The 71,768-nt window shown below is 38.4% G+C and overlaps 4 protein-coding genes and 2 long non-coding RNA genes across 7 annotated transcripts; 2 read left to right on the top strand and 4 right to left on the bottom strand.

The window, feature by feature from the left end:
• Positions 1–1,828: 1,828 nt before the first annotated feature.
• Positions 1,829–5,336, top strand: LOC146692975 (uncharacterized). Its single transcript, XM_085433522.1, has 5 exons — positions 1,829–1,844; positions 2,874–3,037; positions 3,899–4,076; positions 4,195–4,403; positions 4,953–5,336. Exons 1-5 carry the CDS (start codon positions 1,829–1,831, stop codon positions 5,334–5,336), a joined length of 951 nt encoding a protein of 316 aa, XP_085289648.1.
• Positions 5,337–27,849: 22,513 nt separating this feature from the next.
• On the bottom strand, positions 27,850–30,231 carry LOC146692974 (uncharacterized). Its single transcript, XR_014915322.1, has 3 exons — positions 30,165–30,231; positions 29,949–30,062; positions 27,850–28,447 (listed from the first exon to the last, which is right to left on the bottom strand). It is a non-coding gene; the product is annotated as an uncharacterized LOC146692974 (long non-coding RNA).
• A 105-nt stretch (positions 30,232–30,336) lies between these two features.
• Positions 30,337–33,466, bottom strand: LOC146692973 (uncharacterized). Its single transcript, XM_085433275.1, has 5 exons — positions 33,215–33,466; positions 31,843–32,494; positions 31,671–31,731; positions 31,497–31,577; positions 30,337–31,413 (listed from the first exon to the last, which is right to left on the bottom strand). The coding sequence occupies exons 1-2, from the start codon at positions 33,288–33,290 to the stop codon at positions 31,887–31,889; spliced, it is 684 nt and encodes a 227-aa protein (XP_085289401.1). The 5' UTR covers positions 33,291–33,466; the 3' UTR covers positions 30,337–31,413; positions 31,497–31,577; positions 31,671–31,731; positions 31,843–31,886.
• A 7,389-nt stretch (positions 33,467–40,855) lies between these two features.
• On the top strand, positions 40,856–43,071 carry LOC146692972 (uncharacterized). Its single transcript, XR_014915321.1, has 2 exons — positions 40,856–41,362; positions 42,804–43,071. It is a non-coding gene; the product is annotated as an uncharacterized LOC146692972 (long non-coding RNA).
• Positions 43,072–53,093: 10,022 nt separating this feature from the next.
• On the bottom strand, positions 53,094–57,068 carry LOC146692971 (uncharacterized). The gene is made up of 3 exons (XM_085433274.1): positions 55,965–57,068; positions 54,099–55,351; positions 53,094–53,740 (listed from the first exon to the last, which is right to left on the bottom strand). The coding sequence occupies exons 1-3, from the start codon at positions 56,043–56,045 to the stop codon at positions 53,296–53,298; spliced, it is 1,779 nt and encodes a 592-aa protein (XP_085289400.1). The 5' UTR covers positions 56,046–57,068; the 3' UTR covers positions 53,094–53,295.
• A 3,277-nt stretch (positions 57,069–60,345) lies between these two features.
• LOC146692970 (uncharacterized) lies at positions 60,346–63,788 on the bottom strand. Of its 2 annotated transcripts, none has more exons than XM_085433272.1 (7): positions 63,584–63,788; positions 62,212–62,863; positions 62,040–62,100; positions 61,866–61,946; positions 60,725–61,782; positions 60,556–60,616; positions 60,346–60,453 (listed from the first exon to the last, which is right to left on the bottom strand). In XM_085433272.1, the coding sequence occupies exons 1-2, from the start codon at positions 63,657–63,659 to the stop codon at positions 62,256–62,258; spliced, it is 684 nt and encodes a 227-aa protein (XP_085289398.1). In that variant the 5' UTR covers positions 63,660–63,788; the 3' UTR covers positions 60,346–60,453; positions 60,556–60,616; positions 60,725–61,782; positions 61,866–61,946; positions 62,040–62,100; positions 62,212–62,255. The 2 variants fall into 2 exon arrangements, with proteins under 2 accessions (XP_085289398.1, XP_085289399.1); XM_085433273.1 differs by having other exon boundaries at positions 60,556–60,612.
• Between the last annotated feature and the right edge of the window lie 7,980 nt (positions 63,789–71,768).

Raw genomic sequence — 71,768 nt, 5'->3', positions numbered from 1 at the left:
GCTTGGAGAATTGAGATTTCTGTGAGAGAAGAGCAGCCATTTGACTCTGCAGTTTCTGCATCTGTTGCTTGAGCTCATTAATAGCCTTGGTGTCTGAATGGCTACAAGCACATGTGCTCTGGGAATGAACAGCGGCACGAGGCTTGGATGCAGTTAGGTGCTTCTTCATGAGATTCTCCTTGGCCAGCTGTCTACCCTCCTCAGTTCGAAGCAGTAGGAGGAGCTCTGCAAAATATGGGGGATCGCTCCTCAAGTTCTCCAACTGTAGTTTGTTTAGGATATCGCTATCCCAGCATCCTCGACAAAACTGCTTGAGCAAATGTTTGTTGAAGTCTGAAGACAAGATACCACCTCTTTTCATCACAGTGTTTAATGTGAGTTGTAAACGTTGTAAAAAAGCAGAGGGTTTCTCACCCGGATCCTGTAACGTATTCAGGAATTGAGCAAACAACTCTTCACCATCTTGTACTAAAGCAAAAGCAGAATCCAACACTTTTAAATAGATGGATGGAATTGTGTTTGAGCCCAGCCCTTTCACAACATCTGCTGCCGGAGGTAGCAAACTTTCAAGGATGCGACGAGTGATCTGTAGAGGTGCCAAATTTGGATCTGCTAACAGCAGTTCAATGTGAGATCTCCAGGTCTCATAATCTGTTTCGTTGGCTGGTTTGGGGATCTTCCCAGAGAAAGGACGAAGTCTGAATGCAGATACGGTGTATGTTTTTTCAACATGCTCCACTACTACTTTTTGTATTTCTGGGGGGTTCATTTCAGTCTGTGACAATGAAAATCTTTGTGGATGTGGCAGTGACCCCTGTTGGTCAGGTGAGGGATTGCTGGTAGCTGTCTCAGGGATTGCGGAGTGTCCAGACAACGACCCCTGCTGGCCAGGCAGAGATGATGCAGGCTCCACAATTTGGACTGAGGCTCCCTCTTCTAAGTCACTGTCTTGTTCCATTCCTTCCAGATGCTCACTAATTTGTCCCATCATTTCCCGCAGAATATCTGGAATTTCCTGCCGCTGCGGCGTGCAAGTTGCTTGAGCTCGTCGAGGTAATCTGCAGGGGTCCTGACTCCTCCTGTGGCTGTGCATTCCGCGGCAAGCGATCTTACACAAAAAGTCAAAGCCGAGTGCTTCTTTGACTGATGAGTATGTGGGAAAAATGTATTAAGAGCAGTTAACGCAGAACTATCACAATATTCAACGATCAGGTTTTTGTAAAAAACGCTATTTGCGTCATCCACGAAAATAGCCGTTTTTATACGACCGTATTGTTTCAAATAATCAAGAATTTCCTCATCTTTCTCAGTGTTTGTGGCACCAGAAACAATGACAGAATGTGCAACATTGACCCCACTTTCCTGAATAAACTTCATTTTTTCTTGTCGCGGACTTTATCAAAACCACAGAAAATACCGAATATCAAATTACATCAAATAACACAAAAAAAACCCCCACTCATTCACCCATCAGGCTCCTGGCTGCCTCGCCACGTGTAACGCTAAGTTATTAAGGACTAGTTTATGTCAATGGATGAGTTTACTGACTGACGCGCAGAAGAAATAGTTCTTTATGGAGCCCAGATGGTGTGAATGATGAGACCAAAAACTGCAATGTCTTGTACCAAAAATATATTGAATAATAGGGGAAAGGGGAAATGGAACAAAATGATTAATACAACACACAACGTAAATGTCCACAATTAAATAATAAATCAATGCTGTGATTTTTCTGTGCAAGAGTCCTTTTGCTAAGAGTCCTTTTTTGGTCCTTTTCTTTTTAAAGTTCACTTTTAAGGTATTCCTCCTTAGGGTCCAGCTTCATACAATGGGGGAATATGTCCGTAATCCAAAGACGGCTAAGTGGGGGAAAAGAGGGGAAAACAAAGAATGGTCCTACCGGCTCGCCACTTCAATATGAAGAAGATCAATTCAAAGGGGGGGGGGAAACCTGACCGCTGAGGTGAAATGAGTTTATAAATAAGATAAGATAAGATAACCTTTATTAGTCCCACACGTGGGAAATTTGTTTTGTCACAGCAGGAAGTGGACAGTGCAAAAGTTATGAGGCAAAAATGAATGAGGGGAGAAAACGCTTTGTTTTCCAACACCGTTCTAAATGCCATAAGCTCACAGCCACAGCAGGAGTCGAACCCGGAAGTATCCCTCCACAGCCGGTTTTCAGAGTTGCCGCGACGTCGAAGGAGCCAATCAGAAGAGGGACCTCAAATCAGCTGACGTGGGTCATGTGACGGAGTAGTTGATATGGGTTACACATGTGCTTACTTCGTTTTTCCAGGGAGCTGAAGACTGTACTACATGTTTACTTAATATACATTAAGTATACATTACATAAAGTCGCAACAGTTTTGTATTTTATCACTCGTCTTTACTCTGCTCTAAGTAAAGGTTTACATATTAACACAGTAAATCTCCTAAACGTGGCTCCTACTCCTTTTAACCCTAACCCCTGACTAATGAGATGTTTGCTTTTAGATGTTGAATAGTTGTATATTTTATGTTTCACATGGATGGAAATTCTGTGAAATAGGAATTGTTTGTTTTTTTGCTAAATGCACTATGTGAATCACAACTCAACACAAAACTAGACACTGTTACTGCTGTCTTCTTCTTCTCTTTCTCTATCCCATACACAAATGTTCTCTTTTCTTTGTTAGCTCTCTCTTTCACACAGGTCAAAGAACCATTCCAGTGCTCAGTTGTGTTTTTAGTCAGGAGTAAAAAATAACATTCATTACTGCAATTACCTGAAAACAGGACATAGTCTGGTGATTTAAAAAAAAAAAAAAAACACCTGTGGAGTAATGAGGGGATTGTTGTAATGTCTTTTTGTTTCCTCCTTTGTGCTCTAGCTACTCGTTTTGAGGCAGCTCGGAAAATTAATGCACTGCTGAAGGAAAATGAACCAGAGGACCTGACCAAGAGGGTATCTGTCCATCCTGAAAACTATCAGGATGATTCTGATGACTCCGATCCAAATGAGACTCTGATTCTGTCGCAGCCATTGCAACTCAAGGTGACATTTCACTTGGAACCATTTTGTAGTATCCGTGTTTTACATGTTATCTAAACACTCCATCTATAAATATTGGCTTCTAGGCTAGTGTCAGTCATTAGGAAACCATTATATACATGTTTTCATGTGGAAAATGAAACATTTTAGGTGATGGCTCCTTTAAAAAGTTGACACTATTGTATTGTACATCTACCATTGGATGGAGTCTATGCAGGCTACAGCCTTATGAAACGGGACAGTGTAGCCTGCAAGTAGCATTTCCTGGTTATGTCTGAACATCCTCACCATCTTTCTATTATGTTACACACCATTTCTGTCACCAAGCAATGACTGTAGTACTTCTCTTTCCCTAAAAAAAATATATTTTACTGATTTTTACCTTTTTCAGATCAGATATAATTTTAAAACTGAAACGTATTTACATTTAAGAAAAGGAACTCCACCAGTGGTCCCCCTATTCTACTGCACACAAAGGTCATTTGTATACAATGATTGTCAGGATTTGTTAAAGGAAAAAATCACTTGTAGCCACCTAAATTGAATAATGGTAAACTTTTTTTTTTTTTAACTGTATTCAAATGAGCCCAATCTTTGGAACAGGCCTAGTTACAGTTCTGTGATGTGCAGTACCAGTTAAAAGTTTGGACACACTTTCCCATTATATTTAATTGTAAAATTGTACAAACTTTTGACTGGTACTGTATGTGGCTAAGAAATCAGCTCTTTGAAGTATGCACCCTACACTTTGTGGCACAGCTATTGAATCTGTTGTCTTTACACTTTAGATTCATAACTTTTATGGCAGCTTTGACTATTTTATGTAAATTCCTCTTCTTTCTCGCTATCTTTTTTCATGTCCAGAAGTCAAAGGCTCCTTCAAAGAAAGACCCTGCACAGGAATTCCTTGCAATGTACAGTCATTCACCACCTTCAGTCGCTTATGGTGAAAAAAGTCCAAAAAAGACAGTAATTGGTCTAAAGCGGAAGATCCAAGACCTGAAACAAGAGAATGATAAACTGAAGGAGTTGCTTGTCCAAGGTATCACTTCCTATCACTAATTTAACAATTAAACAGCCAATATATTTGAAAAAGTCACTCTAGCCTATGTATAAACCATTCTGGTAATCATTTTTTTTTATTAATTTACTATATATAGATGTGCCAGAACTCATGAAGACGATGAAAAAGGTGATTAATTTGGCTGAACCTCTTAAGAGATCCAGTTTGGAGCTTCCCCAGATTTCTCCGCAGTCCACGCCCGGTTCATCATCAGATGGTTCGCTGCTGCCCCCTCCCAAATCTACTTCATCCTTCTCAACACCAGCATCTGTCATTCTATCAACAAAGGAATCCCAGTCATCAAAGGTAATGGAATTTTAAAGAATAAATAGATGAAGTGCATAAATTGGATCTACTGTCTTTCTACTTACAGTTGATCCAACCTTGAACACAGTACCAGTAAAAGTTTGGACAGACTTTCCTATTAGATTTAATGGGAAAATATGTCAAAACTTTTAAATTGGTACTCTACTTATAAGTATGATGGATCTAATTCAAGTGTTAAATTCATTGACTGTGTTTCTGCTGTAAAGTTTCCCTTCTTAACAAAGGAGTCTATGGGGATTGACTCTGTTTTAGAGCCAGCCCCTGGTGGAGCAGAGGCAAACTACAATTTTTCTACAAAAGCTTCACTTTTGCATGGGAATGCCTGTGCGAGTAACAAGTGATGCAGAAAAAAGTTTTGCAATCCAGTAGCTTAGCATCCGGACATTGCAGGTGAACGACGGCTCCGGGAATATACATAAATGTCACTGCCTTCAAAACTAGACGAGAAACAGAGTTTTAAGTCTGGAAAGGTATGTAGTTGTTCTTTACGTCTCTTACATTGATCAAAATGTCTTTTTGTTGGAACAGGTGGAGATTTATCCTGGGACTGGAGTCATGGTAGAGAAACTGGCCTGGGCCTATGCTACTAATGCAAATTCATCTACAACCTTTGTGAGGCATCTGCTCACAGCAGTCTTCCCTGTGGAAATACTGCTAGTGAGCAATCTTCGAGGGGGAAAACGAGGCAGAGGAGATGCACGTTTACCGCTCGACAAAAATAAATTGGATGCCATCTACAGTAAGTTTTTAGCTTTTTATGGCATGTTTTCGCAGTTGTCCACACTTCTGGCATTTAAAGATAACAAAGGACCAATGAAAAACAAGGGCCACACATATGAAGAATATCTTCTTAACATTTATGCATATATTATTGTTGATGAAGAAAGGCCTCCACCAAATAGAGGATTCTAGTTGATCTTTTTTGAGTTATATCCAGATGAATGAATGGTCTTTTCATGACATACTATTGTAGGCCTTAGATTTCTCTGGTGTTTCATTTCCTTTATGGTGCATTTTGTTTGTCCAACTTCAAAGTAACAAATGATGGTAGATAAGTATTTTACATTCTGAATGTTCTTGCATTTGATGTATTTCAGTGACTGCGTTTACATGCAGCCGATAACCCATTCAAAACTGGAATGCTAGCAATAACCCGGTCACACATGGCTTTAAAATACCGGCAAAAATCCAAATATAAATCTTGGAGTTACCAAATATTTTGGTGAGAAAAGGGTCATGTAAAACCTCTATCGGCATATCGCCATCAAAATGAAAATGGATTTGTGTTTTGCACATGTTCTATTCCCACGGAATCCTGGTCTTTTGAGTAGAGGAACTTTGTGTATGTGCCGTCTGGCTCTCTGTGACTCTCTCATCTCATGCATGTGAATGAGTTATCCCGAATGTTTCAGAAACCTGAATAGTGAGCCTAACTCGACCATAACCTGAATATTGGCTGTATGTAAATGTAGTCAATGTAGTGAACCTCTCCATGCATCGTCTGCAAATTTCAAAGCTGGCACCATTAGATATTAAGACTGATTAATGCAGGATCATTGCACTATTGTTTAAGATCATTGGGTTCTTTTACACTACTAATTCTGTTCTTGTCATCATCACACACACCCCCCCCCCCTCCCCCTGCATTTTTGTACATATATTGGTGCAACCCTTGAGAAGTGGCCTGGGACCCATCCTTCCAGCATTGGTACTACAATCAATGCCAAGATCACAGAACTCTGGGCCAGAAATAAAAATGTCTCTGTCACAGCATCCCCATAACTTGACTTTCGATGTCTCGTTTGGCATGTTATTATAATGCCAATTCATGTTTTATCTATTAAAGATAGATTGTTTGTTTTTTAAGTGGGCAGGTTTTTTGCCCTCCAAAGTTTTACTCATGTTAGCAGGTAAAAGTTCAACAAATTTGCAGCAAAAAGGTATGCAGCTTAGCATGCTCTTTAAACAATAGAGCTTAGATTAGGTTAAATATTTCTGTGAAATATTAGTATGTGACTGTTATATCAGAATAATAAAAGTTAATTGAATTTAAAGATTGCCCAGTATTCATGTTTTTTGTTTTTGTTTTCTTCAGTATTACAATACAGTACATTGACTGCCGACCTGTCAAAGAAAGTTATGTTGGCTTACGAGTTTGTCTTTGCATTGCTAGTTTTTAACTGATGTTGGTCAAGCAGGGGCAAATGATACTGTTGTCTTTTTCATATGTGATAGATTTTTTTTTCTAGTAATGTTAATTTGTAATTAAGTTTATAGGTTTTTTTTATGAGATGAGATTTAAGAATTCTTAGAAGAAAAATGTAAAAAAAAAGAATAGTTTACCATAAAAATGTATTGCCGGAACATAAAGAGAAAACATATGTAATCTAACATATTCTTAGAATATATGTATAAAAAGCATTTAAAAAAAGAGATTATTGCCCTGCAAACTACATTTACTTTACATATAAAAGATTTTTATATAACAGATTTTGTTCATATATGTAAAGCATATGTCTTTATGACAAATATGTACTTAAAAACTTTGCAAAAATTATATGGAACATCTATGGAATACATACTTTGACATTTACTTTCCTTATATAACTCATACTTAGTTTTAACATGATCCTTATGTGATCCACTTTATTATCATGTATGAAAGTAACCCGAAAGTGGCCACTTTCAGGAGAAAATCATACAAGCCTTATATGATTCACTATATATGGAGCAAATTAAAGCTGATGCAAATCTTTTCTAAGTTTTTTCTATTTCTTTAACATATGGGTTTTATACGTTTTTTCTATTTCTTTTCCGTATGGGAATCCACGCAGCCTTACACCACATGGAAACTTTTACCAGGTGAAAAATGTGAAGGCTTTCATAAACAATGAGTTCTGCTGGGAGCTTCTTACTGTTTGTGTGGAAGAGCTTATGATGATGTAAAGCCATGTCTGGACAATTTAAATCCAGGCTTTAATTTGTGTGATCACATGATTAACGTAGACGCACGCTTTGCTTTCTCGTAGCTGATCTGGTGAGTCCAGTCACTGCACCTCAGATGGTCGTCACTAACTTGAGGAACCGTGAACTGAGCAGGAGGCATCTGAACTCCATGTCCCACCTGGTCCTCACTCTTTACCATAACCTGGTGACTGGGTCCAAGGACTTTCTTTCCTCACATACCTTTTAAAGGATGGTTCCACCGGGACCAGGTGACGACACCATTTGTCGATGTGAGGCAGAGCCAGAGAGAGAACACCACTCCTTCTCCTCCTACGGACTCACCAGCTGGCATGATGCTGCCGCCTGCGGGCTCCAGCTCTCATCCACGCTTCCTGACTCCAGTTCTTCCAGAGAAAGCAGATCTTGCTGTGCTGAAGGCAGATCGGAGGAACTGTGTCCGCACCCTGACTGTCGACGGCCTCCCCGTCACCAGAGTCATCTCCACTGTTTACCGAACAGAGGACACTGAGATGAAGAACCGCTGGAGAGTAACAGACTACAGCGCGGACGGCAGAGTTCTCACTTCGGTGCTCTGCCGTTTTCTAAATATGTCGGCAAAGCGTGCTAAGAGGAAGGCGGAGGAAGAGAGCAGCATCCGGAGCCCGACTCAAGCAAGGAAGCACTTGAGATTATAATATACAGTGAAGCATGTCGAACGTCAGCAAGCCTGAACAAAGTGGTAAGTAGTAAATAGTGCTTAAGGTTGTTTCTAAAAGAATGTCCTAAAATATTTGAAAATCGTTGAGGTTTTAACTTTTATTCTTTCTTTTCTGCCTCTTGTTTCTAAAAGTCAGGAAAAAGAGTCACGCTGCGAAGAAACACCACACAGAAGATTTTCCCTCAGTAAAATGGTAAATATTTTCATCTTGTTATGACGTTTGCTCACAATAACCAGGAGTGTTTCTGAAGTGATTCACTCTCATTTGGTGTTATTTGATCCAAAGACAACTGAGGGTCTTCAGAGCAGCGTGAACGGGCGTCATCTGAGAGCAAGACAGTCCTGGCGCCTTTGTGGTTCCCTCCAGGTACTCCAGCTTCATCCCACAGTCCAGAGAGATGCAGTTAGGTTGAATGTGAGTGTGAATGGTTGTCTGTTTCTCTGTGTTAGACTGACCTGTCCAGGTTATACCCCCGCCTCTGGCCCCATAACAGCTGGGATGGCTCCAATGGTTAAGCAGAAGAAATGGATGGAAGGATGATCCAAAGAGAAACATTGAAGGCCCTCTCACAAAAAAAGATAAGAACTCATTTTACACATTGTTGAAACATCCTGAAAGTTATTTGTTGTGTTTAGAAACTGGTTGAACTGTCATTAGAGTTTGTTTCGACTTGTTGTTCATTTCTTATTCGGTTCAGCTGTGTTTCTATGTGTCCTTAGTTCCCATAATCAGCCTCCTGTGTGTAAATATAGTGTCAGTCTCCCTTTGTCCCTTGTCAGAGTGTTAGTCTCCGTCCCCTCGTGTTTCCTTGCCTCAGTAGTTCTGTTTCCTACAGTTTTCCCCCAGTATAGGTTTTGGTTAGACTTTTTCAGTTCCCTTTGTCAGTCTTTGTATTTGGTATTTCCTCATCAGTCTCATCACTTTCCTGATGATGTTATTAATTGTTATTATCCTTTATCCAGTTAACTTTCAGAGAGGAGCGGAGGGAGGAGCGAAGCCAGCGTGCTCTGTAAACTGTCATTAAAAAAAAGATAAGTATATATTGATTTTATATTATTATGACAGCTCCTCCTCAGTGAACGCTTCCTCTAGTTGCTGAAATCATTTTCTAATTTTTTTCTTCCCATTTGTCTTTTGTTTTTCAGAGAAAACAGAGGAGCCAAGGTGACATTAAGACCTAAGACAGGACGGATTGAACCCTTTCTCGTAAAAAGATAAGTATTCACTCTGCTTTTAATCAGAATATTGATAAATATCTAAAATTCTGCTCACCTGGTTGATAAAGTTACTAAAATGATTCCCTCTTTTCTGTCATTTGTCCTTTAGAGAGAAGATGAGGAGAGTGAACGTCAGCAAGAATGAACAAAGTGGTAAGTAGTAAATAGTGTTTAAGGTTGTTTGTAAAATATCCCAAACATTAAAAAAATTGTTGAGGTTTTAACTTTTATTCTTTCTTTTCTGCCTCTTGTTTCTAAATGTCAGGAAAAAGAGCCAAGATGAGAAGAAACTCCACACAGAAGATTTTCCCTCAGTAAAATGGTAAATACATTCATCATGTTATGACGTTTGCTCACAATAACCAGGAGTGTTTCTGAAGGGATTCACTCTCATTTGGTGTTATTTGGTGTTTGTCTTTGAAAGGAGAGGAGCAGTAACGACACTGGGAGACAAACAACAGGATGATCCAAAGAGAAACATCAAAGGCCCTCTCACCAGCTTTCATTTATTAAATTTGTCTTTACTGAACGATTTCTGGTGTGTACTTGTGTTGATACTCAGACAACAGCTCGTCTTTCTGTTTGTGCTGGAAGATTCAGGCAAACACATATTACATATATAGATTGTTATATGACACAGTTTCACATTTAGTGCTATATGATAATGATAAGGTCCAGTTTAATGGTATTGCTAGTGTCTAATGAAATGAACACGTGATTTTCAGATCCAGCAAAGTGAATATTTTTCACTGTGGATAAATTACATGGAAACGTTTAATGAGTCATCAGCTATTTCACTACAAAGATGATGTGATTAAAGGTTCTCATACATGCAGGTCAGAAGTTTTGCTCCATCCTGGATGTTAAATGCTGATCAATGTTTACACATATCTGCACATTTCTAACAGCTCATTTCACAGGTCATCAGTCTCCTGACTGCATATGCAGAGTTTTATCATCACGTGTTCATGGCAGACAAACATAATGATGAATTCTTGTTTTAGTTCCATTCAGTCACTCAACATCAGGTGTCTGCTTGTCCTGAGCTGTGAGAACTACAGTGAGTTGCTTTCCTCTTTAGCTTAGTATTAATAAACCAGGTCGTAGGTGGGCACCTGCATCAAGGAGTCAAGAAGCATATTTTATTGTTTAATGGTGAAAACAATGGATTGTTGTTCATTTGTTTAATGGAAAGACTGAAAGTGCGGCCTGGTGTTGACTTACACTTATTCAAAGTGATGAAGTACCAACAGATACTAAAAGTCACAGCCTGAAACACGTCAACTGCTTTATTATTTCTAGTTATAAATAAACTGTCAGTTTATGGCCCCTGTGGCTCGATCAGGCCCTTCCGGGATGTGGAGATATTTATTATTTACTATAACTTGTGCTTATGTTGGTTTTTGCTGTGGTTTCGCTACTGTGTTTTTCTCTTTTTGCTTGTTTTTATTTTTCCAGCAGGTGATCAAACAGATTTTTAGTGTCTTCTCTCTCTGTGTCTCTCTTCTCCTATCTTTTTGCTTTCCATCTCCTTCTGTTGAGCATCTTCCCAACTTCTCTTTTCTTCATCTTTCTCTTTCCCATCCCCAGTCCTGTCCGTTCTGATTGTAATAATTTCAAGGTAAAGAAAAGAAAGAAATAATAAAGAGCTAATACACTTTGACAATCAAGTGGACCAGTGTGGCAAAAGCTGTAATGATCCATTTGGGAAAATAAATCTGTTGGACTGGTAAACTAATATACTATAGTAATACGGTATGAAAAATGGCAAACATGAGAATTCTGTGTGTTTTCCTTCTTATCTGCAGACTAACAGTCCACAGGTTTGGTGCTCAGACTCTGATTTGTTCCCTGGAGATGGAGGAGAGAGAGCACAGAGGACAGCAAGGTGGAGGAGTGAAGGAGAAGGTGGTGCAGCTCAGTGTCCAATCAGGAGTGAGCATCACTATATATGTATATAGAATATATATATTTCAAGTTTTTGTTGTTTTTTGTTTTTTAAAGCAAACACTAAAACTGTCACCCAGACCTCTGAAGATAAAGATAACTAATCATAAATAAAGGGAATATTATCATGATGAGGACACTATCAGAGGTAGTTCAGGGAACTGTTATACTTCAGATACCAGAAAAATCGTTTTTCTTTTCTTGTTTTTTTGGCTTAACTTCATGGTAGTCAAAATGAAGAAGAGTGCTAAGTAAGTAAAAGCTGCATGGCAAAACACACACCTTCACTGCAGATGCATGCACAGAAACCAGTATTTTTTGTATCTTAAATATTAAGTAGTGTGTGTACAGTAGTCAATATAATGGGATGTGTCCTAAAGCAGCGAAAGAAGAGTTCTTACAGCATTTTGCAATATTTAGGATTTTATTGAACACTTTTACCTTTCAACATTTGTAACATTAGTGAGTAATGAAGCATTGCAGAATAATCCTGTGTTTTTGATTATTTATTGTACACTACAAGTAAACAACAATAAGTTAAACATCTGTCACATCTGTCAGAAGCTTGGATACATTTACTCCTACAAGGATTTTACTCTTATGAAATGTAAAAAGAACACTGAAATTATATTTTACAGTTTTTCACATAAACAGTTTTGCTTTGCTTACAGAAACTATAACTTTAATCTCAGCCAAACCGATTTACTCAGGAACAAATAAAATACTAAAAAAAAGCCAAACGATAACATTTTTAAGTTATCTAAGTGACCTATATATGTTTAACCTGAGTAGCGAAAGACTGCGGTGGGTTTGAAAACGATTTGCCGGGAGTCCGGTGTTCTCACAGCTCTAGTGAGCCTAGCCCCCGGCTCGCTATCGAGCTAGTGGGTAACAGACGTCTCTGAAAACGTCGGAGCGCTTTTGAAAATATGTGGTGTCTTGATAAACTGAGCAGATATTTGAGGTTTACACAGTTACAGTCTCGCCTGAAAATATGTGAAACGTTTATTTTGTGACCTATAAAGAATAATAAGAGTAATACTAAAACTAACTAGCTGCCGCCATTGTTGGAAACTGAGCTGGGCTGCGCTATGAATTCTGGGACACAGCTACTTCTTCTTCTTCGGGGTTTAACGGCAGCTGGCATCCTTGTACATGCAGTGCTGCCATCTTCTGTTTCAGTCCGTTATTACACTCTTAAATCCTACTACTTATTCCTGCGTCTTTTGGGATCTTACAAAGCTTCAAACGACGCGTCGACTTTTGATAGTCAACGCAATCGTGACTCTTCGAGGGGGGGGGGGAAGCCCAAGATGGCGCTCTGAGCAGTCACGTATCGCTGAGCTCTGCGAACCTTTTTTAAAATATATATTACACACAGTGAACAGAGACTTTATTTACGCCTACGCAATAGTCATCTTTTACGTCTCATTTTGGTATCTATTTACAGTGGCCCATAGAGACAAAGCATGTACAAACTCCAAAACACTTACAAATTCCAAATAGCATGCACAAACTCCAAAACACGTACAAACTCCAAAACACGTACAAAATCCAAAACACATGCAAAATCCAAAACACGTACAAAATCCAAAACACATGCAAACACCAAGACACGTGCAAAATCCAAAACACATGCAAAATCCAAAACACGTACAAACTCCAAAACACGTGCAAAATCCAAAACACAACGGAAGTGCTCCAGGACGCTAGGGGCAGTGTTGAGCTAGATTTGCAAAATAAACGGCAAGTTTATTGCAAACACATGGGCTCTAGTCTCCGTCGCGCTTCCCAAGTTGCCTAGCAACCATGATACTAACAGCTGGAAACGTGTCATACAACTTTGTTTGACAGAAATGAAGGAGAACATATTTTTTTCATTTGTTTGTTTGTTTCTACAAGAGCTTTGTGTGATTTGATAAGTATCTGAGGCTGAGACCACAGGACAGTAAAACATGATTTTTGGGCTTCATTTCTGTACTGAACAGTCATTTAAGATTAGCTAGTAAATAACAATTAGCTAATGTTGTTCATGAGACTAAAGTCATATCACTTTGGTAATGTAAATATAATATGGCCAATATTATGGTTATTACATTAGTCATTATTAGCTATTACAGCAGTGAACATGAATTCTGTGTCAAATACTGAGCTTCAGTATAGATTCAAGTTGCAGTTATTTACATGTGTTACCACCTTAAATCTTCACTCAAAGACAAGTATATAGAAATGACTGCCAAATTTATTTGCCACTGAAGCAGAAGGATGGCATCTGAATAAAACCTCTCTTGACATGCCTAGATGACATTAAAGCTTGGTTGGCTCTAAACTTTTTAAATTTGAATGAAAAGAAAACAGATTTGTTGGTGTTTGGACCCAGTGGCCCCTGTGAGTCCTCTTCTTTTCATTTGGAACCCCTGGAAGTTTATTTTAAACCTGTTGTTACTGCCCTTGGTTTTAAGTTGAACCAGTCCATTTTTATCATTTAAGGCGACTGGCAAGAGTGAAATCTTTTCTTCCTAGGCAGCACTTTGAAACCGTGATCCATGCTTTTATTTCTTCCCCTGTGGACTACTGTAACGCACTTTATGTGGGGGTCCGTCAGTTGTTACTCTGACATCTGCAGCTGGTTCAAAATGTATATTGACAGTGCATATACAGTGGGGCAAAAAAGTATTTAGTCAGCCACCGATTGTGCAAGTTCCCCCACTTAAAATGATGACAGAGGTCAGTAATTTGCACCAGAGGTACACTTCAACTGTGAGAGACAGAATGTGAAAAAAAAATCCATGAATCCACATGGTAGGATTTGTAAAGAATTTATTCGTAAATCAGGGTGGAAAATAAGTATTTGGTCAATAACAAAAATACAACTCAATACGTTGTAACATAACCTTTGTTGGCAATAACAGAGGTCAAACGTTTACTATAGGTCTTTACCAGGTTTGCACACACAGTAGCTGGTATTTTGGCCCATTCCTCCATGCAGATCTTCTCGAGAGCAGTGATGTTTTGGGGCTGTCGCCGAGCAACACGGACTTTCAACTCCCGCCACAGATTTTCTATGGGGTTGAGGTCTGGAGACTGGCTAGGCCACTCCAGGACTTTCAAATGCTTCTTACGGAGCCACTCCTTTGTTGCCCGGGCGGTGTGTTTTGGATCATTGTCATGTTGGAAGACCCAGCCTCGTTTCATCTTCAAAGTTCTCACTGATGGAAGGAGGTTTTGGCTCAAAATCTCACGATACATGGCCCCATTCATTCTGTCCTTAACACGGATCAGTCGTCCTGTCCCCTTGGCAGAAAAACAGCCCCATAGCATGATGTTTCCACCCCCATGCTTCACAGTAGGTATGGTGTTCTTGGGATGCAACTCAGTATTCTTCTTCCTCCAAACACGACGAGTTGAGTTTATACCAAAAAGTTCTACTTTGGTTTCATCTGACCACATGACATTCTCCCAATCCTCTGCTGTATCATCCATGTGCTCTCTGGCAAACTTCAGACGGGCCTGGACATGCACTGGCTTCAGCAGCGGAACACGTCTGGCACTGCGGGATTTGATTCCCTGCCGTTGTAGTGTGTTACTGATGGTGACCTTTGTTACTTTGGTCCCAGCTCTCTGCAGGTCATTCACCAGGTCCCCCCGTGTGGTTCTGGGATCTTTGCTCACCGTTCTCATGATCATTTTGACCCCACGGGATGAGATCTTGCGTGGAGCCCCAGATCGAGGGAGATTATCAGTGGTCTTGTATGTCTTCCATTTTCTGATGATTGCTCCCACAGTTGATTTTTTTCACACCAAGCTGCTTGCCTATTGTAGATTCACTCTTCCCAGTCTGGTGCAGGTCTACAATACTTTTCCTGGTGTCCTTCGAAAGCTCTTTGGTCTTGGCCATGGCGGAGTTTGGAGTCTGACTGTTTGAGGCTGTGGACAGGTGTCTTTTATACAGATGATGAGTTCAAACAGGTGCCATTCATACAGGTAACGAGTGGGGGACAGAAAAGCTTCTTACAGAAGACGTTACAGGTCTGTGAGAGCCAGAGATTTTCCTTGTTTGAGGTGACCAAATACTTATTTTCCACCCTGATTTACGAATAAATTCTTTACAAATCCTACCATGTGAATTCATGGATTTTTTTTTCACATTCTGTCTCTCACAGTTGAAGTGTACCTCTGGTGCAAATTACTGACCTCTGTCATCATTTTAAGTGGGGGAACTTGCACAATCGGTGGCTGACTAAATACTTTTTTGCCCCACTGTATAGGTGTATCATATATAAGAGACAAATGTTGTTCCTTCAGTATGTTGGCATTACTAAATTTGGCTCAATGCTTACATACATGTGTAAAAAGAAAATGTACAAGCTGTGATAACTGTTTCTGATAGAATGAAGAGTAGACTGATATATTAAACATTCCTTTATTGGGTTAGAAAATCAGACCATGTCATAACTGCTTTAAGTCATACAGAATAGATATCAGAGCCTTAAACAGGCTGACTTCTGCTAAATGGGTCAAACTGGGCAGAAAGTCTACAAACACATAACATCCTTGTAAAATATGATGTAACACTATAGATCAACTTACCTCAGAATATATAAAGCATATAAACAATTACAGCAATATGATGTAACAAACACAGCAGTACTACTAATCCAAAATACTCAAAGCTTCATAGAACTGAAACAAACATTTATTTTTAGCTCCATTCTGCTGCTGATTAGGTTTCTGAACATTAAACTTGTTGCTGCCTTTCATGGTGTGTAACTTGAAGGCCCTGAGTACTTTCTCCCACACCGAAAACACTGGAATGATAACATTATTTGAACATTACCTAATAAGACTGATTCAGGACAGACAATTAGTTATGTTAAACTTTTCTAGCAGTCCTTCACAAACAGGGAACAGTCTGTCTATTCTCTCCATCTGTCAGCTGCTGCTGGCTCTTCCTCCTCCTCTTCCTCACATACTGCTGAGTTTGTCCTGGTGGATCATTAGGGGTGCAAAGCCTCACAGATGATGTGCAGCAGTGGGTCCCTCAGTCTGTCCTCACTCTGGACACTTGCAGTTGTCACACATAGAAATCAAATGTGTGATAAGCTGCAGGATTCAAACACAAGTGTAACTTATAAATACATGTTCATACTTTTATTCCACAATCAGAGAGAAAGAAACAGAGAGAGAGTGCAGGACAGACAGACAGGTGACAGTCACAGGTGTATGCACTGCTACACAACAGCACCAGAGAAGGAGGATTTAGTGTTTGTGTTATTACGAGTGCTAAACAAGAAGAGTTCCCAGATGGTACAATGGACACATGTGTGTCTTTCTTTCAGCTTAAGGAGTGAACCGTCAGCTGACTGACATGACTGACTTTAATTACGCATAAAATCATCACATTCTCTGTAAGATTAAAGTCAGCTATTGAACGGCGAATATTTTGAAGTAAAGGCTTTAAAACCAAGTTAGTACAAACGTCGCTAATGTCACATAACTTTCCCGACATGTTGCCAACAGTAATGTTTTAATGTTCTTCATTATAAAAACATTTGCGCATAAATAAGTGACATAATATTCAGTACTTACTTCTGAAAGTTTACTCTTCGTCCGCTCCGCTTCCGCTGTTTTTTAAATTATCCACACCACCGCCGCGCTATGAAGTCTGGGATATGTTGGGCCATGAAGGCTACACCGACCCATCCTTAAAATTCAGGGAAATTAAGGACGCATTTCAGGGCCGCATTTCGAGCAGCCTTTGAATTGGGACAGTCTTCGGCTGTGTCCCAATTAAGAGACTGCACGCTTGAAGTACGCATTTTAAGTGCAGTTACGTCACCGCCACGCGACGACGGCTGTCCCAATTCGAAGTGTACTTCAAATGCATACTAGTGATGGGTCGTTCGCGAACGAAATGGCTCTTAGAGCCGATTCTTTGACGTGAACGACGCGAGCCGGCTCCTTATCGCGAGCCGTCACGTGTTTTTTTTTTTTTCTTTTTCTCAGCCTCTCTCTCGCACTTTTTTTCCGCTGCACTCTGCAAGCGAGCCTTGTGCTTTACGCTGGGCAGAGGGGGGGAGGGGCGGTAGTTACTAGTGATGTGCGATACCACTGATTTCCTTTCCGATCCGATACCAAGTAATATTCAGGGTGGTATCGACGATACTGATCCGATACCGATACTTTGTACAAAACGGATTTTATTTATTGTATCTCAAATTATAGCGTCATAATGATTACAGGACATCAGAATACCTTCTTCTTATCACTTAATAATGCAGAGTTCATCATATAGAAATAAAAAAACTAAAGTTGTGTGCTATTTGAACACCTTGCCTGCCTGGAGGACTAAAGGACTCCGTGAGAGACTCTCACCCTAGCAGCACCTGTCCCTCTCCTCCTCTTCAGTTCGCCTCAACATACGCTCGTCATATTTTGTGATATGATTTACTCTGAGGTGTTTGACAAGGTTAGTGATGTTGCCACAACCATACATGCCAACCCTCCCGATTTTTCCGGGAGAATCCCACCTTTCTCCAGATTTTCCACCCGGACAACAAAGTTGAAAAACCATATCGCAGAATTCATAGCGCGGCCCAGCCAATTCCAGTTTCCAACAATGACGGCAGCGACTTAGTTTTAATATCACTCTTATTTCTCTTTCTGGGTCGCAAAAAAACTTTTAACATATTTTCAGGTGAGAATGTAGCTGTGTAAACTTCAAATATCTGAGCCGACCGACACATCGTCTTCAAACCCCCGCGGTCTTTCACCACTCGGGTTAAACATGATGTACAAGTCACTTTGATAACTTAAAAATGTTCTTGTTTGGCTTTTTCAGTGTTTTATTTGTTCGTGAGTAAATCGGTTTGGCTGAGATTAAAGTTATTAGATTAGATTAAATTAAACTTTATTATTCCCTCGGGAGGGTTCCTCCGGGGTTTTCACACAGCTGAATAAACGTCAAACAGAAAACTGATTAAACAGAAGAGTTTACGTCAGTGTCCGGTTATATTTTAGACAGCAAGGAGCAGACGGCAGAGTTTCACTCCACCGAGGGAGCTCGTGATGTACTACCCGGCTTTCTTTAGACCGCGAAGGCCGGTCCTCAGGTGGAAGCAGCCTCTGAATTTGGACACCCCCGCTGTTTCCGGGCCGGCCAATAATAACGGTGACATTTAACGTATTTTATCCGATAAATAAACCCTGTAAAATATATTTATCCGCCCAAACAGCCCTTTTGAATGTCTCCCTAATTCTGAGGTCTCAAGGTTGGCAAGTATGGCCACAACACCTCCCTTTTTTTGCCACATTTATTGCAAACCACGGCTCAGCTGTTTGTGGAGGTAAAATACATCCGCACAATTACGCTCAGCCATTGTTGTGAGTGCGCACGCCAAGGGGCTGCGAGACATTTATACAGCCGTATTTCGCACATGACTATGAAAGGCGGAAGAGGAAGTAGTTCCTTTGAATGTAGGCAATCCGAATGTTATAGTTTCTTTCCACTGTGTTCCTGTTAATGATAAACTACAAATTTACTCTAAATTACTAAAATATCGATATTTTAATGTGAGAATCGATTCTAGAACATAAATGATTGGTATCGGAGGAATCGATATTTCAGGATCGATCCGCACATCACTAGTAGTTACACTCAGTAGCACAGGAACAGAGCCAGAGAGAGAGAGAAAGAGAGGCAGGGACAACAACATTAGAAAGGTATAGTAATCATCCACAACTATTTTCGGTTGCAGATGATAAAGGATTCAGAAAGTTTATTCATGCAGGCCCATATGACAGAGAATATGCATGTTCTTTTTGTTTTCATATTATAATTTATATTTAATTGTGTTGTGGTTTGCAGTGTGTTGTGTTGTGGTTTGTGTTGTTTTCACTTTAAATTTGTAAAAGGAAAAAGCTGAAAATTTAAATAGTTAAAACTTGAAATGTGAATAGTTGATTTTTGTATTATGTGATTTATTTATTACATTTTATGTGGAGTGAATAAATAAAAGTATATTTACGGTGGCCCCTAGAGACAAAGCACATACAAACTTCAAATCACGTACGAACTCTGAAGCATGTACAAACTCCAAAACACGTAAAAACTCCAAAACACGTAAAAACACGTACAAACTCCGAAGCACGTAAAAACTCAGAAGCATATAAAAACTCAAAACACGTACAAAAGACAACAGAAGTGCTCCAGGATGCTGGGCGCAGTGTTGAGCCTTTGTTATCTTGTGGCTACACAAGACAGCAAGTACCAACGACCGGATTTGGTGTGTGGTAGTAACAGGTAAATGAACTTTTTTTTAAATTATTTGAATATATATGAGTGCCTGTGTATAAATACACAAACAATACACACATGCTTTCAATTGTGTAATTTAAGTGATCTAGTAGCTCTGCTTTGGAAGTTCAGTTCATGCTAGAAATGTGTTTTGGAGTTTGTACGTGTTTTGTCTCTAGGGGCCACCGCATATATTTATATATAAACATATATAAATAAAACCACTTTTTTTACGTTAGTAATTCCTTTTGTGCATAATTTTATATTATTGTTAATAATAAATTAATTAAAGCAACAAAACAACCTGAAGAGCTGGTTCGGAGCCGAAAGAGCCGGCTCTTTTTAGTGAGCCGAACCGAAAGAGCCGGTGCTGTAAAAAGAGTCGGAAATCCCATCACTAATGCATACTCCAAATGCGCCGTCGATTTCCCCAAATATCAAGCGTGGTCCGGTGCACGCTTCGTGGTCCCATATATCCCACAATTCATAACGCGGCGGTGGGTGTGGATAATTTTGCCGCAAAATACGGCAGAAGGGAGCAGCCGAAGAGGTTGTTTTTTGTTTTTTCCAAACTTTATTGAAATCATAAAGCGAACAGTCAGTCATTCCAGTTCAGTTTGTACAGTAGACATACAAGGCAAATAAGAGTAACAATATACAGTACAATGAAATAAGAAGGATAAATAAATAAAGGATAAAAAAAGAAAAAAAAGGGGGGGGGGGGGATGTGACAGACTTCATAACAACTTTGTACTTGAAAGTTGTGACAGCTCATTCGTTAAACATTTCTGAATGAATTTCAATCAATGATAAACCTTTTTTATTGGAAGTTAATTTAAGAGAGTGTAAGTAATATTCAATTTCAATCAAAAACAAATTAAATGATGGGGTTGAGTTTTGAAATTTACATTTATGTATATGGAATTTCCCTAATAAGATGGAGCGGCCGAAGAGTGAACTGTCAAAAGTACTGAATATGACGTCACTTATTTATGTGCGAATGTTTAATAATTAAAGTCAGTCATATATCCACAAACACAACACGCTGAAGGTCAGTGATATATGTATATGTGTGTATATATATGTGTATATATATATATATATGTATATGTATATATAATAATAATCTGACAATACTATAATATTGGCCATATTATATTTACATTGCCACAGTGAGTTGACTTTAGTCTCATGAACAACATTAACTAATTGTTCTTTACTAACTAATCTTAAATGACTGTTCAGCACAGAAATGAAGCCCAACAATCATGTTTTACAGTCCTGTGGTCTCAGCCTCAGATACTCAACTAATCAAAGTGATGTCATGACAAAAATGAATGACTAACAAAACATTTTTCTCCTTCATTTCTGTCAAACAAAGCTGTATGTAACGTGTCTCGCGGTTAGTATCATGGTTGCTAGGCAACCTGAACAGCGCGACGAAGCATATACCGTCTCATTTCACAAGCCTCTCACTTCCGCACTTCTCGTACGCACCGTACGTAGTACGTGTAGTGCGTGTACTTCAAGCGTGCAGTCTCTTAATTGGGACACAGCCTTCGTCGTGTCGCTGTGACGTAATCGGCCTTAAAATGTGGCCTTTAAGGCTGCAGACCCATAGATCTAAAACCAATACTATTCATAAATTGAATATAAATGGTACGGTCAGTGATGATGCAAAAATTATCTCTCAATTTTGTTGTAATTTCTACTCAAAGTTGTATGAATCCAATTATAACGCAAAGGTCGCTACCCAATTTATTGACTCTGTAAACAATGTTGAAATGATTAAAAGTGCTGATAGGCTTTTTTGTGACAGTCCAATTACTGAAAAAGAGATATTGACATCTATTGAATTTCTTAAAAACAACAAATCTCCAGGCACAGATGGGCTGGTGGCTGAATTCTATAAATCATTTTCTTGTCAGCTTGCACCCTTTTTGTTGCAGGTTTATAATGAAAGTATTGAAAGGGGCACTCTTCCTCCCAGCCTTACTCAAGGACTTATTACTTTAATTCCCAAACCTAAGAAGGACCTACTTTTTATAGACAACTGGAGACCAATAAGCCTCCTGAATAATGATTATAAAATATTAGCTCTATTGCTAGCTAGAAGAATTAAGTATATTTTGGACGATATTGTAGACGAGACACAGTCTGGTTTTATGACAAACAGGCACATCTCCAATAATATTAGACTCGTCTTGGATATTCTGGACTACTCAGCATTAATATCTGATGACTCATTTATCCTTCTCCTGGACTTCTATAAAGCCTTTGACTCAATTGAGCATGAATTTATATTTCTTACACTTCAGAAATTTGGTTTTGGTGATATCTTCTGCAGAGCTATCAAAACTCTGTATTCCAATGCTAATAGTTCTATTAGAATGAAAAATGGCACCACTTCTCGTTTTAGTCTTAATCGAGGTGATCGCCAAGGTTGCCCGATTAGCCCTTATCTTTTTTTACTTTGCACCCAAATTCTTGCCTCTCATATTTCGAATAGCCCTGTGACGGGTATAAACATAGCAGACAGAGAGATTGTCATCAGTCAATTGGCAGATGATACCACAATTTTTCTTAAAAATGCCAGCCAAGTGCCAATTGCTTTACGTGTAATAGAGGATTTCTCAAAAGGGTCTGGATTGGTCCTAAATTTAAATAAATGTCAATAATTACCTGTCAAAGAGTGTAATGTTCAGAGTATTTGTAATATAACAGTTAAAAATGAAGCAACATATTTAGGTCTGATTATCTGCAAAGATCCAAAAGACAGAATTTTACTAAATTTTCCCCCAATTATTAAAAAATCTCAAACCAAATTAAATCAATGGTTGCAGAGAGATTTAAGTTTAAGAGGAAGGGTATCCGGTTGTTCAGTGATGACGTGACGAATCCTACTTCCGGGTCTAAAGTAGTCTGCGTTTAATATGGCTTTTGTGTTGTTAACATGTTTAATGTTATGTATTTTCTTCTATTTGATCTCAAAAAGCTCCTAAAACAGTCAGTGATCACTGTTGACCTCCCTCGGCTTTTATTACCGCTAATCATTTATTTAAGCTCAGTTTTTAAAACCTTAGGGTGTAACTACAGCCCAGCCCATGCAGCAGTATATGAATGACTAACCTCGTATTGTGGATGGATTATCTCAGTTGTTCTCCTGGCTGAAGTTTGGTCCTTTTACAGCATCCTGCCACGCGATTACATTTGTTCCTGACCACCGAGAACACTCACGGTAACTTTTATCGAGTGGAAAAAAAAGTTAGCTTGTTTATATTATGCTAACGTAGCTGTGTCGCTAGCGGTCACGCAGCACATCATTATATACCAGCTAGCCCAACTTCAGTAACCCTACAAACGTTACTGCTGTTTAGTTTTCTGTCTTCATTTATGCTGGAAGTGATAACAGAGCTGTACGTTTTAATTTGTTTCCAAAACCCCGCAGTCAGGACATGCTATATTGTATTTAGATAGAAGCTAGCGAGCTAACTCCCTGCTAACTTCTAACTCCGTTAAATGTCATAAATTCCGTTTTCATGGATGCCTGGATGTTAAACTCAATTGTTACACCTGGTAGAGCAGAACGCTGATCATTTTATTAAAGATGAAAGACTTTAGACAGTTTTTCAACTCTCAGTAATGCCACAGTGATCGTTTGATATATGGACCTGCAGCGGAGTTTAGACCCAGACACGGCTAGTGACGTCAGACTGAACAACCGGATTGCTCTCAAAAGCAGAAGGTCTGTCTCGACTGACTTATGCAGCAATTTCTCTGCATGTGGACGGCAAAACTTGTAAGGATATTGACCGAATGCTCTTCAACTTCCTTTGGAAAAACCGGACACATTACATCAGAAAGAGTGTATTGATGAATGACTATGAACACGGTGGTCTCAATGTTTTGGATTTTACTATTCGTAAAATTACCATATTCTAAACAATACATTTAAGATTAATTGGGCTAAACATTTTCTTAAAAATCCGGTATCCATTTGGAATTTTATTCCTCACTACATTTTCTCTAAGTTTGGTGGTCTAAGTTTTATCTTAGGTTGTGATTATAATATAGATAAGCTTCCAGAAAAGCTCTCGATGTTTCACAAACAAGTTCTATTAGCTTGGTCCCTTATATATAAACACAACTTTACACCCCATACGTATTCAATTTGGAATAATAGGAACATATTGTATAAAAATAAATCATTTTTTTCTAGGTGGGTTGAGAAATGGATTGTTTTAGTGAATCAGCTGTTTAATCCTAATGGGCAGCTTATGTCCTATTCAGAATTCTTAAACACCTATAAATTTCCAGCCACACCCAAAGAATATGCTATATTATTTGATGCAATACCTACGGGTATTATAATGCTTTTTAAAGGTATTCAACCTTGCATATCATCTGTTTCTCTCCCCAACCCTTTAGATTCACACATAGGAAGAATCTGTCTAACAAACCACAGTAAAAGTAATAAGAATATCCGTGCTTTGTTCCAGACAGAATCTCTAACTATCCCACATGTGGTCTCTTATTGGAATTTCTTTGTCAGTGACATTAACTGGAAAAGAGTATGGACAATTCCTAACAAGTATCTGGTAACGAATAAAGTGAAGGAAGTCTCATTTAAAATATTGCATGAATTTTATCCTGCTAATCATTACATGACGAAGTTCAAAAGGGACATAAATGTGAACTGGATTTTGTGGAAGCCATCCTGAGACTGTGCAGCACCTCTGGATCTGTTCATACGCTAGAACATTTTGGAAAGACTTCAGTAGATTCATTGCTGGACATCTCTATAAAGACTTTACTGTGAAATGGGAAAATGTTGTATTTTGTTTCTTTTGAAGGCAAAAAAAGAAGATGCTTACTTTATAATAAACTTGTTAGTTATCTTAGCTAAATTTTATTTTCACAAATGCAAATACAGTAACAAAAAACCGACGTGACCAACAAACCTAATTTTAAACATTACTGTAATGATGTTTTATGTTACATAAAATTGATTAGTGGATCACTTAACAAAAAGGCTATGAAAACTATTACTATTTGTAGTAATTACAAATTATTTGAATGTTTGTAATTCTTTGTATTACACCCCCTGGCATGTGTTAATTTTGTTCTGATTGTATACATGTTCTGTATACTGTTTCTTAATAAAGTTTAATATTTGAAGAAAAAAAAAGGCTGCAGACCCCAAATCCGGTCATTGGTACTTCCTGGCTTGTGTAGTTACTACTTTTGCGAGTGTTTTGTATTTTGTACGTTTTGTATTTTGCACGTGTTTTGTATTTTGTACGTGTTTTGTATTTTGCATGTGTTTTGTATTTTGTACGTGTTTTGGATTTTGCATGTGTTTTGTATTTTGTATGTGTTTTGGAGTTTTCATGTGTTTTGTATTTTGTACGTGTTTTGGAGTTTGCACGTGTTTTGTATTTTGTACGTGTTTTGTATTTTGCATGTGTTTTGTATTTTGTACGTGTTTTGTATTTTGCATGTGTTTTGTATTTTGTAAGTGTTTTGGAGCTTGCATGTGTTTTGGATTTTGCATGTGTTTTGGATTTTGTAAGTGTTTTGGAGTTTGTACGTGCTTTGTCTCTAGGGGCATGAAACATCTCATCCTAAATGTTAACACTCATGAAGTCCTACTTCCAAACAATAAAAGACAAAAATCTAAGTTGTATTTGTTTGCTAGCACTCTGACATATTAGCCTGCTGTACTCACCATAGCGTTGATCTAACACCTCCTCAATGAAAAGGGAGAGCAGGTGCATCTCGCGACTCAAGTTTGAAGAAGTCATTTTGCAAATCCTTCTTGAAGATTTTCAAACGTTAGCTGTAGTTTGAAAAATCCGAGTTTTCACAGCACTAGTGGGAAAAAGCTCCTGTTTGCGCTCAAACGTGAAACCCGAATTTCACTTTTGCCTCCTGCTTTTATACCTGCACTCAAACACGTCATCATCACCATGACACCCAGTGTCACCGAAAATCAATTTTATTTATTTAAAATAAAGCTCATCTAATTATCATAGTTTTTAAAAAATATATATATATATTTCTCATTTTATTTTACTGTTTTATTCATCCTTTTTAAAAAATATATTGCCAAACTTTGTCGTTTTAATTCTTTAAAAAATCATTAATTCACCAGTTTACAAAAATGAAGATCGATATCTGAAATTTAAATGAATAAATAAATAATTACAATTGATAATGGGTTTTTAGCATTAAAGAATAGTTTTTCAATGCGCTTTAAATGTTATCAGAGCCGATGTTGTGCCAAAAAGTGATCGCAGTCCAAAAAGTGATTTACGGTATTGAAACGTTTGTTTGTGTCATGACATTTGTAAATTCAATTCAATTCAATTCAATTTTATTTATATAGCGCCAAATCACAACAAAAGTCGCCTCAAGGCGCTTCATAGATACAGAGAAAAACCCAACAATCATACGACCCCCTATGAGCAAGCACTTTGGCGACAGTGGGAAGGAAAAACTCCCTTTTAACAGGAAGAAACCTCCGGCAGAACCAGGCTCAGGGAGGGGCGGCCATCTGCTGCGACCGGTTGGGGTGAGAGAAGGAAGACAGGATAAAAGACATGCTGTGGAAGAGAGACAGAGGTTAATAACAGATATGATTCAATGCAGAGAGGTCTATTAATACATAGTGAGTGAGAAAGGTGACTGGAAAGGAAAAACTCAATGCATCATGGGAATCCCCCGGCAGCCTAAGTCTATTGCAGCATAACTAAGGGAGGATTCAGGATCACCTGGTCCAGCCCTAACTATATGCTTTAGCAAAAAGGAAAGTTTTAAGCCTAATCTTGAAAGTAGAGATAGTGTCTGTCTCCCGAATCCAAACTGGAAGCTGGTTCCACAGAAGAGGGGCCTGAAAACTGAAGGCTCTCCCTCCCATTCTACTTTTAAATACTCTAGGAACAACAAGTAGGCCTGCAGAGCGAGAGCGAAGTGCTCTAATAGGGTGATATGGTACTACAAGGTCATTAAGATAAGATGGGGCCTGATTATTTAAGACCTTGTATGTGAGGAGCAGGATTTTGAATTCAATTCTGGATTTAACAGGAAGCCAATGAAGGGAAGCCAAAACAGGAGAAATATGCTCTCTCTTTCTAGTCCCTGTCAGGACTCTTGCTGCAGCATTTTGGATTAGTTGAAGGCTTTTCAGTGAGTTTTTTGGACATCCTGATAATAATGAGTTACAGTAGTCCAGCCTGGAAGTAATAAATGCATGAACTAGTTTTTCAGCGTCACTCTGAGACAGGATATTTCTAATTTTAGAGATGTTGCGCAAATGGAAGAAAGCAGTCTTACATATTTGTTTAATATGTGCGTTGAAGGACATGTCCTGGTCAAAAATGACTCCAAGGTTCCTCACAGTGTTACTGGAGGCCAAGGTAATGCCATCCAGAGTAAGAATCTGGTTAGATACCATATTTCTAAGATTTTCAGGGCCGAGTACAATAACCTCAGTTTTATCTGAATTAAGAAGCAGAAAGTTAGCGGCCATCCAGGTCTTTATGTCTTTAAGACATTCCTGCAGTCTAACTAATTGGTGTGTGCTATCTGGCTTCATGGACAGATAGAGCTGGGTGTCATCGGCATAACAGTGAAAATGTATGCTATGTCTTCTAATGATGCTGCCTAAGGGAAGCATGTATAATGTAAACAGAATTGGTCCTAGCACTGAACCCTGTGGAACTCCATAATTAACCTCAGTGTGTGAAGAGGACTCTCCATTTACATGCACAAATTGGACTCTATTAGATAGATATGATACAAACCACTGCAGCACAGTACCTGTAATACCTACAGCATGTTCTAATCGCTCTAATAGGATATTATGGTCAACAGTATCGAACGCTGCACTGAGGTCTAGCAGGACAAGCACAGAGATGAGTCCACTGTCAGAGGCCATAAGAAGATCATTTGTAACCTTCACTAAAGCTGTTTCTGTGCTGTGCTGAACTCTGAAACCTGACTGAAACTCTTCAAATAAACCATTCCTCTGCAGATGATCTGTTAGCTGTTTGACAACTACTCTTTCAAGGATTTTTGATATGAAAGGAAACAGTTGATGTTTAAGGTGCAGTTCATGTGGAAGCCAGAGGAGGGTGGTGTTGTGCGCACAATACAAAGTGATGGCGAAACCTAAAAGACGGTGTCATGTCTGCTCCCTGAAGCAATCTCATAACAGTTTCAATCTATTTCAAGCCAGTTAGCACATTTCTGTTATGAAGTGCAATCATTTTTTGGCAGTAAACTTAAATCCTTTTATTATGAATATCACATTCTCAGATTTTCAAGAGAGACCAGACCAATAGGGCAGCAGAAATCACAAAAATAGATAAATAACAGTTTTATAAAGATTAAAACAGTAAAAAAAAGACTGGAATGATTATGATGTATAACACAGAATATGTACAATAGCAGAGTTATAAACACACCTAGAACACACGTGATACTTTTATTTCATCTATAACCTCTGTGCAAATTTTGTTGACTGCAAAGTGTTTATGAATATGTTTTTAAAAGCTGGTTATCTGACTGTCAGTTAATAGCAATTAAAAAGAAAGCTGATTTTTATTTAAAAAACCCTGAAAACATCACACCTCTGAAGTAACACATTGTGATTCATGTACAAACAATACACAATTATTGTAGATTCTTCAAAGCCTCCTAAAAGTGGTACTTCTTACACACACACACACACACACACACACACTCAGCTCATTACAAGTGTTTAAAAGTTTGAGTTGTCTGAAAAACTAAACCACCTTCTCCTTCACTCCTCCACCTTGCTGTCCTCTGTGCTCTCTCTCCTCCATCTCCAGGGAACAAATCAGAGTCTGAGCACCAAACCTGTGGACTGTTAATCTGCAGATAAGAAGGAAAACACACAGAATTCTCATGTTTGCCATTTTTCATACCGTATTATTATAGTATATTAGTGTAAAGTGAAGTGTGCATGTTAGTCCCCGTAGGGAAATAGTTCCTCTGCCTTTAACCCATTCACCCAGTGAAGCAGTGGGCAGCCACCAATGCAGTGCCCAGGGAGCAGTGTGTAGGGACGGTACCTTGCTCAGGGGTACCTCAGGGTAGCCGTTCAGTGGAGTCAAACCACCGACCTTCCGATTATGGGGCCACCACTCTACCTACTGAGCTATCCCCGATAGCTTAGTTTACCAGTCCAACAGATTTATTTTCCCAAATGGATCATTACAGCTTTTGCCACACTGGTCCACTTGATTGTCAAAGTGTATTAGCTCTTTATTATTTCTTTCTTTTCTTTACCTTGAAATTATTACAATCAGAACGGACAGGACTGGGGATGGGAAAGAGAAAGATGAAGAAAAGAGAAGTTGGGAAGATGCTCAACAGAAGGAGATGGAAAGCAAAAAGATAGGAGAAGAGAGACACAGAGAGAGAAGACACTAAAAATCTGTTTGATCACCTGCTGGAAAAATAAAAACAAGCAAAAAGAGAAAAACACAGTAGCGAAACCACAGCAAAAACCAACATAAGCACAAGTTATAGTAAATAATAAATATCTCCACATCCCGGAAGGGCCTGATCGAGCCACAGGGGCCATAAACTGACAGTTTATTTATAACTAGAAATAATAAAGCAGTTGACGTGTTTCAGGCTGTGACTTTTAGTATCTGTTGGTACTTCATCACTTTGAATAAGTGTAAGTCAACACCAGGCCGCACTTTCAGTCTTTCCATTAAACAAATGACCAACAATCCATTGTTTTCACCATTAAACAATAAAATATGCTTCTTGACTCCTTGATGCAGGTGCCCACCTACGACCTGGTTTATTAATACTAAGCTAAAGAGGAAAGCAACTCACTGTAGTTCTCACAGCTCAGGACAAGCAGACACCTGATGTTGAGTGACTGAATGGAACTAAAACAAGAATTCATAATTATGTTTGTCTGCCATGAACACGTGATGATAAAACTCTGCATATGCAGTCAGGAGACTGATGACCTGTGAAATGAGCTGTTAGAAATGTGCAGATATGTGTAAACATTGATCAGCATTTAACATCCAGGATGGAGCAAAACTTCTGACCTGCATGTATGAGAACCTTTAATCACATCATCTTTGTAGTGAAATAGCTGATGACTCATTAAACGTTTCCATGTAATTTATCCACAGTGAAAAATATTCACTTTGCTGGATCTGAAAATCACGTGTTCATTTCATTAGACACTAGCAATACCATTAAACTGGACCTTATCATTATCATATAGCACTAAATGTGAGACTGTGTCATATAACAATCATATATATGTAATATGTGTTTGCCTGAATCTTCCAGCACAAACAGAAAGACGAGCTGTTGTCTGAGTATCAACACAAGTACACACCAGAAATCGTTCAGTAAAGACAAATTTAATAAATGAAAGCTGGTGAGAGGGCCTTTGATGTTTCTCTTTGGATCATCCTGTTGTTTGTCTCCCAGTGTCGTTACTGCTCCTCTCCTTTCAAAGACAAACACCAAATAACACCAAATGAGAGTGAATCACTTCAGAAACACTCCTGGTTATTGTGAGCAAACGTCATAACATGATGAATGTATTTACCATTTTACTGAGGGAAAATCTTCTGTGTGGAGTTTCTTCTCATCTTGGCTCTTTTTCCTGACATTTAGAAACAAGAGGCAGAAAAGAAAGAATAAAAGTTAAAACCTCAACAATTTTTTTAATGTTTGGGATGTTTTAGAAACAACCTTAAACACTATTTACTACTTACCACTTTGTTCATTCTTGCTGACGTTCACTCTCCTCATCTTCTCTCTAAAGGACAAATGACAGAAAAGAGGGAATCAATTTAGTAACTTTATCAACCAGGTGAGCAGAATTTTAGATATTTATCAATATTCTGATTAAAAGCAGAGTGAATACTTATCTTTTTACGAGAAAGGGTTCAATCCGTCCTGTCTTAGGTCTTAATGTCACCTTGGCTCCTCTGTTTTCTCTGAAAAACAAAAGACAAATGGGAAGAAAAAAATTAGTAAATGATTTCAGCAACTAGAGGAAGTGTTCACTGAGGAGGAGCTGTCATAATAATATAAAATCAATATATACTTATCTTTTTTTTAATGACAGTTTAGGAGGAGCGAAGCCAGCGTTTACAGAGCACGCTGGCTTCGCTCCTCCCTCCGCTCCTCTCTGAAAGTTAACTGGATAAAGGATAATAACAATTAATAACATCATCAAAACAGACAAACCTGAAAGAATTGCTGATCAGAGCTGTGACAGAGTCACAGATTAGTTGGATGTATACTTATCTTTCACAATGAGAGCGTTTGCATAGACGTCTCTTCAGGTCTTTTTATTGTTTTCTTTCTGGAGAGGAAAGTGATAAGACTGATGAGGAAATACCAAATACAAAGACTGACAAAGGGAACTGAAAAAGTCTAACCAAAACCTATACTGGGGGAAAACTGTAGGAAACAGAACTACTGAGGCAAGGAAACACGAGGGGACGGAGACTAACACTCTGACAAGGGACAAAGGGAGACTGACACAATATTTACACACAGGAGGCTGATTATGGGAACTAAGGACACATAGAAACACAGCTGAACCGAATAAGAAATGAACAACAAGTCGAAACAAACTCTAATGACAGTTCAACCAGTTTCTAAACACAACAAATAACTTTCAGGATGTTTCAACAATGTGTAAAATGAGTTCTTATCTTTTTTTGTGAGAGGGCCTTCAATGTTTCTCTTTGGATCATCCTTCCATCCATTTCTTCTGCTTAACCATTGGAGCCATCCCAGCTGTTATGGGGCCAGAGGCGGGGGTATAACCTGGACAGGTCAGTCTAACACAGAGAAACAGACAACCATTCACACTCACATTCAACCTAACTGCATCTCTCTGGACTGTGGGATGAAGCTGGAGTACCTGGAGGGAACCACAAAGGCGCCAGGACTGTCTTGCTCTCAGATGACGCCCGTTCACGCTGCTCTGAAGACCCTCAGTTGTCTTTGGATCAAATAACACCAAATGAGAGTGAATCACTTCAGAAACACTCCTGGTTATTGTGAGCAAACGTCATAACAAGATGAATATATTCACCATTTTACTGAGGGAAAATCTTCTGTGTGGTGTTTCTTCGCAGCGTGACTCTTTTGCCTGACTTTTAGAAACAAGAGGCAGAAAAGAAAGAATAAAAGTTAAAACCTCGACGATTTTCAAATATTTTAGGACATTCTTTTAGAAACAACCTTAAGCACTATTTACTACTTACCACTTTGTTCAGGCTTGCTGACGTTCGACATGCTTCACTGTATATTATAATCTCAAGCGCTTCCTTGCTTGAGTCGGGCTCCGGATGCTGCTCTCTTCCTCCGCCTTCCTCTTAGCACGCTTTGCCGACATATTTAGAAAACGGCAGAGCACCGAAGTGAGAACTCTGCCGTCCGCGCTGTAGTCTGTTACTCTCCAGCGGTTCTTCATCTCAGTGTCCTCTGTTTGGTAAACAGTGGAGATGACTCTGGTGACGGGGAGGCCGTCGACAGTCAGGGTGCGGACACAGTTCCTCCGATCTGCCTTCAGCACAGCAAGATCTGCTTTCTCTGGAAGAACTGGAGTCAGGAAGCGTGGATGAGAGCTGGAGCCCGCAGGCGGCAGCATCATGCCAGCTGGTGAGTCCGTAGGAGGAGAAGGAGTGGTGTTCTCTCTCTGGCTCTGCCTCACATTGACAAATGGTGTCGTCACCAGGTCCCGGTGGAACCATCCTTTAAAAGGTATGCAAGGAAAGTCCTTGGACCCAGTCACCAGGTTATGGTAAAGAGTGAGGACCAGGTGAGGCATGGAGTTCAGATGCCTCCTGCTCAGTTCACGGTTCCTCAAGTTAGTGACGACCATCTGAGGTGCAGTGACTGGACTCACCAGATCAGCTACGAGAAAGCAAAGCGTGCGTCTACGTTAATCATGTGATCACACAAATTAAAGCCTGGATTTAAATTGTCCAGACATGGCTTTACATCATCATAAGCTCTTCCACACACAAACAGTAAGAAGCGCCCAGCAGAACTCATTGTTTATGAAAGCCTTCACATTTTTCACCTGGTAAAAGTTTTCATGTGTGTAAGGCTGCGTGGATTTTCACTGAGGTTTTAATACGCATTCACATTAAGGAGTAATATCTTCATATTAGTTGAGCATCGATATTTTGAGGATAAAGCAGCTACATTTAGGTGAGAAACCTCCCACCTCCTTATTGCAGGCACACACTGTTTCAATCTCAAACTCATCCTGCGACTCTGTGAACTTTTAAAACTCCAGCTTCTCCAGCTTTACACATTCACAATCTATGAAACTTTCACGTATAACTCAGCGCCAGCGGCCCAAACATGTCAACTCAAACCCTCTACATGCAAAAACGGCCGCGCGCTGACGTCAGCGTCCTCCAACGCCTTAAGTCGTTAGCAATTAAAAAAAAACATGGCGCCATCTTTATAGCGTACTGGCACATGTTAAAATTGATGTTACTCAAGTATGAAACATCTCATCCTAAATGTTAACACTCATGAAGTCCTACTTCCAAACAATAAAAGACAAAAATCTAAGTTGTATTTGTTTGCTAGCACTCTGACATATTAGCCTGCTGTACTCACCATAGCGTTGATCTAACACCTCCTCAATGAAAAGGGAGAGCAGGTGCGTCTCGCGACTCAAGTTTGAAGAAGTCATTTTGCAAATCCTTCTTGAAGATTTTCAAACGTTAGCTGTAGCTTGAAAAATCCGAGTTTTCACAGCACTAGTGGGAAAAAGCTCCTGTTTGCGCTCAAACGTGAAACCCGAATTCCACTTTTTCCTCCTGCTTTTATACCTGCACTCAAACACGTCATCATCACCATGACACCCAGGGTCACCGAAAATCAATTTTATTTATTTAAAATAAAGTTCGTCTAATTATCATAGTTTTTAAAATATATATATATTTCTCATTTTATTTTACTGCTTTATTCATCCTTTTTAAAAAATATATTGCCAAACTTTGTCGTTTTAATTCTTTAAAAAATCATTAATTCACCAGTTTACAAAAATGAAGATCGATATCTGAAATTTAAATGAATAAATAAATAATTACAATTGATAATGGGTTTTTAGCATTAAAGAATAGTTTTTCAATGCGCTTTAAATGTTATCAGAGCCGATGTTGTGCCAAAAAGTGATCGCAGTCCAAAAAGTGATTTACGGTATTGAAACGTTTGTTTGTGTCATGACATTTGTAAACAGTTGATGTTTAAGGTGCAGTTCATGTGGAAGCCAGAGGAGGGTGGTGTTGTGCGCATAATACAAAGTGATGGCGAAACCTAAAAGACGGTGTCATGTCTGCTCCCTGAAGCAATCTCATAACAGTTTCAATCTATTTCAAGCCAGTTAGCACATTTCTGTTATGAAGTGCAATCATTTTTTGGCAGTAAACCTAAATCCTTTTATTATGAATATCACATTCTCAGATTTTCAAGAGAGACCAGACCAATAGGGCAGCAGAAATCACAAAAATAAATAAATAAATAACAGTTTTATAAAGATTAAAACAGTTAAAAAATGACTGGAATGATTATGATGTATAACACAGAATATGTACAATAACAGAGTTATAAACACACCTAGAACACACGTGATACTTTTATTTCATCTATAACCTCTGTGCAAATTTTGTTGACTGCAAAGTGTTTATGAATATGTTTTTAAAAGCTGGTTATCTGACTGTCAGTTAATAGCAATTAAAAAGAAAGCTGATTTTTATTTTAAAAAACCCTGAAAACATCACACCTCTGAAGTAACACATTGTGATTCATGTACAAACAACACACAATTATTGTAGATTCTTCAAAGCCTCCTTATATTCAACACTTGGGTAGGTGGTGTTATACATGCCCTCACAGCACCGGCACATCAATCCTCCTGTTTTCACCTTGTCACCTTCATTAAGCTGCTCTCTTACTACAGAAGGCCCACCGCATGCATGGGGGGGAGGGGGGGGGGGATACCGTGGGCCAGGGCTGTGGCATCTAATGTCTGGTTGTCAGTGTCCTTTGGAAAAGCAAGTGATTGTCCTCAAATCAGATGTCCCAGCAGATTGATCTAGTTTGCCATGCCGGCAAAAGACCAATACACCAAGACAAACAGCCATTTATGCTTTTTACACAGACAGCCCATTTAACCAGGGAACTTGACACAATGTATTTTTTTTTCTATTTAACTAGAAGAATTGTTGTACCACACATTAAAGTTTCAAATCAGTGAAAAAGCAATCGTGCCAAAGAAATGTCATGTGTTTGTTTAAGATGACTGCAATTATGGTATTAACAGAAAACACACATCTCTGTCTCTTTTCTTTTCTGTTTAGTGTTCCACTTACCTTCTAAACTCACCAAGTACTTGCACAATCCTGAGGTTTTTAGAAAAGAACATCTCAGATTAAATAAGGAGGAGATACAGACGTTAAAACTAACCTTTATTACTATGATACAAAACAATATTAATGAAGTTGTTAAAAGTGGTACTTCTTACACACACACACACACACACACACACACACACACTCGGCTCATTACAAGTGTTTAAAAGTTTGAGTTGTCTGAAAAACTAAAGAAAGAAAAACACAAAAATGTTACAATACAAAAGTTGGAACTTTATTAACACACAGAAATACAAACTGATGGGTTGATAAATATCAAGAAGACAGTACATTTCACATAAAGACTGTGCATCATTTTAAGATGAAAAAATGCAATATGGGGTCAGCCAGAGGATTAATAATCAAAACTAAGGGATTCTGATATTAATACTGCACCGCCTCCAATCTCACTATAAGTTACATCTGTTGAACTGACTTCTTGCTAGCATTTCCAATGAAGTCAAGATGAAAAAAATAAAACCTAAAAACAGAGGGTCCAATACATTTAACAGGAATTTGTCAAAAAGAACAACAAAAGTACTGACTGTTAATTTTTTATTTTTGACCCTGTAACTCAGTTATTAGTTTGAAAATAAACGTTTGTATGTCTTCAAAAAATACTGTAAAGCTTTTGACTCTTAGGGAGTCAGGAGCTACATGACAGATGTTATTTTGAATGACTTGGATATTTGCTGTTTACCAACCGTAAGTCTGCACAACAGAAATATTGTTCTGAAACACATTAAAATACACAAGTGAAAGATGATATCTGTAATTAGAGCTGCCACGATTAGTTGAAGAGTCACGATTTTTTTTTTTAAACTTTATTTATCACATTTTAAACATACAGTCAAGTAAAACAGGGATCACATAAAAGATGACATTGTGGTAGTACAATGAGGAACAGAAAGAGTGACAAGGACAGTGAGACAAAAGTGAGTACAAAAAATAAAATAAATTAAGGGGAACATAAATAAACAAAAGTTTGCAAGAGCCAAAATCAAGTTAGCAGTTTCAATCGGATATAGATGTTAACAGTCTTGAGAGCCTTAGTGTTTTTTGATGAGGAGATTGTCCTTATATATTGTGCAAGTTCCATTTTTAATACAAGAAGTTCAGGCTTTCTGCCGAGGACTTTGCTTTTGTGTATATGAAATTTTGCCAAAAATAAAACCAAATTTATAAAGAAGAAAGCATCATTGTCCTTGTCTTTAAAATTATAATAGCCAAAGATAACATCCTTATAGTATAGTTGAAGATTAGGGAGAACAGAGTCAGTAATAAACTTGTGGAAATCCTTCCAGAATTTACACGTAAATTTACATGACCAAAACAGATGAGAAACTGTTTCAGGTTGCTCTTGACAGAAGGTACAATGTACATTTATTTCAGCCATAAATTTGGACAAATATTGTTTGGTAGGGTAAAACTTATGAATCAACTTAAAGGAAATCTCTTTAATTTTGTTTGTTAAGAAAAACCTTTGTGGTCAAGTCCAAACTTTTTTCCATTCAATATCTGTTACAAAATTGGCCCAATAAAATATGGCTGATGGAACAGAGACCATTGCATCCTGAAAGAGAGATCTTATTTTGGTATTTATAGACTTATGAGAGGAAAAGCAAACATTGCCAAGAGAAGAATGTAACACATCCGGGGGAGTGACCTGTAGTGGAGCACTGTGGGAGCATCTGTGTAACATGGACAGACCAGATGGGATGGCATCGAACACTATTGAGAATTCTTTAGGCGTTATCGGTACATCTCCTGAGGAACTCAGAGTAATTATATAAGAGTCCATCTTCTCTATATAACTGACTAACCAAGATTATTCCATTATTAAACCAGTTATTTAAAAAAAAGAGTTTTATTTTTATAAATAATATTGCAGTTATTCCAAATAAAACAGTTTTGTGGAGAGAAATTGTGTTTGTAAATCAGCGCCCATGCCAAAAGAATTTGTTGATGAAAGTGAGAAAGTTTCAGTGGTATTTTTGGAATACTGTAATTGCAGAGCAGTAGGAAGTTAAGGCCGCCTAAATGAGAGAACACATGATGTGAGATAAAGTTCCAGATAGAAGTGGGATTTCTTAAATACTTTTTAATCCAGTTTATTTTAAAGGTGTTGTTAAGAGCACCGAAATCAATAAAATTTATACCTCCTTTATCATATGAATTTAAAGCTACTGATTTACGCAAGTAGTGAGTTTTATTTTTCCATAAAAAATTGTATAATAATTTGTTAATTGACTTACAGGTTGTATTATCAACATGTAGTGACTGGGCAGCATAGGTTAGACGGGAGATACCTTCAGCCTTCGATAGCAGAACTCTACCCTTCAATGACAGGTCTCGCTGTAGCCAATGATTAAAGATTTTTTGGGATTTATCTATAATAGGAATGAAGTTTGTGGAGCATCTGGATTGCTCATTTTTTATTATTTGAATTCCAAGGTATCTTACAGAGTTTCTTACAGGTATTCCATGAATTGAAGTTGCTAAACAACTTTTAACTGGTAAAAGTTCACATTTATGCAGGTTGAGTGAAAGTCCGGAGGCTTTAGAGAATGGCTGTATATTGTTAATGGCCACTGAAACTTGCGAGGCGTCTCTGAGGAAGAGAGCTGTATCGTCTGCCAGCTGACTTATGAGTATTTCTCTGTTAGCAATGACCAGGCCTTTTAAAGAACTGAGTTTAATGTGTGAATTAAGGAGTTGCACAGAAAGAAGGAATAAATATACGGATAGGGGGCAACCCTGCCTCACTCCACGCTTTAGAGAGACTCTTGGGGAAATACCAGTGGCAAGCTTTATGGAGCTGTTACTATTGGAATACAGTGTCCGAACGGCATTACAGAAGGACTGACCAAACCCAAATTTATTTAAAGCAGTAAAAATAAACTCATGCTCTAAGGAGTCGAACGCCTTGTAGAAATCTAAAAAAAGAATAAGACTATCATCCTGTACAAGTTCTGGGTAATCTATTATGTCTAAAATTAATCTTATGTTGTTTGAGATATGACGATTCTGCATGAAACCAGACTGACTCTCATCAATAACTTGATCTAATACAGGTTTCATTCTATTAGCCAGAATTTGTGCCAATATCTTATAATCATTATTCAGTAATGAGATTGGTCGCCAATTGTCTAAGAGCAAAGGATCCTTTCCTGGTTTTGGAATGAGGGTGATCAAACCTTGACATAAAGTGGGAGGGAGTGCACCTCTATCCATACTTTCCTTAAAAACTTCTAAAAGAAACGGGGCTAAACTGTCAGCGAACTGTCAGTTCCAGGTGATTTGTTAATCTTTAGATGTTTTATAGCATCTGCAACCTCAATCAAAGAAATTGATCTGTCGCAAAGCTGACTATCCTCCTCATTCAGCTGAGTAATTTTGTCTAAAGAATTTTAAAAAGTCAGACAACCTTCAGGGCAATAACTAGAAGAATAAAGTTTGCAATAAAAGTTTGAACAATATTTTGCTATGTGCTATTTGCTATGCTCATCTAACCTGTGCTGCAGGTCAACCAGTTCTATCTTATCAGATTCACTGAGGGTGTCTATTGGTTTGGAAGTAAGGCATGTGATCTTTTGTATCACTTGCGTCTCATCAGATCTTCTTTTTTTTGCTAAATCACTGCTATATTTTCTAAAGAATTTTCCAATTTCATATTTCAAAAGTTCCCAGTTACTACAAAATGTATTATTTGTGAGAGCTTTACTCCAATAAAGTTTAATGAATCTCTGAACTTCACAAATCACTTCTTTATGCTCAAGAATGGTACTATTTAACTTCCAGTAAGAGGTTTTAGTGATTAGGGAGGATGACAACGGGATCGATAAGCTAACCATTTTGTGGTCTGAGAGTGGTGTAGGATAAATATCCGTTTTAACTTTTTCTAAATCTTTTGAGATAAGCCAAAAATCGATACGTGAGTGTCTGGTTTGAGTCTTATTACACCATGTATAAGCTATCTGAGACGAATGAGAATCCCTCCAAGAATCGACTAAGTTGAATCTTTGTGCAAACAGTCTTATGAATGAGTTAGAGTCTGAACTTCTAGAAGGCCATCTGTCCAAATAGCTGTTAAACACTGTATTAAAGTCTCCACCAAAAACAATAAAAGAATTGGGATATTTAGATAACCAGCGCAGTAGGCGCTCCTCCAACCTATCAAAATATAGCTTATTCTCCCTCTGACAGTTAAAACCATACACACTGACTAAAATATAGATAGAGTGTGCAGCCTCAACTATTAGAAAAATGTAATGACCATCTTTATCTATGTCAGAATTCAAGATTTGACCATTAAATCTTCCTTTAAGTATGCAGACACCAGCAGCATGCTCTGTACCATGGGACATCCACAGATCATCTCCCCATTGCGATCTCCAAAATGTTTTTTCTTGTTCTGTTGAGTGAGACTCTTGTATAAAACAGAAATCTGAATTGAACTGCTTGCAAAACAAAAAAATAGCCTTACGTTTAACATTGTTTCTTAAACCTCTTGCATTTAAAGAAATAACAGACAGAGAAATAATGATAGTAACAAAAATTAAAAGTGACAAATAAGAAAAAGCTTAAACCAAGTAAATGAAGAACAGTTGAACCTGGTCACTTAAGAGAGTCCTATATAAGATGAGAACTGCAACCCCTGAGTTATGGAACGCCAGGACTGCCATAATGAATTAATTAAATACACCATTAAATAATTAATTAAATGTGGCAATAATTAATTAAAATTGGAATTAATTAATTAAATAAATAGTTATGACACATGTAATTAATTAATTATTGACACATTTAATTAATTATTTATGTATTTCACATTTTAATTAATTATTGACATATTTAATAAATTATTTATGTATTTCACATTTTAATTAATTATTGCCACATTTAATTAATTAATTATTGCCACATTTAATTAATTATTTAATGGTGTATTTAATTAATTCATTATGGCAGTGCTGGCGTTCCATACTGAGTAAGGAAATTGTGAACTTGAATAATACTCGGCAGCTCGTGTGCTGACGAAGACCAGAGGGCGGGCTCACATTACACCGGTTTTAGAATCGCTGCACTGGCTCCCCGTGTGTTTCAGGATCGATTTTAAAGTTCTTTTATTGGTTTTTAAATGTCTTAATGGTCTTGGGCCTTCTTATCTCTCAGATCTGCTTTTACCATACAAACCCTCGCGGACCCTGAGGTCCTCTGGTACTGGCCTTTTGATTGTCCCTAAAGTCAGGACACATACTCACGGAGAGGCAGCTTTTCAGTGGTATGGTCCTCGTCTGTGGAACAGCCTGCCGGAGGAGCTCAGTACGGTGGCTGGGAAGTGCAAAGCGCAACAAATTAAAAAACGGCCACAAATTAAAAATCCACAACAAATTAAAAAACGGCAACAAATTAAAAATCCACAACAAATAAAAAAACGGCAACAAATTAAAAATCCACAACAAATTAAAAAACCGCAACAAATTAAAAAACGGCAACAAATTAAAAAACCACAACAAATTAAAAAAACGCAACAAATTAAAAATCCACAACAAATTAAAAAACCGCAACAAATTAAAAAACCGCAACAAATTAAAAAACCACAACAAATTAAAAAACCACAACAAATTAAAAATCCACAACAAATTAAAAAACCGCAACAAATTAAAAAACCACAACAAATTAAAAATCCACAACAAATTAAAAAACCGCAACAAATTAAAAATCCACAACAAATTAAAAAACCGCAACAAATTAAAAAACCGCAACAAATTAAAAATCCACAACAAATTAAAAATCCACAACAAATTAAAAAACCGCAACAAATTAAAAAACCTCAACAAATTAAAAATCCACAACAAATTAAAAAACCGCAACAAATTAAAAATCCACAACAAATTAAAAAACCGCAACAAATTAAAAATCCACAACAAATTAAAAAACCGCAACAAATTAAAAATCCTTGACGGAAAGGGATTGTCTGAAATACCGGAAGTGGAGAGTGATGTCACGAGAGGGGGCGTGGCCAGGATTTTTGGTTGAGGCGCCATGTTTCTGGGCCGAACAAAGCGCTAGCGAAAGAGGAGCGAAAGTACACGGATAACACCAGCTATGGTTCGTACTTGCTGTGCAGTCGGTTGTAAAGTTAGATCGCACGACCGGCAAGGGAATAAGGTTGAAAATGGTTTATCTTTTCATTCTTTCCCCACCTGGAAGCAACATGAGGCAGCTCATGTATCGGATGTTACCAAAAGAAGGCGTCTAGTCTGGATAGCAGCTGTGAGACCAGCTGATATCCAGTTCTCTTTCTTCTCCAAATATCTGTTGGTGCGCTCCAGACATTTTCATTCCGGTAAGTTATAGATATGTTCATATCACTCTTTATCGGTCTTTTAAGTCTGACATCACTAGCCATGTCTTGGCTCAAACTCCCAAGAGCACCTGCAGGTCCATAAATCACACGATCACTGTGGCATCACTGAGTGTTGAAAAACTATCTAAAGTCTTTCATCTGTAATAAAATGATCAGCGTTCTGCTCTACCATGTGTAACAATTGAGTTTATCATCCAGGCATCCATGAAAACGAAATTAGCAGGAAGTTAGCTCGCTAGATTCCATCTAAATACAATATAGCATGTCCTAACTGAGGGATTTTGGAAACAAAGTCAAACGTACAGCTCTGCTATCACTTCCAACATAAATGAAGACAGAAAACTAAACAGCAGTGACGTTTGTAGGGTACTGAAGTTTGGCTAGCTGGTGTAAAACGATGTGCTACGTGACCGTTAGCGACACAGCTATGTTAGCATAATATAAACACTAACTTTTTCCACTTGATAAAAGTTATCGTGAGGATTCTCGGTGGTCAGGAACAACGGTGCTTCGTGTCCATCCCGTGTAGATGTTAGTGAAACTGTTGGGAAGACAACATGAACATTTTATTTATACTGTATAATCTGCAGATTCTGACAGAAATCTGCATATCCTTTGAAGCACCGCTCCTCTCTAAAATTGCAATAAGGATAATTATTAGGCCATATGTAAATAACAAAATAACTTAAAGCAAAGTCTGAAACAAGTCTTTATATTTAAGGGCCATCAGTCAAACAATACTGTTTGGTCTGGGTCTAAACAGAGCGTGTTGTGTGTGACATCTGCTTTTGCATATGTGGGCCACTTTGAGGGTTCACAAAGGAGCACGTTTGCTGTCACATTTTATTTGTAGTGTGAACAAGCAGACAAAAAAATCGGAATTGAGCATTAAGACCTGCAGTGTGAACGTAGCCATAGTGAGTTCAGTGCATTGATGTGACATTGTCCTGAAGGATTTAGTTATTCTCAGTGGTTAAAGAAATTGCAATTATTTATTTATATTTATTAGAAATAATCCTAATTACATATCTTGCTTCCGTGTTTGTCCTTTGTCACAAAAATACATTTTTTACTATAATACATTGATTAATGACCTGCAGAATCTCCTTATCATATTACGTGTCCATAATTGTCACCTAAAGTCAAACTTTATGCTTTCTCCATAAAGTGATTACATACTTTAAGTTTCATTTTCTGAAGTCAGGTTTCTGAAAGAGAACAGGCAGATTTGGAATATAACATGCAGCGTTCTATAGATGGATACATAAAAAAAATGGAAAATTACATGTATGTGCTAACTTTCTAAACACTTTGTTACATTTATGATAAATGGATTTGAAAGTAGATAAAACACATTTATGTTGGCCTTAGCTCATTAGAGTCTATGTCTTTAAATTAACTAGTAACTTGTATGTTTCAGGTACTGCACTCTCAAAGACTGAATGAACCAGCATTGCAGCCATGGGTCATTGTGAGCATCACAGGGAAGGTTGAAGCCGCCCACTGCACCTGTATGGCCGGAGTCGTGGAGACCTGCAGCCATGTCGCTGTTCTTCTTTTAAAAGTAGAAGCAACAATGCGGATCTGTGGCACAAGGGCTGTTACAGATGAACCTGCATACTGGGTTTTGCTGGGTAATATGACCAAGATACAGCCAGAGGTTGGCCATAAGATAGACTTCTCCTCTTCAGCTGCCCAAAAACGGCTCTGGATCAAAACATAAACAGACCATCCGTATTGAAAGGTATAAGGAGCCGTCCTCAAAAAAGAAAAATCCCACCTGCTACTGTGGAGGAGTTGTCACTGCTATTGGATACTTTGCTGGAGCACAGTAAAGCTGTGGGTTGTGGGAATGACCCATAATGTTTTATATAAGGGTCTAGATTTATGCCTGAAGTGCACTGCCATGTAAATAATTTGCATTTACTGAATATGTACTGACTGAGTACCACTGTTCAAAAGTTCAATAAAGAAACAAACAAATTTTTGCCTCTTTTTTATTATAGAACATCACATCAGTTACAATGTAGAATCCATGTCATTTATAGTTTATAAAAGACAAAATGTTTACACAAAATCATGACAGCATTTACACGATATCACCCACTACTAACACTACTTAATTTACTATCAATTACTTCAATTTATCTTCTGAAAAGTTACTGCTATTTATACAGCACAAGACTTAAGAATATTTAACAGGAGCAAGTTTCATTTTCCCCTGGTTTTACTACCACACTGTTCATCAAAACGGCAGCAAACCTTCACCATCTTATCCAGAAGGGTCACCTCTTCACCCTCACATGGAAGAAGTAATCTGATTGGCATGGTGGTATGTTTGAAGCAGGTCCCTTGTGTAGCGCTGGAACCCAGTCACGATGTTTCATCCATTTCATTGGCTGGTCTGCTGCAATAATGCCAAATAATTAGCAAGTCTATAAATAGCACGTAGTTCTGCAAAATCACTCATTAGGATGTTTTTTTTTTCTAATTTGCTATGACCTCAGAGTGCATCGAAAAGAAAACTAATAGGCTATCTGGTCTTTAAGTGATGGTGTGACAAATCCTGCTTCCAGGCCTGAAGTAGTCTGCGTTTAATATGGGTTTTGTGTTGTTAACATGTTTAATGTTTTGTATTGTCTTCTATTTAATCTCAAAAAACTCCTAAAAACAGTAAGTGATCACTGTTGGCCTCCCACTGCTTCTATCACCACTAATCATTTGAAAGCTCAGTTTTTAAAACCTTACGATGTAGCTACAGCCCAGCCCATGCAGCAGTATATGAATGACTAATCCTATTCATCCTTGTGGATGGATTATCTCAGTTGTTCTCCTGGCTGAAGTTTGGTCCGTTTACAGCATCCTGCCACCAGCATTTGTTCCTGACCACCGAGAATCCTCACGATAACTTTTATCAAGTGGAAAAAGTTAGTGTTTATATTATGCTAACATAGCTGTGTCGCTAACGGTCACGTAGCACATCGTTTTACACCAGCTAGCCAAACTTCAGTACCCTACAAACGTCACTGCTGTTTAGTTTTCTGTCTTCATTTATGTTGGAAGTGATAGCAGAGCTGTACGTTTGACTTTGTTTCCAAAATCCCTCAGTTAGGACATGCTATATTGTATTTAGATGGAATCTAGCGAGCTAACTTCCTGCTAATTTCGTTTTCATGGATGCCTGGATGATAAACTCAATTGTTACACATGGTAGAGCAGAACGCTGATCATTTTATTACAGATGAAAGACTTTAGATAGTTTTTCAACACTCAGTGATGCCACAGTGATCGTGTGATTTATGGACCTGCAGGTGCTCTTGGGAGTTTGAGCCAAGACATGGCTAGTGATGTCAGACTTAAAAGACCGATAAAGAGTGATATGAACATATCTATAACTTACCGGAATGAAAATGTCTGGAGCACACCAACAGATATTTGGAGAAGGAAGAGAACTGGATATCAGCTGGTCTCACAGCTGCTATCCAGACTAGACGCCTTCTTTTGGTAACATCCGATACATGAGCTGCCTCATGTTGCTTCCAGGTGGGGAAAGAATGAAAAGATAAACCATTTTCAACCTTATTCCCTTGCCGGTCGTGCGATCTAACTTTACAACCGACTGCACAGCAAGTACGAACCATAGCTGGTGTTATCCGTGTACTTTCGCTCCTCTTTCGCTAGCGCTTTGTTCGGCCCAGAAACATGGCGCCTCAACCAAAAATCCTGGCCACGCCCCCTCTCGTGACATCACTCTCCACTTCCGGTATTTCAGACAATCCCTTTCCGTCAAGGATTTTTAATTTGTTGCGGTTTTTTAATTTGTTGTGGATTTTTAATTTGTTGCGGTTTTTTAATTTGTTGTGGATTTTTAATTTGTTGCGGTTTTTTAATTTGTTGTGGTTTTTTAATTTGTTGTGGTTTTTTAATTTGTTGCGGTTTTTTAATTTGTTGTGGATTTTTAATTTGTTGTGGTTTTTTAATTTGTTGCGGTTTTTTAATTTGTTGTGGATTTTTAATTTGTTGCGGTTTTTTAATTTGTTGTGGATTTTTAATTTGTTGTGGCTTTTTAATTTGTTGCGGTTTTTTAATTTGTTGTGGATTTTTAATTTGTTGTGGATTTTTAATTTGTTGCGGTTTTTTAATTTGTTGTGGATTTTTAATTTGTTGCGGTTTTTTAATTTGTTGCGGTTTTTTAATTTGTTGTGGATTTTTAATTTGTTGCGTTTTTTTAATTTGTTGTGGATTTTTAATTTGTTGCCGTTTTTTAATTTGTTGCAGTTGTTTAATTTGTTGTGGATTTTTAATTTGTTGCCGTTTTTTAATTTGTTGTGGATTTTTAATTTGTTGCCGTTTTTTAATTTGTTGCGCTTTGCACTTCCCAGCCACCGTAGCTCAGGGCCGCAGAGAACGTACATGTTTTTAAGAACAGGCTCAAGACCCACCTTTTTAATTTAGCTTTCACCTAACGTTTATTTATTTTATGCTTATTTATTCTATCCTGTTATTTTATTATTAATTCAGGTTTTACCTAATATTTATTGATTTTATTCTTATCCATTTTTTAATCTTCTTACTCTATTTATATTTATATTGTAACCCGTTCTTATTTATTTTATCATTTTACCCTGTATATAGCCTATTGTGGCATATCTCCAGTGTTTCCTCGGAGGGGGCTCTCTGCACCGGGGCTGTTATTGACCGTGACTGCTGGGTCTCTGGGGTCCTCTCAGCCTGGTTGGGGGGCTCCTTTGCCTCCCTCCGGCTGTGTGCCCAGCCCGGAGGCTGCGGTCTGTGACCGGCTCCCGGTGCAGACGGCTCTCTGTTATAATGTTTCCTCACTTGGCTCATGCGAGCCCAGCCCAATTTTTACTCTTTAAGTGTGCGCGTGTGTGTATGTGTATGTGGGTGGGGGTGGGGGGATATATGTGTATTGAGAGTGTGGGGAGTGAGTTGGAGGGTGGGGTGGGCTGCTTTTAACTATGTAAAGCACTTTGTGCTACATTTTTTCTGTATGAAAAGTGCTTTATAAATAAAGATTGATTGATTGAATAATAGGAATACAATAGCCTAAAACAATAAAACCAATGTGGTAAAAATAAATAAATAAAATAAATAAACGCTTCACATATGAGCATTGAAAGGGAGCTTAATAGAAATTTTCTTGCTCCATTTAAATAACTAATTATTCAAAAAAGAATAAAAGTAAAAAATAAAAAGAAGCTTATCCAGCTTGCTCATAACATTTTCAGTAAAAAATATTGCAGCCAAACTGAAGACCAATAAACTTATAACAAATAAACTGCATCAGTTTAACTCTGATCGTTTTATGAGTCCAACAACAAAAACAAACAAACAAAAAAAGAACGGCAGTGAAACCAAGTTAATCTTAAGATACTTCAGTTTTCACCTCAAAATACCTTGGATCAAATTATAGGGCTGGAAAAATCTCTTTTCCCTCCACGAACACACGACCTCCTACGAAGAACGCCAGCTTGTTTTCGTTGCGCGCAGCTTCCACAGACGGCCAGAGTCTGTTTCTTCGGGCGCGGTCGTCAGGGGACAGATCCTCAGCCAGCTTTAGGTTGTTACCTTTCAGTAGGGTTGCCAACTCCCTGAAAAAAAAATAAGGGACACCTAGTGGCCAGGGCCGGGCGACCCAATTGTCTTCACCCTTCCCTGTGTGGTGAATTTTTTTAGCTCTTTTTTTTGAGTGTGAATTTTTTTTTTTTTAACCATTTGACTTGAAGTTGATTTAAGTAGATGCATATTCTTTGTGATATGAACACATGGGAAACAAATGATCATTTATCCATTTATTTTTAACGCAAAATGACAACATTAACACAATAAAATAGGTCTCTTTCCTAAACGAAAGACTGGTACGCTTCACTTTTTGTGCAAAATGACAAAATTAACACAAGGAACTCTGTCCTGCTTAACCTAAAATTATATAAATTAATAGAAAACAATAGAAAGAAAAACATTCTTGTAACAGTGCACATTTAGTGCAATTAGAAAAGTGCAAAAAAAGTCTGTGGAACACCTGTAAACACAACATTTCTGCCTCAAAGGTATGGAACGCCAGGACTGCCATAATGAATTAATTAAATACACCATTAAATAATTAATTAAATGAGGCAATAATTAATTAAAATTGGAATTAATTAATTAAATAAATAGTTATGACACATGTAATTAATTAATTATTGACACATTTAATTAATTATTTATGTATTTCACATTTTAATTAATTATTGACACATTTAATTAATTAATTATTGACACATTTAATTAATTATTTAATGATATATTTATTTATTTAATTTTGGCAGTCCTGACGCCTGGCTCTCATCATGAAATAATTTTATCTGTCAGCCTCACCCATCAAACTCAGGGGGCGGGGTTAACGCTGATCGAGTCAAAACCATTGCTTTGGCCTGGTGGCCATTGTTTCTAGCACACAACAACCTGCATGTGGAAGCTAACAGAACTGAACTTTGAAAAACCCTGTTTGTGTGTCACCAAATACCGTTTTAATATTTTTTTAGCCGAGAATGTAGTGGTTTAATCTTCATGTGTCTGGTCGGTTTGTCAAGATACAGCCTCTTTGCAAAAGTGCTTCGATGATTTCGGAGATGTCCGCCCAGCCCAGTCTCACGGCAAAGCGTGGGATAGACCCGCTCGCCTCGCAAGCAATCCCACCGACAAAGCGCAGGCCCCGGTACACAGCTGTAGTAACCCCCGCTGACTTCTTTCACTGAGGTTATATTTATCGGTGTTTTATTTCCTGATGTTCTTATGTGTCCTACGTGTTTCAGTCGCCAATTCTGAATTATAACTAACATTAAAAACATGTTTAAGGAGGCGAGAAAGCAAATAAATCTGTTTAACATCTGATCTTTGGGTTTTTGTTCAGTAATCAGTGTGACCTGTGTATAAACGCATAAAAGAGATAACGTTGGTGTTTCCGTCATGTAGTAACTGCTGGCTTTAACTGTACAAAGGTTGTTCGACACTATGAAACACATACAGACTTCATGATGTTCGGCTAATATTTTTATTGTGAATATTAATCATGCTGACCTCGCTCTGTACACCACGCAGCGAGGTCAGCATATCCACGATATCCTCAGCTCCATGAGTTAACACTAGTGATGGGACGTTCTGTATCGAGGCTTCGGAGCGTGTGTCGAGTAATGGAGGGGGCGTTTCCGCGATGCGCGTATCGAGGCTTGCTTCATTTATGGGAGGAGCTGAAAATGATGACGTCCGAAGCCTCGCTGCCCGGCTGTACCACGTGACTGGTTCATGAAGTGGTTCGAACTTTGCCGCGAGCTATGACAGCGATATAAACCCCTCAGACTTCATTCAAAATGTGGGTGTTTGATGGAGAGTTGCGGTTAGTGAGTTTGGAGACAGTTTGGAGGTTTATGAGAGTGAGGAGAGAAAGTCGGGAGAGAATGGAGCCAGCTAAGAAGAGGAGGCTGTCCTCCCCTGTGTGGGAACATTTTGATCTTATTCCTCCCAACAAGGTATGTAAATTTCTACAGAAGATGTATTTTCATGATACTGATGGTGCAATACAATTTATGTTAAGCTGTCTGTCCAACATGGCGGCGCGTGCACACGCAGCGGCTTCTCTCTCTCCCTGTTCTTACCGTACACTACTAAATCTCCATTTGCACTATTTGCCTATTTGCACTACTCTGCCTGGTTTACACTCAATGTCACTTACCCATTATATTGTATATTGTATAGCTTTCTTGTTATATGTAAAATTGTATTTATTTAAATTTTTACTTTTTAATTATTTTACTTGCATTTTTAATCACTTTTATATTTAAATATATTTAAATGTTCATTTGCTATTTATCTAGGGATTGAGAGTAACGCAATTTCTATTCTCTGTATGTCCTGTACATGTGGCAGAATCGACAAATAAAGTTGACTTTGACTTTGACTGTACTTTTGTACAAGGTGAAGTGTTTGCTATGTGCCAGGGAGCTGGGATATAACAACACCTCATCCATGCTTAGGCACTACAGAGCTTTGCATGAGAATAAGGGGAACACCGATTATGGAGCAAGACCAGGTGAGCCATCAAATGCAATGATAATATAGGATGCAGTAATGTTACTAAATGATATAACAATATTATACAACTGTTATAAGTTACGTATGTGATATTTATATTTGTGCTTTATCTTTATTGTCTTTCCTCAGGAGAACAATCTCAAATAGATGAAGACCTGGTCAGCATGGTGATTGAGGACTCACAGCTATTTAGCATTGTGGAGGACAAAGGATTCAAAAGATTTGTTAAATCATTAAATCCTAGCTATGTTCTCCCCACTAAAAAGGTCATAAAAGCAGTGAAAATTTAGTTTTTACAGAATAAAATGTGAACAGGCAGGACTGAGGCCTCAGTGTGTAGCTGTCCATACCTCAACGTTACAAAAGCACAACTACTGTCCACACCCCAACCTCACCTCACAGTAAATGATCATTTCCATTTCAAGCATTTCCAAATAATCATTTTCCATACTGCCACTATAAATATACACAGTATACTGCCATCACTACAATATACATGTTTTACACACTCCTTTTGTTGTTGACATTTACAGGCTGTGTGCAAAATGCCACACTCTTCAAATTCATGCCAGCTATTATTTTTACGTCCAGTAGGTGTCCTGCTAGAGCAAATGAAGCTTCATGAAGCTTCGCGTTGGGGTGAACCAATTGGATGAAAAGCTTCAGTGCTTCATGGGGCTTCATCTGCCCATCACTAGTTAACACAAAGTTTCCCAGCTGACTATCTAACTTCCAACTATTCCAGAGACGTGAAAATATACAGCATAAAGAAAAGTGTAAGAGACTCAGCAGCAGATTAGAATAACAGTTATACATTTAATAAATCACCAAATGAATCCAAGAAACGAGCAAACCTGTTCCGACAATTTGAGTTTGTATTCCCTCAGCTGCAGACTCGCTGCTGTTTAAATGTTTGAAAAGGAAGATTAGATATAAAAAACGTCAAACATAGACTCAGTCTGCCTTCACATTTGATATGAGGCCAGCACGTATAGTGGCTGTGTCCTGTTTTAAGATCATACATGTAAAATTGTTGTCTGACCTCCGTCGATCCAGCCGCTCAGAGTCCGTGGTTACCATGGTTACTGCATAAGCAGCTATAATGTAAACAGCTGGCACTGAGGAAACCTCCCGGCAGCATATGGGTGTTTATGTTTTTCACTGCAAAAGAACTGTCTGAATGGTTAACTGAAGTTAACTTGGATAAATTATAGTTAAGGAGTATCACAGATAACGCCTACGTGAGCTGTGCGACTGTTCACCACTACACTGAAATCAGCAGGCTATTACTGAAATACACGTGCTATATCATAAACTATGATATAAATAGGGAGGTCCTATTAACATGTTTAGTTTTAAAGGACACCTTCCTGCCTTTAGTCTCATTCATGAGCAGTATTAGTTTTCTTCTAACATCCAGAAGTCTGCACCATGTGTTTCATGTTGTTTCATGTGTTTGTAACAAGCCTTTGATAGGTAAACATCACATGACCGAAAAAGCAAAAAAAAAAAAAAAAAAAAAGAAAGAAAGAAAAAAAGAGAGAGAGAGAGTGTTGACATAATGTTACGGCTGTGGCCATGAGGACCCTGTGTGGGCTGTTTTCTTTCTGTGTTTCTGTACTGTGCTTAAGACTCTTTCCAGGTCCCTCCCCTAATGAAGAGTAGTGAGCGGCTGATTGGACCATGGAGCGGGTGACTACCTTCAAAAAGCCGCTCTGACAGATCTACAGGGAGAGGGAGAGAGAGTGGAGCGAGCGAGCGAGTAGCTTGACAGCCGACGCGGCCCTGACCCTGACTTTCCCAGCCTGTATTTTTATTGTGTATTTGTGTGAGCGTGAATTGTGAAAGCTGCTCCTAGTGCATTAGCTGAGAGCGTAGGCACTCTTGGGCTGAAGCGGAAGGGGTGAGCCGCCTTTTCTTTTGGAACCGTTTTCTCCTGTTTTCCGGGTAGGGAGCGAGGGATAGCTCTGTCATTTGTTTGTTCTGTTTCTTTCCTAGGGTTTAGTTAGTTTTTCTCTGGTGGGACTTAGTTGGTTTTGTTTATTATTTTGGCCTGGGCTCACCCTGGAGCTATGCTTCTTTTCCTTAAATAAAATCACCTTTTTACTCACAACTGGTTTGGATGTTTGGCTTGGGAACCAGGGCGGGGATTTGTCTCTCTCTCTCCTCCAACCTTATGTGCGTCCCTACACGCCTAGACTAGGGGGCGTAACAATAAGAAGAGAAAATACTCTCAATTATGGAGACAGGCAAATGGTTCATTTATGTTTGATGTGTGTTTATTCCTCCCTAAATATCGTCGGTGAAGTTCGCCATGCACGTCAGATTTTTCTGCGCATTTTTATACCTCTGCCAACAGAGAGAGAAAAAAAATCACATTCTAACAGACAGCTGGTGCTTAGAATACAGTTGAATAACTATTAAAAAACAGATGATATTTAGATGATAGTTCAGTCTAACACATGTGCCAGTGAACCATTAAACGTCTGTGAAACTATGCAGTTATGAAACGTAACTTTAACCTCAGCCAAACCGATTTGCTCAGTTGTAAATAAAACAGCGAAGTAAACGTGACCCGACAGACAGAACCTGAGTGAATGAAGTCCAGCATTTAACCACTGAGAGTTAAAACTCAGCTGAGGTTTCAAAGCTGTGTGCCGGTGATTGGACATCAGCCGCTGATGAAGCTGTTCGCCTAGAAAGTGCTCTGTAAGGAAACAAGCTCCAGCAGCTCTGCGCTCGGGGAAAACACTATATTTACTTATCTTGTGCAGAAAAATGCGCTGACATTGCTTTATATCGAGCACCGGCTGCCCAGTTAAACTGTGACTATCACCAGGTAACGTAGGCGTGTTTCTTGAATTAGCAGCAGGTGTTAAACAGCTGACAGATGAGGAGGAGGATGCATGCAGGTAAACTGAGGGTCTGTTGAGCTGATCGCTGGTTTCGTGAGAAAAATGTCAGCTCGTTCTTTATGTTACAGAAGCACAGAGACACAAGACCAGGCGGAAAGAGACGATCGTTCGGTGAAAATGAGAATCTGCGAATGCAACATGTGGAACACGGAGAGTGGAATATGTAAACAAACCGGTTAACGTAACCCCCTCGGTGCACTCTGCATGCTAACTGTTAGCAGAGCTAGTGAAATCTCTGAAAACATCTGAGCACTTTTGCAAACATGTTCTATGTTGACAACCTGACCAGACATACGGCGCGACATTCGCGGCTAAAACACTGTTAAAAGTGTAGCTGGTGACAGAAAAACGGGGTATTTTAAAACTACACCACCACCATTGCTGCCTGTGATTTGATCTGCATTCTGGGATACCTGGCTGCCCCAAGTCTACACAAGCAATCGATTATCTAGGATCGACCTGTTTTGACTTACTTTGCACGGCAACCAATCAAATGTTAGAGAAGCTGCATGGCAGCGTTAACCCCGCCCCCTGAGTTTGACGGGTGAGGCTGACAGATAAAATTATTTCATGATGAGAGCCAGGCGCCAGGACTGCCAAAATGAAATAAATAAATATATCATTAAATAATTAATTAAATGTGTCAATAATTAATTAATTAAATGTGTCAATAATTAATTAAAATGTGAAATACATAAATAATTAATTAAATGTGTCAATAATTAATTAATTACATGTGTCATAACTATTTATTTAATTAATTAATTCCAATTTTAATTAATTATTGACACATTTAATTAATTATTTAATGGTGTATTTAATTAATTCATTATGGCAGTCCTGGCGTTCCATACAAAGGCCTTGACTGTAGCTGAAAGTTGAAGTTAAAAAAAAACAACAAACTCATGAACTCAAGCTCAATGCTACATTATGTGGAAACAGACTACTTTTTCCATTTGTATTTTTTTGAGCTCTTGCTGCAGTTAGGAGTTGTTTGTCTTTCAGTACTGCAGAGTAAAACTCTGAGCAAGACATATCATAATTTAGACTGACAATGAGCTCACTTCTAATTAATTCAGTAGAACATTTGTTCCGCACATCAGTCCACTTATTCTTCATAAGAGAGAAAATCCTCTCCTCAAACCCAGTGGAAGATGGGATGCTGAGTACAAAGGATACAACAGCCTGCATATTGGGGAGGTCAGCTGCCTGAAGAATTTCCATCCACTTCTCTGCTGTTCCCTTGGACTGCCACTTTTCCTTCTCCTGATGTTCTTTGGTGAGGTGCTTCAGAAGACTGGTTGCAGTGACACACTCTTCATAACGCTCATCCATAGAGATGTTTAACCTGCCAATAGAGATGAGAAGTTGACCTAAATCCTAAGTGGTACATAGAACATTTACAGTGGTAAATAAATGGAAAAAATGTATTGTATATGTTTATAACGTTGTATAGCATTTAAACAATACAATAAGTATAGTTTATTTATTATGTATTTATCCATCCTTATATTAAGTATATGAACTCCTTCAATTTGTAAAATAGTGTATAAAAGATTGCATGCGTGTGTATATACACTCCAAACAAAGTTAATGATTATGGTTTTATTTATATATGTTATCTATCAATTGTATTTGTTTATTTTTAACCATCAATACTATTAAAACATGGTTTATCATTTCACTGCTAAATGTTTTATTCTTACCTGCCAGCCAGGTGAAGCCGTTCAATGATCTTCTCCATGTCATCAAAGGAAATCTTCCCAGATGCTAGAGAGAGGGGCTGCAGGTGGAAAAGCCAGTTTTCTTCTGAAAAGTCAAACCACTTCCAGACATAACTGATGGCAGTGTCTAGGAAGGCTGTAAACTCCTGCCTGGCACCATCAGCATCAGATGGCGAGAGATGCTGGAGCTTTTGTCTTGTTAGGTACCCGTAGAACCCATCATCTCTTCTCTGAATAAGTCTTGTCAGGAAACACTCCATGATGGAATAGAGGTCAACAGACGTGGTTACATTCTTCTCCAGTTTTTTCACCACTTCTTTAAACAGACACATGACATTATTACAGAAGAGGAGGTAGACTTCCACAATGTCTGCCTCTCCCTCAACTCCAGCAGCATCTTCTGTCAACTTCAGCAATTCCTTCAGGCGCCTTGGACATTCCTCACCAATGCTGATGAGATATGACTTCAGCGGGTCCCAGTTCTGCAGCAGGCGGGTGATTGCAGGGTTGAGTGACAGCCATCTCGTCACAACATGGCGCAGGATATCATGGAATTCAACGTCACAAAATTCACAGAACTCTTTCAGGGACTCTCTCCTTTTGGCAGAGGTGGAAAAGAAGCTGTATATCTTCAGGACAATATTTTCCACATCTACTGAGAGCTTGTCCAGGGCTTTTTTCACAGTGTTATGAACAATATGTGCATGGCAGTTGCCACGAAGGATCTCACTGTTGGTCTCTTTCAATTTTGTGAAGACTGAGTTGTGGATGCCATAATTTACATTTGCATTGTCAGCACTGAATGCAGAAACCTGATCTAAGGATAGCCCCACGTTTTCAAGAGAGCTTTGTATTATTTTTACTATTCCCTCTGCAGACTCATCTGGATTTTCAACAAAATCCAACATCTTGTTGACAACTCCAGCCTCTGGTGTAAAAAACTGCAAGGCCAAGGGAAACATCTTCCGATTTCCCTTGTTTGAAGCATCAGTGTGAAGAGAGAATGGGAGTGGAGTTGCACCACTTTTCATTTTTTTGATCACCTCTTCTATTGCCTTTGGAGACAGGACATCTGTGACAACTGCTTCAGCTTTCGTCCTCCCACAGGACATCTTTTTGGCAATACTGGAGTCATTCAGCATTCGTACAGTCAGTTTGAGTGCACAGTCACCCGAGTTATAACTTAAACCGTGCTTTACAGTGTGGTAGACATGGGTCACCTCTGCAGCAGTCACCTATAAAATAGAAATATATATATATATATATTACAGTATATCTGTATAGTTTGTGTAGTTTATCAACTGACTTTAAAGTATAAATTACGCATGCAATTTGTAAGAAATGGGTATGGTCATATATATGTATGTTTTCAATATAATGTGTATTCTTTATATATATTCAATTCAGTAATACTTTATTAATCCCAGAGGGAAATTAGGTGTTGTTGCAGCTCAGACTAATCAAGTCTTCAAAGAGTTGTTGAAGACCACAATCACTGTGGGAAGGAAGGATCTCTGCCTTGCCTTGAAACGGAAGTCTCTTCTGTGTCAATTTATTCGGGCTTTGTGGCTTCAGTTGAGGTATTATTTCAGCTTTTCTAATGCTAATCAGCTGCTCCAGTTTGTAAACCCACTTGTTCCCATGATTACGCATCATAACTCATCATCATTATTCATCTATGTATTACTTTTATGTATTAGTCATCTATTCGTTGTAATCATCTATCCTTGTTTATTACACAAAACAAATTATATTATCAAACTTCTGGCCACACAGTGCTGATATTCATTGCACATGCCCATATTAACCTTAACCAGAGGGTTTAAAAAAACAACAATGTTTACATACCATATCTGCTTCTGCCGTGGCCTGGTGGACAACAAATTGGTCAAGGGTTCCTCTTTCTTTCACGCCCCTCATATTCATCATGTGCCCACAAGTAGAAGCATGCTGCTTAACGTCAGTCAGTCCACCATGGCAAATGGAAAAAGTGCGCCGGCACAATGTGCAGTGCGCTTTATACGTGTTATCGCGCACTTTTCCCAGCCAGTTGTTTTCATTTTCCCATTCCTCCCTGTATTTTTGCAACCTTTTTTTTTTCCTTTCTAGGAGGGGAACAAGCACTGTTGTTCAAAGGTGTACTGTCGTCCCAGAGTCGCGCCGCAGTGTCAGTGTTTGTCTCTCTGTTGGCCATGCTGATCATCTGTTGTCTTCCGGTATCTTCTCCCCACGCGACCTTTCCTCGACCAATTAGATAAGCGGTAATCTGAATTGTTATACTCGTGCTAAGTGTGCTGTCAGCTCATTGGTATCAGAGCAGGAGAGGGGCTGGGAATTATGTTTTCAAACAAAGCGTTAAATCCATTAACATTTATAGACTTTTTGTGATTCTCACTGTATTACGGGACAAAGTGCGTCCCTTATTAGCTCAATACGGGACGATTCCGTATTTTAAGGGACGGTTGGCAACCCTACCTTTCAGGTAGGTGGACTTCTTAGCAGCGCGCCAGACAGCATCGCGGTAGATCCTGGATGTAAACTGAATGATGATTCCCCTGGGTTGGTTGTTGTTGGACCTCTTGGGACCGATGCGGTGGACGGTGTCAACGACGTCGGGGAATTTATCTTGCATCTCCGGTATGACTGATCTACAGACTTTGATTACCTCCTGCCGCACGTCCTGCTTGTCCCTCTCGGTCAGACCGTAGAGCTTCAGATTCCAACGCCGTGAATAGCTCTCCAGGTGAGAGATGCGCTTTTCCTGTGCTTCAGCGATTGCTTTATATTTTTCGAGCTGTGCCTCAACACTGACAACTCTGCTCTTCATATCATTTAACTCAGCACAGACAGCATCAAATGACTCCTTAACAGCTGTGATATGTTCAGTGTTCTCTTGGACAGCTTTTTTCATCTCGGAGATGGCTATGGAGTTGTCACTCACCATTTTTTCAAGTGTCTGACCTCGAGTTTATCAACATGGTAAGTGATGAGAGCTGGGAGAGAACCGTAGATGTCTCCGTATCCGCAACTTTTCTTAGCTTACCCGCGGGAGAGGCACGTGGAGTGATAGGGAGAGGGGGAAACTCTTCTTCCATCCGTGAATACTGAAGCGGTTCGGAAACTGCCTCCAAATAGTCGTGCATGGAGTCGATGAGAGTATTTTTAGTGTCGGCGGGCATCTCAGTAGCGAGAGAAGACTGAGCAGCTTGGCTAACATTAGCAAGCTTGCTAACGGAGCCGCTGTTAGCATGCAACTTCTTAGATTCGGTCTTTCTCTTCTCGGGTTTGCTCATTTTGGTTCACAAATAGATACCAAAATGAGAAGTAAAAGATGACTATTGCGTAGGCGTAAATAAAGTCTCTGTTCACTGTGTGTAATATATATTTTAAAAAAGGCCAGGTTCGCAGAGCTCAGCGATATGTGACTGCTCAGAGCGCCATCTTGGGCTCCCCCCCCCCTCGAAGAGTCACGATTGCGTTGACTATCAAAAGTCGACGCGTTGTTTGAAGCTTTGTAAGATCCCAAAAGACGCAGGAATAAGTAGTAGGATTTAAGAGTGTAATAACGGACTGAAACAGAAGATGGCAGCACTGCATGTACAAGGATGCCAGCTGCCGTTAAACCCCGAAGAAGAAGAAGTAGCTGTGTCCCAGAATTCATAGCGCAGCCCAGCTCAGTTTCCAACAATGGCGGCAGCTAGTTAGTTTTAATATTACTCTTATTATTCTTTATAGGTCACAAAATAAACGTTTCACATATTTTCAGGCGAGACTGTAGCTGTGTCAACCTATCCAATATCTAACCAATATCTGCTCAGTTTATCAAGACACCACATATTTTCAAAAGCGCTCCGACGTTTTCAGAGACGTCTGTTACCCACTAGCTCGATAGCGAGCCGGGGGCTAGGCTAACTAGAGCCGTGAGAACACCGGACTCCCGGCAAATCGTTTTCAAACCCACCGCAGTCTTTCGCTACTCAGGTTAAACATATATAGGTCACTTAGATAACTTAAAAATGTTATCGTTTGGCTTTTTTTTAGTATTTTATTTGTTCCTGAGTAAATCGGTTTGGCTGAGATTAAAGTTATAGTTTCTATAAGCAAAGCAAAACTGTTTATGTGAAAAACTGTAAAATATAATTTCCGTGTTCTGTAAAATATAATTTCAGTGTTCTTTTTACATTTCATAAGAGTAAAATCCTTGTAGGAGTAAATGTATCCAAGCTTCTGACAGATGTCACAGATGTTTAACTTATTGTTGTTTACTTGTAGTGTACAATAAATAATCAAAAACACAGGATTATTGTGCAATGCTTCATTACTCACTAATGTTACAAATGTTGAAAGGTAAAAGTGTTCAATAAAATCCTAAATATTGCAAAATGCTGTAAGAACTCTTCTTTTGCTGCTTTAGGTCACATCCCATTATATTGACTACTGTACACACACTAGTTAATATTTAAGATACAAAAAATACTGGTTTCTGTGCATGCATCTGCAGTGAAGGTGTGTGTTGTTTTGCCATGCAGCTTTTACTTGCTTAGGCGCAGTCAAGCACTCTTCTTCATTTTGCCTACCATGAAGTCAAGCCAAAAAACAAGAAAAGAAAAACGATTTTTCTGGTATCTGAACTATAACAGTTCCCTGAACTACCTCTGATAGTGTCCTCATCATCATAACATTCCCTTTATTTATGATTAGTTATCTTCATCTTCAGAGGTCTGGGTGACAGTTTTAGTGTTTGCTTTAAAAAACAAAAAACAACAAAAACTCAAAACAAAAACTTGAAATATATATATTCTATATACATATATAGAGATGCTCACTCCTGATTGGACACTGAGCTGCACCACCTTCTCCTTCACTCCTCCACCTTGCTGTCCTCTGTGCTCTCTCTCCTCCATCTCCAGGGAACAAATCAGAGTCTGAGCACCAAACCTGTGGACTGTTAATCTGCAGATAAGAAGGAAAACACGCAGAATTCTCATGTTTGCCATTTTTCATACCGTATTACTATAGTATATTAGTTTACCAGTCCAACAGATTTATTTTCCCAAATGGATCATTACAGCTTTTGCCACACTGGTCCACTTGATTGTCAAAGTGTATTAGCTCTTTATTATTTCTTTCTTTTCTTTACTTTGAAATTATTACAATCAGAACGGACAGGACTGGGGATGGGAAAGAGAAAGATGAAGAAAAGAGAAGTTGGGAAGATGCTCAACAGAAGGAGATGGAAAGCAAAAAGATAGGAGAAGAGAGACACAGAGAGAGAAGACACTAAAAATCAGTTTGATCACCTGCTGGAAAAATAAAAACAAGCAAAAAGAGAAAAACACAGTAGCGAAACCACAGCAAAAACCAACATAAGCACAAGTTATAGTAAATAATAAATATCTCCACATCCCGGAAGGGCCTGATCGAGCCACAGGGGCCATAAACTGACAGTTTATTTATAACTAGAAATAATAAAGCAGTTGACGTGTTTCAGGCTGTGACTTTTAGTATCTGTTGGTACTTCATCACTTTGAATAAGTGTAAGTCAACACCAGGCCGCACTTTCAGTCTTTCCATTAAACAAATGACCAACAATCCATTGTTTTCACCATTAAACAATAAAATATGCTTCTTGACTCCTTGATGCAGGTGCCCACCTACGACCTGGTTTATTAATACTAAGCTAAAGAGGAAAGCAACTCACTGTAGTTCTCACAGCTCAGGACAAGCAGACACCTGATGTTGAGTGACTGAATGGAACTAAAACAAGAATTCATAATTATGTTTGTCTGCCATGAACACGTGATGATAAAACTCTGCATATGCAGTCAGGAGACTGATGACCTGTGAAATGAGCTGTTAGAAATGTGCAGATATGTGTAAACATTGATCAGCATTTAACATCCAGGATGGAGCAAAACTTCTGACCTGCATGTATGAGAACCTTTAATCACATCATCTTTGTAGTGAAATAGCTGATGACTCATTAAACGTTTCCATGTAATTTATCCACAGTGAAAAATATTCACTTTGCTGGATCTGAAAATCACGTGTTCATTTCATTAGACACTAGCAATACCATTAAACTGGACCTTATCATTATCATATAGCACTAAATGTGAAACTGTGTCATATAACAATCTATATATGTAATATGTGTTTGCCTGAATCTTCCAGCACAAACAGAAAGACGAGCTGTTGTCTGAGTATCAACACAAGTACACACCAGAAATCGTTCAGTAAAGACAAATTTAATAAATGAAAGCTGGTGAGAGGGCCTTTGATGTTTCTCTTTGGATCATCCTGTTGTTTGTCTCCCAGTGTCGTTACTGCTCCTCTCCTTTCAAAGACAAACACCAAATAACACCAAATGAGAGTGAATCACTTCAGAAACACTCCTGGTTATTGTGAGCAAACGTCATAACATGATGAATGTATTTACCATTTTACTGAGGGAAAATCTTCTGTGTGGAGTTTCTTCTCATCTTGGCTCTTTTTCCTGACTTTTAGAAACAAGAGGCAGAAAAGAAAGAATAAAAGTTAAAACCTCAACAAGTTTTTTAATGTTTGGGATATTTTACAAACAACCTTAAACACTATTTACTACTTACCACTTTGTTCATTCTTGCTGACGTTCACTCTCCTCATCTTCTCTCTAAAGGACAAATGACAGAAAAGAGGGAATCAATTTAGTAACTTTATCAACCAGGTGAGCAGAATTTTAGATATTTATCAATATTCTGATTAAAAGCAGAGTGAATACTTATCTTTTTACGAGAAAGGGTTCAATCAGTCCTGTCTTAGGTCTTAATGTCACCTTGGCTCCTCTGTTTTCTCTGAAAAACAAAAGACAAATGGGAAGAAAAAAATTAGTAAATGATTTCAGCAACTAGAGGAAGTGTTCACTGAGGAGGAGCTGTCATAATAATATAAAATCAATATATACTTATCTTTTTTTTAATGACAGTTTACAGAGCACGCTGGCTTCGCTCCTCCCTCCGCTCCTCTCTGAAAGTTAACTGGATAAAGGATAATAACAATTAATAACATCATCAAAACAGACAAACCTGAAAGAATTGCTGATCAGAGCTGTGACAGAGTCACAGATTAGTTGGATGTATACTTATCTTTCACAATGAGAGCGTTTGCATAGACGTCTCTTCAGGTCTTTTTATTGTTTTCTCTCTGGAGAGGAAAGTGATGAGACTGATGAGGAAATACCAAATACAAAGACTGACAAAGGGAACTGAAAAAGTCTAACCAAAACCTATACTGGGGGAAAACTGTAGGAAACAGAACTACTGAGGCAAGGAAACACGAGGGGACGGAGACTAACACTCTGACAAGGGACAAAGGGAGACTGACACAATATTTACACACAGGAGGCTGATTATGGGAACTAAGGACACATAGAAACACAGCTGAACCGAATAAGAAATGAACAACAAGTCGAAACAAACTCTAATGACAGTTCAACCAGATTCTAAACACAACAAATAACTTTCAGGATGTTTCAACAATGTGTAAAATGAGTTCTTATCTTTTTTTGTGAGAGGGCCTTCAATGTTTCTCTTTGGATCATCCTTCCATCCATTTCTTCTGCTTAACCATTGGAGCCATCCCAGCTGTTATGGGGCCAGAGGCGGGGGTATAACCTGGACAGGTCAGTCTAACACAGAGAAACAGACAACCATTCACACTCACATTCAACCTAACTGCATCTCTCTGGACTGTGGGATGAAGCTGGAGTACCTGGAGGGAACCACAAAGGCGCCAGGACTGTCTTGCTCTCAGATGACGCCCGTTCACGCTGCTCTGAAGACCCTCAGTTGTCTTTGGATCAAATAACACCAAATGAGAGTGAATCACTTCAGAAACACTCCTGGTTATTGTGAGCAAACGTCATAACAAGATGAATATATTCACCATTTTACTGAGGGAAAATCTTCTGTGTGGTGTTTCTTTGCAGCGTGACTCTTTTGCCTGACTTTTAGAAACAAGAGGCAGAAAAGAAAGAATAAAAGTTAAAACCTCGACGATTTTCAAATATTTTAGGACATTCTTTTAGAAACAACCTTAAGCACTGTTTACTACTTACCACTTTGTTCAGGCTTGCTGACGTTCGACATGCTTCACTGTATATTATAATCTCAAGCGCTTCCTTGCTTGAGTCGGGCTCCGGATGCTGCTCTCTTCCTCCGCCTTCCTCTTAGCACGCTTTGCCGACATATTTAGAAAACGGCAGAGCACCGAAGTGAGAACTCTGCCGTCCGCGCTGTAGTCTGTTACTCTCCAGCGGTTCTTCATCTCAGTGTCCTCTGTTTGGTAAACAGTGGAGATGACTCTGGTGACGGGGAGGCCGTCGACAGTCAGGGTGCGGACACAGTTCCTCCGATCTGCCTTCAGCACAGCAAGATCTGCTTTCTCTGGAAGAACTGGAGTCAGGAAGCGTGGATGAGAGCTGGAGCCCGCAGGCGGCAGCATCATGCCAGCTGGTGAGTCCGTAGGAGGAGAAGGAGTGGTGTTCTCTCTCTGGCTCTGCCTCACATTGACAAATGGTGTCGTCACCAGGTCCCGGTGGAACCATCCTTTAAAAGGTATGCAAGGAAAGTCCTTGGACCCAGTCACCAGGTTATGGTAAAGAGTGAGGACCAGGTGAGGCATGGAGTTCAGATGCCTCCTGCTCAGTTCACGGTTCCTCAAGTTAGTGACGACCATCTGAGGTGCAGTGACTGGACTCACCAGATCAGCTACGAGAAAGCAAAGCGTGCGTCTACGTTAATCATGTGATCACACAAATTAAAGCCTGAATTTAAATTGTCCAGACATGGCTTTACATCATCATAAGCTCTTCCACACACAAACAGTAAGAAGCTCCCAGCAGAACTCATTGTTTATGAAAGCCTTCACATTTTTCACCTGGTAAAAGTTTTCATGTGTGTAAGGCTGCATGGATTTTCACTGAGGTTTTAATACGCATTCACATTAAGGAGTAATATCTTCATATTAGTTGAGCATCGATATTTTGAGGATAAAGCAGCTACATTTAGGTGAGAAACCTCCCACCTCCTTATTGCAGGCACACACTGTTTCAATCTCAAACTCATCCTGCGACTCTGTGAACTTTTAAAACTCCAGCTTCTCCAGCTTTACACATTCACAATCTATGAAACGTTCACGTATAACTCAGCGCCAGCAGCCCAAACATGTCAACTCAAACCCTCTACATGCAAAAACGGCCGCGCGCTGACGTCAGCGTCCTCCAACGCCTTAAGTCGTTAGCAATTAAAAAAAAACATGGCGCCATCTTTATAGCGTACTGGCACATGTTAAAATTGATGTTACTCAAGTATGAAACATCTCATCCTAAATGTTAACACTCATGAAGTCCTACTTCCAAACAATAAAAGACAAAAATCGAAGTTGTATTTGTTTGCTAGCACTCTGACATATTAGCCTGCTGTACTCACCATAGCGTTGATCTAACACCTCCTCAATGAAAAGGGAGAGCAGGTGCATCTCGCGACTCAAGTTTGAAGAAGTCATTTTGCAAATCCTTCTTGAAGATTTTCAAACGTTAGCTGTAGCTTGAAAAATCCGAGTTTTCACAGCACTAGTGGGAAAAAGCTCCTGTTTGCGCTCAAACGTGAAACCCGAATTCCACTTTTACCTCCTGCTTTTATACCTGCACTCAAACACGTCATCATCACCATGACACCCAGGGTCACCGAAAATCAATTTTATTTATTTAAAATAAAGTTCGTCTAATTATCATAGATTTTAATATATATATATATTTCTCATTTTATTTTACTGCTTTATTCATCCTTTTTAAAAAATATATTGCCAAACTTTGTCGTTTTAATTCTTTAAAAAATCATTAATTCACCAGTTTACAAAAATGAAGATCGATATCTGAAATTTAAATTAATAAATAAATAATTACAATTGATAATGGGTTTTTAGCATTAAAGAATAGTTTTTCAATGCGCTTTAAATGTTATCAGAGCCGATGTTGTGCCAAAAAGTGATCGCAGTCCAAAAAGTGATTTACGGTATTGAAACGTTTGTTTGTGTCATGACATTTGTAAACAGTTGATGTTTAAGGTGCAGTTCATGTGGAAGCCAGAGGAGGGTGGTGTTGTGCGCATAATACAAAGTGATGGCGAAACCTAAAAGACGGTGTCATGTCTGCTCCCTGAAGCAATCTCATAACAGTTTCAATCTATTTCAAGCCAGTTAGCACATTTCTGTTATGAAGTGCAATCATTTTTTGGCAGTAAACTTAAATTCTTTTATTATGAATATCACATTCTCAGATTTTCAAGAGAGACCAGACCAATAGGACAGCAGAAATCACAAAAATATATAAATAACAGTTTTATAAAGATTAAAACAGTAAAAGAAAAAAGACTGGAATGATTATGATGTATAACACAGAATATGTACAATAACAGAGTTATAAACACACCTAGAACACACGTGATACTTTTATTTAATCTATAACCTCTGTGCAAATTTTGTTGACTGCAAAGTGTTTATGAATATGTTTTTAAAAGCTGGTTATCTGACTGTCAGTTAATAGCAATTAAAAAGAAAGCTGATTTTTATTTAAAAAACCCTGAAAACATCACACATGTACAAACAACACACAATTATTGTAGATTCTTCAAAGCCTCCTTATATTCATCACTTGGGTAGGTGGTGTTATACATGCCCTCACAGCACCGGCACATCAGTCCTCCTGTTTTCACCTTGTCACCTTCATTAAGCTGCTCTCTTACTACAGAAGGCCCACCGCATGCATGGGGGGGAGAGGGGGGGGGGATACCGTGGGCCAGGGCTGTGGCATCTAATGTCTGGTTGTCAGTGTCCTTTGGAAAAGCAAGTGATTGTCCTCAAATCAGATGTCCCAGCAGATTGATCTAGTTTGCCATGCTGGCAAAAGACCAATACACCAAGACAAACAGCCATTTATGCTTTTTACACAGACAGCCCATTTTTTTTTTCTATTTAACTAGAAGAATTGTTGTACCACACATTAAAGTTTCAAATCAGTGAAAAAGCAATCGTGCCAAAGAAATGTCATGTGTTTGTTTAAGATGACTGCAATTATGGTATTAACAGAAAACACACATCTCTGTCTCTTTTCTTTTCTGTTTAGTGTTCCACTTACCTTCTAAACTCAACAAGTACTTGCACAATCCTGAGGTTTTTAGAAAAGAACATCTCAGATTAAATAAGGAGGAGATACAGACGTTAAAACTAACCTTTATTACTATGATACAAAACAATATTAATGAAGTTGTTAAAAGTGGTACTTCTTACACACACACACACACACACACACACACTCGGCTCATTACAAGTGTTTAAAAGTTTGAGTTGTCTGAAAAACTAAAGAAAGAAAAAGACAAAAATGTTACAATACAAAAGTTGGAACTTTATTAACACACAGAAATACAAACTGATGGGTTGATAAATATCAAGAAGACAGTACATTTCACATAAAGACTGTGCATCATTTTAAGATGAAAAAATGCAATATGGGGTCAGCCAGAGGATTAATAATCAAAACTAAGGGATTCTGATATTAATACTGCACCGCCTCCAATCTCACTATAAGTTACATCTGTTGAACTGACTTCTTGCTAGCATTTCCAAGGAAGTCAAGATGAAAAAAATAAAACCTAAAAACAGAGGGTCCAATACATTTAACAGGAATTTGTCAAAAAGAACAACAAAAGTACTGACTGTTAATTTTTTATTTTTGACCCTGTAACTCAGTTATTAGTTTGAAAATAAACGTTTGTATGTCTTCAAAAAATACTGTAAAGCTGTTGACTCTTAGGGAGTCAGGAGCTACATGACAGATGTTATTTTGAATGACTTGGATATTTGCTGTTTACCAACCGTAAGTCTGCACAACAGAAATATTGTTCTGAAACACATTAAAATACACAAGTGAAAGATGATATCTGTAATTAGAGCTGCCACGATTAGTCGAAGACTCACGATTTTTTTTTTTTTTTTTAAACTTTATTTATCACATTTTAAACATACAGTCAAGTAAAACAGGGATCACATAAAAGATGACATTGTGGTAGTACAATGAGGAACAGAAAGAGTGACAAGGACAGTGAGACAAAAGTGAGTACAAAAAATAAAATAAATTAAGGGGAACATAAATAAACAAAAGTTTGCAAGAGCCAAAATCAAGTTAGCAGTTTCAATCGGATATAGATGTTAACAGTCTTGAGAGCCTTAGTGTTTTTTGATGAGGAGATTGTCCTTATATATTGTGCAAGTTCCATTTTTAATCCAAGAAGTTCAGGCTTTCTGCCGAGGACTTTGCTTTTGTGTATATGAAATTTTGCCAAAAATAAAACCAAATTTATAAAGAAGAAAGCATCATTGTCCTTGTCTTTAAAATTATAATAGCCAAAGATAACATCCTTATAGTATAGTTGAAGATTAGGGAGAACAAAGTCAGTAATAAACTTGTGGAAATCCTTCCAGAATTTACACGTAAATTTACATGACCAAAACAGATGAGAAACTGTTTCAGGTTGCTCTTGACAGAAGGTACAATTTACATTTATTTCAGCCATAAATTTGGACAAATATTGTTTGGTAGGGTAAAACTTATGAATCGACTTAAAGGAAATCTCTTTAATTTTGTTTGTTAAGAAAAACCTTTGTGGTAAAGTCCAAACTTTTTTCCATTCAATATCTGTTACAAAATTGGCCCAATAAAATATGGCTGATGGAACAGAGACCATTGCATCCTGAAAGAGAGATCTTATTTTGGTATTTATAGACTTATGAGAGGAAAAGCAAACATTGCCAAGAGAAGAATGTAACACATCCGGGGGAGTGACCTGTCGTGGAGCACTGTGGGAGCATCTGTGTAACATGGACAGACCAGATGGGATGGCATCGAACACTATTGAGAATTCTTTAGGCGTTATCGGTACATCTCCTGAGGAACTCAGAGTAATTATATAAGAGTCCATCTTCTCTATATAACTGACTAACCAAGATTATTCCATTATTAAACCAGTTATTTTAAAAAAAGAGTTTTATTTTTATAAATAATATTGCAGTTATTCCAAATAAAACAGTTTTGTGGAGAGAAATTGTGTTTGTAAATCAGCGCCCATGCCAAAAGAATTTGTTGATGAAAGTGAGAAAGTTTCAGTGGTATTTTTGGAATACTGTAATTGCAGAGCAGTAGGAAGTTAAGGCCGCCTAAATGAGAGAACACATGATGTGAGATAAAGTTCCAGATAGAAGTGGGATTTCTTAAATACTTTTTAATCCAGTTTATTTTAAAGGTGTTGTTAAGAGCACCGAAATCAATAAAATTTATACCTCCTTTATCATATGAATTTAAAGCTACTGATTTACGCAAGTAGTGAGTTTTATTTTTCCATAAAAAATTGTATAATAATTTGTTAATTGACTTACAGGTTGTATTATCAACATGTAGTGACTGGGCAGCATAGGTTAGACGGGAGATACCTTCAGCCTTCGATAGCAGAACTCTACCCTTCAATGACAGGTCTCGCTGTAGCCAATGATTAAAGATTTTTTGGGATTTATCTATAATAGGAATGAAGTTTGTGGAGCATCTGGATTGCTCATTTTTTATTATTTGAATTCCAAGGTATCTTACAGAGTTTCTTACAGGTATTCCATGAATTGAAGTTGCTAAACAACTTTTAACTGGTAAAAGTTCACATTTATGCAGGTTGAGTGAAAGTCCGGAGGCTTTAGAGAATGGCTGTATATTGTTAATGGCCACTGAAACTTGCGAGGCGTCTCTGAGGAAGAGAGCCGTATCGTCTGCCAGCTGACTTATGAGTATTTCTCTGTTAGCAATGACCAGGCCTTTTAAAGAACTGAGTTTAATGTGTGAATTAAGGAGTTGCACAGAAAGAAGGAATAAATATACGGATAGGGGGCAACCCTGCCTCACTCCACGCTTTAGAGAGAATCTTGGGGAAATACCAGTGGCAAGCTTTATGGAGCTGTTACTATTGGAATACAGTGTCCGAACGGCATTACAGAAGGACTGACCAAACCCAAATTTATTTAAAGCAGTAAAAATAAACTCATGCTCTAAGGAGTCGAACGCCTTGTAGAAATCTAAAAAAAGAATAAGACTATCATCCTGTACAAGTTCTGGGTAATCTATTATGTCTAAAATTAATCTTATGTTGTTTGAGATATGACGATTCTGCATGAAACCAGACTGACTCTCATCAATAACTTGATCTAATACAGGTTTCATTCTATTAGCCAGAATTTGTGCCAATATCTTATAATCATTATTCAGTAATGAGATTGGTCGCCAATTGTCTAAGAGCAAAGGATCCTTTCCTGGTTTTGGAATGAGGGTGATCAAACCTTGACATAAAGTGGGAGGGAGTGCACCTCTATCCATACTTTCCTTAAAAACTTCTAAAAGAAACGGGGCTAAACTGTCAGCGAACTGTTTGTAAAACTCGGCAGTAAGGCCGTCAGTTCCAGGTGATTTGTTAATCTTTAGATGTTTTATAGCATCTGCAACCTCAATCAAAGAAATTGATCTGTCGCAAAGCTGACTATCCTCCTCATTCAGCTGAGTAATTTTGTCTGAAGAATTTTTAAAAAAGTCAGACAACCTTCAGGGCAATAACTAGAAGAATAAAGTTTGCAATAAAAGTTTGAACAATATTTTGCTATGTGCTATTTGCTATGCTCATCTAACCTGTGCTGCAGGTCAACCAGTTCTATCTTATCAGATTCACTGAGGGTGTCTATTGGTTTGGAAGTAAGGCATGTGATCTTTTGTATCACTTGCGTCTCATCAGATCTTCTTTTTTTTTGCTAAATCACTGCTATATTTTCTAAAGAATTTTCCAATTTCATATTTCAAAAGTTCCCAGTTACTACAAAATGTATTATTTGTGAGAGCTTTACTCCAATAAAGTTTAATGAATCTCTGAACTTCACAAATCACTTCTTTATGCTCAAGAATGGTACTATTTAACTTCCAGTAAGAGGTTTTAGTGATTAGGGAGGATGACAACGGGATCGATAAGCTAACCATTTTGTGGTCTGAGAGTGGTGTAGGATAAATATCCGTTTTAACTTTTTCTAAATCTTTTGAGATAAGCCAAAAATCGATACGTGAGTGTCTGGTTTGAGTCTTATTACACCATGTATAAGCTATCTGAGACGAATGAGAATCCCTCCAAGAATCGACTAAGTTGAATCTTTGTGCAAACAGTCTTATGAATGAGTTAGAGTCTGAACTTCTAGAAGGCCATCTGTCCAAATAGCTGTTAAACACTGTATTAAAGTCTCCACCAAAAACAATAAAAGAATTGGGATATTTAGATAACCAGCGCAGTAGGCGCTCCTCCAACCTATCAAAATATAGCTTATTCTCCCTCTGACAGTTAAAACCATACACACTGACTAAAATATAGATAGAGTGTGCAGCCTCAACTATTAGAAAAATGTAATGACCATCTTTATCTATGTCAGAATTCAAGATTTGACCATTAAATCTTCCTTTAAGTATGCAGACACCAGCAGCATGCTCTGTACCATGGGACATCCACAGATCATCTCCCCATTGCGATCTCCAAAATGTTTTTTCTTGTTCTGTTGAGTGAGACTCTTGTATAAAACAGAAATCTGAATTGAACTGCTTGCAAAACAAAAAATAGCCTTACGTTTAACATTGTTTCTTAAACCTCTTGCATTTAAAGAAATAACAGACAGAGAAATAATGATAGTAACAAAAATTAAAAGTGACAAATAAGAAAAAGCTTAGACCAAGTAAATGAAGAACAGTTGAACCTGGTCACTTAAGAGAGTCCTATATAAGATGAGAACTGCAACCCCTGAGTTATGGAACGCCAGGACTGCCATAATGAATTAATTAAATACACCATTAAATAATTAATTAAATGTGGCAATAATTAATTAAAATTGGAATTAATTAATTAAATAAATAGTTATGACACATGTAATTAATTAATTATTGACACATTTAATTAATTATTTATGTATTTCACATTTTAATTAATTATTGCCACATTTAATTAATTAATTATTGCCACATTTAATTAATTATTTAATGGTGTATTTAATTAATTCATTATGGCAGTGCTGGCGTTCCATACTGAGTAAGGAAATTGTGAACTTGAATAATACTCGGCAGCTCGTGTGCTGACGAAGACCAGAGGGCGGGCTCACATTACACCGGTTTTAGAATCGCTGCACTGGCTCCCCGTGTGTTTCAGGATCGATTTTAAAGTTCTTTTATTGGTTTTTAAATGTCTTAATGGTCTTGGGCCTTCTTATCTCTCAGATCTGCTTTTACCATACGAACCCTCGCGGACCCTGAGGTTCTCTGGCACTGGCCTTTTGATTGTCCCTAAAGTCAGGACACATACTCACGGAGAGGCAGCTTTTCAGTGGTATGGTCCTCGTCTGTGGAACAGCCTGCCGGAGGAGCTCAGGGCCGCAGAGAACGTACATGTTTTTAAGAACAGGCTCAAGACCCACCTTTTTAATTTAGCTTTCACCTAACGTTTATTTATTTTATGCTTATTTATTCTATCCTGTTATTTTATTATTAATTCAGGTTTTACCTAATATTTATTGATTTTATTCTTATCCATTTTTTAATCTTCTTACTCTATTTATATTTATATTGTAACCCGTTCTTATTTATTTTATCATTTTACCCTGTATATAGCCTATTGTGGCATATCTCCAGTGTTTCCTCGGAGGGGGCTCTCTGCACCGGGGCTGTTATTGACCGTGACTGCTGGGTCTCTGGGGTCCTCTCAGCCTGGTTGGGGGGCTCCTTGGCCTCCCTCCGGCTGTGTGCCGAGCCCGGAGGCTGCGGTCTGTGACCGGCTCCCGGTGCAGACGGCTCTCTGTTATGTTTCCTCACTTGGCTCATGCGAGCCCAGCCCAATTTTTACTCTTTAAGTGTGCGCGTATGTGTATGTGGGTGGGGGTGGGGGGATATATGTGTATTGAGAGTGTGGGGAGTGAGTTGGAGGGTGGGGTGGGCTGCTTTTAACTATGTAAAGCACTTTGTGCTACATTTTTTCTGTATGAAAAGTGCTTTATAAATAAAGATTGATTGATTGAATAATAGGAATACAATAGCCTAAAACAATAAAACCAATGTGGTAAAAATAAATAAATAAAATAAATAAACGCTTCACATATGAGCATTGAAAGGGAGCTTAATAGAAATTTTCTTGCTCCATTTAAATAACTAATTATTCAAAAAAGAATAAAAGTAAAAAATAAAAAGAAGCTTATCCAGCTTGCTCATAACATTTTCAGTAAAAAATATTGCAGCCAAACTGAAGACCAATAAACTTATAACAAATAAACTGCATCAGTTTAACTCTGATCGTTTTATGAGTCCAACAACAAAAACAAACAAACAAAAAAAGAACGGCAGTGAAACCAAGTTAATCTTAAGATACTTCAGTTTTCACCTCAAAATACCTTGGATCAAATTATAGGGCTGGAAAAATCTCTTTTCCCTCCACGAACGCACGACCTCCTACGAAGAACGCCAGCTTGTTTTCGTTGCGCGCAGCTTCCACAGACGGCCAGAGTCTGTTTCTT

This window comes from Copadichromis virginalis, linkage group LG15, assembly GCF_057382275.1.
Source record: "Copadichromis virginalis isolate Kocher_CV1m ecotype Utaka linkage group LG15, C_Virginalis_male_GT1.1, whole genome shotgun sequence".
In the NCBI taxonomy this organism is placed as follows: domain Eukaryota; kingdom Metazoa; phylum Chordata; class Actinopteri; order Cichliformes; family Cichlidae; genus Copadichromis; species Copadichromis virginalis.
This window is presented reverse-complemented; position numbering and strand designations above follow the sequence as displayed.

Bases quoted from the DNA above. Each gene is read 5' to 3' on its own strand.
- LOC146692973 (XM_085433275.1), bottom strand. From the start codon at position 33,290: ATGACTTCTTCAAACTTGAGTCGCGAGACGCACCTGCTCTCCCTTTTC. The intron at 32,495-33,214 runs GTGAGTACAGCA...GCTTTCTCGTAG, and splicing joins GGTGTTAGATCAACGCTATG to CTGATCTGGTGAGTCCAGTC.
- LOC146692971 (XM_085433274.1), bottom strand. From the start codon at position 56,045: ATGATGAATATGAGGGGCGTGAAAGAAAGAGGAACCCTTGACCAATTT. The intron at 55,352-55,964 runs GTATGTAAACAT...TCTATTTTATAG, and splicing joins CCACGGCAGAAGCAGATATG to GTGACTGCTGCAGAGGTGAC. The intron at 53,741-54,098 runs GTAAGAATAAAA...CTCTATTGGCAG, and splicing joins CGGCTTCACCTGGCTGGCAG to GTTAAACATCTCTATGGATG.
- LOC146692975 (XM_085433522.1), top strand. The intron at 3,038-3,898 runs GTGACATTTCAC...TTTCATGTCCAG, and splicing joins CGCAGCCATTGCAACTCAAG to AAGTCAAAGGCTCCTTCAAA. The intron at 4,077-4,194 runs GTATCACTTCCT...TACTATATATAG, and splicing joins GAAGGAGTTGCTTGTCCAAG to ATGTGCCAGAACTCATGAAG.
- LOC146692970 (XM_085433272.1), bottom strand. From the start codon at position 63,659: ATGACTTCTTCAAACTTGAGTCGCGAGATGCACCTGCTCTCCCTTTTC. The intron at 62,864-63,583 runs GTGAGTACAGCA...GCTTTCTCGTAG, and splicing joins GGTGTTAGATCAACGCTATG to CTGATCTGGTGAGTCCAGTC.